The following is a 72,089-nucleotide window of genomic DNA, read 5'->3' on the forward strand; positions in this document are numbered from 1 at the left end:
GCATGGGGAAGCAGAGACACCCACGTCCCATCAATCGCCACGCGTCAACCAAGGCCGCATGCTGTTGGGGCCCGCGACGTTCCACATTTGCCCCTTGGCTTCTCCTCGAAGCCAGATCCGAGCGCTCCTTGGGCCCGAGGTCTACTGTCGGCGTCCTAAGAACGGGGGTCCCCAGACTTGCTTTCCTGCGGCCCACGGCGTGGCTCCACCAGCGGCCCTGTACGGCCCACCTTCATCAGCAAACTCTCAAGACCCTCGAGAGGCGGACGACGCAAGACCTCCTCGGGGGCGGCCTCACAAGGCTAGCTCGCAAGGAGCGGAGTGATCAAGGCGAGGGGCACCTCACGAGGTCCCTGTTGAAAGGATCGATATAGTTGACTAGAGGGGGTGAATAGGCAACTAACAATTTTTAAGCTTTTCTTTACCAATTTAAACTTTGCAACAAAATAGGTTGTCTAGATATGCAACTATGTGAGCAACCTATATGATGCAATAACAACTAGCACATAAGCAAGCAATGGATACAACACAAGTAAGCTTGCAAAAGTAAAGGCACGAAATAACCAAGAGTGGAGCCGGTGGAGACGAGGATGTGTTACCGAAGTTCCTTCCTTTTAAGGGGAAGTACGTCTCCGTTAGAGCGGTGTGGAGGCACAATGCTCCCCAAGAGGCAACTAGGGCCACCGTAATCTCCTCACGCCCTCACACAATGCGAGATGCCGTGATTTCACTATTGGTGCCCTTGAAGGCAGCGATCGAACCTTTACAAACTAGGTTGGGGCAATCTCCACAACTTAATTGGAGGCTCCCAACAACACCACGAAGCTTCACTACAATGGACTATGGCTCTGAGGTGACCTCAACCGTCTAGGGTGCTCAAACACCCAAGAGTAACAAGATCCGCTAGGGATTAGTGGGGGGAATCGAATATCTCTTGGTGGAAGTGTAGATGGGGCCTTGTCACCCAATCCCGAGCAAATCAACACGTTTGATTGGCTAGGGAGAGAGATCGGCCGAAAATGGAGCTTGGAGCAACAATGGAGCTTAGGGATGGAAGAGGTGGTTAACTAGAGGTAGGAGACGCACCTTTTATAGTGAAGGACAACATCCAACCGTTATCCACTTAGACCAGCCTGCGACACGCGGTACTACCACTCCAGGAGCGCGGTACTACCGCAAGGCCACGCAGTACTACCGTGGAAGACCACGGTACTACCGCGGCAGCTGCAGAGACTACAACACAAGCAGTACTACCGCCAGCGCGGTACTACCGCTCCCACCTGCGGTACTACCGCGAGGCAGGTAAGTCCTAGTCTGGAAACGGCACGGATGAATAAAAATACATCCGTGCCTACTTCCGTGGTCAAAGAGACGATGCAAACGTCCGCCACGGTACTACCGTACACAAGGCGCGGTACTACCGTGTGGGTGCGGATGTAGAAAATTACATCCGCCCCTACTACCGTGAAGCTACGGCACTAGGCCAGGGAACCACGGTACTACCGCTCGAGGGGAGCGGTACTACCGTGGGCGCCCGCGGTACTACTGCCCTCAGTGTGCGGTACTACCGTGTGGGCGCGGATGTAAAAAATTACATCCGCACCTACTACCGCGAGGCAGCGGTACTTGGCCGGAGAGCCATGGTACTACGACTCCGAAGGAGCGGTACTACCGTGGGCTCCCGCGGTACTACCGCGCATGGGCACGGTACTACCGCAAGTGCCTGCGGTACTACCACTCCAGGGAGCAGTACTACCGCAAGCTCAACAACAGTAGACAGACACTCACATAGAGGATAAACGGGGAATGCTCCAAAGTGCACAGGAAAGGAGGAGACAAGGAAGGAAACGTGTATGTGATGATTCCACCCGAACCTTTCCGACGCGGACCCCCTCTTAATAGTACGGCTCTCCTATGACTCAAATCCACCAAAAATAAACGTAGAAAAACGCCATCTTCAATAGTCTTCGAGGGGCACCGAACCGTCTTGTGCCTAGCGATGAAGCAACTGAGAAACTCAAGGCACACGATTAGTCCGCAAAAGCATTGTCATCAATCACCAAAACACTTAGTGATAAATATGCCCTTACAATCTCCCCCTTTTTGGTGGATTGATGACAATACAGGATTTGCACAAAGGGAAAAAACGAGCATAGGCAAACCCCTCCTCTCTAAAATGTAGATGGGCTCCCCCTAGATGTGTGCAATCTAGATGTATTCTTTTGACTGCATAGCACACAAGCTAGGATCAACACTCCCCCTATATTTTAGAGACAAGGCATGTAAGACTAACAATCTAAGCAAGTGCATAAACAAAGGTAGCACAATATAACACTAGCTCACTAAGATAGATAGAGTGCATATGTCTTGCACATAAGAGGGACAAACTAAACCAAAGCAAATGAAACGAGGTTCAAACAAGACACGCGGGTTCAACCGAGACACGCAAACACACGAAACACGACTCGCAAATCCCTACACTCTCTCCCCCTTTGGCATCGAGACGCCAAAAAGGCAGAGAGGACACCTACACACAAGTGGTGGCTCAAGCAGCAAAATCATCCCAACGGTCCTTGTCAGACCCGGCAGCAGGAATGGTCTCCTCGACATCCTCCTCGGAATTAGTCCACTTGTAGCCTTGTTTCTCCATCCACTCAGCCTCTGGGGTAATGTGATCCTCAGACCCGCCAGACACGTCCTCTCCATACAGCTTCAGAATCTTCTTGTCGCGGCGACGACTCTCCTTGGATGCCACATGAGTCTTGTATTGCCCCTTAGCTTGCATGCAGAAAAGAGTCTTCATCTTGTCCTTCAGCTTCTTGGCCCAAGAGGGCATAGAGGAACTACGGGAGGACCCAGTAGCACGGTCAGCAGCAACATCCTCTGCTTCAGCCTCATCCTCATCAACAGCCCTCTTAGAAGCAGTCGCCTCAGCATGAGTAGTAGTGTTGGCCCATTTGGACTTGACACGGAGACTGATGGGATCATGCCGAATCCAGTCAGGAGCAAGGAACTCATCACCAGGGTACTGCTTCACCCAAGTCTTGGAGATCAACAGAAACAGGTATGGTCCATAGATAGGCACCTTGTGGTTGAACACTGCAAACCGAAGCTCACACCACATGATGTGTGAGACATCAAGGGGCTGAGTCTGAGACACGTGAGACTCCTCACACAGGAGCATCATATCCACCATATAGGCATGAACCTTGTCCTTGTCACCAATGTGAGGGAACAGAGAGTTGCGGAAGATGCGATACATGATATCCAGAAAAGAGTTGAGCACCCACGAAGACTTGCTATTGGCAAGCACCTTCTCAACATAGAACGGCTGAAGCTTGTCCTTGTTCGCAGACTCAGGGTTGGCATGGGTGCGAACACCCACTGGAGAGTTGAGCCCGTCATCAGGAACCTGGAGCAGATCCATGAACTCCTTCCAGGTAGCAGTTAACTAACAACCATTGGTCATCCAGGTCATCCTCCGCTCCTCCCCAGAGTGAAAGAACACTGAGGCAAAGAACTGACAAATAAGCTCAGGGTAGTAGTCAAGATGGAAAGAGATCACATGCTCAATAGCAAACTGCTCCACCAAATCCAGAGCTTCTCCAAAGTACTCACGATACATGTCCTTCCTCAGGTGATGCATGTCGATCCACTTGACATCCACATAGGTATTCTGCTTGTTCTTGATGACATCCAGATAAGTGAGAGTCTGCTGCTTGTTCCAAAACAACTCACAGCCTTTGATGGTAGCACGAGGAGTCACATACGGGTTGAGCTGCCGGAGACGGATGTACTCAGGTTGGGGTATCTCGTCCATGCCCTTAGCAGGTTCCTTGTGCTTGCTAGCGGTGGCCTTGACATGGCGCTTTGAGGCAGAGGAGCCTTCTGGTGCTTCACCTGGATTGCGCAGACGCTTGGAGCCAGTGTCACGACTGGGATTGGAACGGCGAGAGCCACCACCTGAGACACACAATGCAAAACACCCATGACAAGCATAAAGGATCAGTGCAAAGACCACGGCAAAGCACAAGAAACACATAGGAAGTATACGTGAAAGTTGCCATGAGATAGATGGGATCCACGGTAGTACTTCCGGATGCGGCGGTACTAAAATTTTAGTACCGCTCCAAGTCGCGGTAGTACCATGCGAGGTCACGGTAGTACCGGGGTCGGGGCGGTAGTAAAATTTTAGTGCCGCAGCGCGGGCGGTAGTACCGCACATGTGGTGCGGTACTACCGCATCTTGTCAGATCCGAACCAAAGTTTGAATCTGAGAAGAACCGCGAAACCACGGAGGTACTACGATTGATCAAATCTAGCACAGCACAAAATGACAAGTATAATCCCTACGCAATACTACTCTCCTACATCCTACTCTTGCATAGATTAACCTAAGAATCTCAAGAACACACAAGTCTTCCCCAAAACCCTAGAGGCAAAGAAAACAACAAAAACAAGAGGGAGATGGGGAAAGACCTTGGTCCATGGCAAGAGCGCGTGGTGGGGAACGATCCCACTGGACGGAATCGCAGGAGAGTAGCCGGAGTCGGAGATCCGGCGAAGGATGCCGGCCCCGTTGTTGAGCGAGGGAGAGAGAGACGAAGTGGGGAAACTGACAAATGGGTATGGGGGAGTTAGAACTCCCCCTACCCGTCCTTATCCCCATGCGTCTATGATGGCGCGGTAGTACCACTTGGGCGGAAGTACCGCACCAAAGCGGTAGTACCGCTCACCCATGCGGCAGTAAAAAATTACTGCCGCGTGGGGGCGGTAGTACCGTGCTCTCCACACACGGTAGTACCGTAGCATGCTGCAGTAGTACCGTGAGCTCAAGAGAAAGTAGGTTTCAACAAAAGGAGGTCTTTGCAAGGAAACTTTTAGCACAAGAGACACCACAAGAACACTCACAACCCAAAGGCAGAAAGACAACAAGAAGCAACCACGCACTACACCCTCTCAAAAAGAGAGGGCGGTGGCTGGAGCCACCTATGTTTGAGTCAGTTGGTATGGCACCGCGAAGAATTATCCTTGGGCCCATGACCGAAACTCGTCTTTGAAGCACAAGTACCATCAAAAATGGCTTATGTGAAAGAGTTGATCGATTTATGCATAATGGGGGGAGGGAGGGTTCATTGAGAGAACGGCACTCCCCCTATGTCCATGCCTACACCTAAACTAGACAACAAGTTGAGTGAGGTGGGGTGTGCACGGGCTCAAGTCACATTGCCCGAATCAATGATATTTAGCTCATGCCTTAACTCGTGAAATCTTGCTTCATCCAAGGCTTCATGAAAATATCTGCAAGGTTATCATGAGTGTTGACATACTTGAGCTTGATCTCCCCTCGCTTAATGTGATCCCGGATGAAGTGATACCGAATCTCAATATGCTTCGTCTTGAAATGTTGCACCGGGTTGAGAGAAATCTTGATGGCACTTTCATTGTCACACCAAAGAGGCACTTTGTCACAAATGACACTGTATTCCTTTAAAGATTGCCTCATCCATAAGAGTTGTGCACAACAACTACCGGCCGCCACATATTCCGCTTCGGTGGACGAGAGAGACACACAACTTTGCTTCTTGGAAGACCAACTCACCAAAGAGCAACCAAGAAATTGGCACCCTCCGGAAGTGGACTTCCTATCCACCTTGTCTCCCGCCCAATCGGAATCTGTAAATCCTTCGAGCTTGAAGTTAGCTCCTCTTGCGTACCATAGGCCAAAGTTTGGGGTATGAGCCAAATATCGAAAGATTCGCTTGACTGCCACAAAGTGGCTTTCCTTTGGTGCGGCTTGAAACCGTGCACACATTCCCACACTCAACATGATATCCGGTCTAGATGCACAAAGGTAAAGCAAGGATCCAATCATAGAGCGATATACCTTTTGATCCACCGCTTTACCATTGGGATTAATGTCAAGTTGGCACTTGGTAGGCATTGGAGTAGAAGCCGGCTTGACATCACTTAGCTTGAATCTTTTTGGCATTTCTTGAGTATATTTGGCTTGGTTGATGAAGGTACCTTCTCTTCTTTATTTGATATCAAAACCAAGGAAGAACTTCAACTCTCCCATCGAAGACATCTTGAACTTAGAGGTCATGAGAGCGGCAAATTCTTCATTGAAAGCTTTGTTAGGGGAACCAAAGATAATATCATCAACATATAGTTGGCATACAAACAACTCCCCTTTGACCTTCTTAGTAAAAAGAGTGGGATCGATTTGCCCCACCTCAAATGCACGATCTTGTAGCAACTCGGTAAGATGGTCATACCACGCACGTGGGGCTTGTTTAAGGCCATAGAGCGCCTTATCGAGTTGATACACATGATCCGGGAAGTAGGGATCCTCGAACTCGGGGGGGTTGCTTGACATAGACCAACTCATTAATAGGACCATTAAGAAAAGCACTTTTCACATCCATTTGTTGCAACTTAAAGTTGTGATGGGAAGCATAAGCAATCAACAAACGTATGGATTCAAGACAAGCAACGGGAGCAAAGGTTTCACCGTAGTCGATACCCTCGACTTGGGAATAGCCTTGTGCTACCAATCTTGCCTTGTTGCGAATGATGTTCCCATGAGCATCTTGCTTGTTCTTGAAAATCCAATTGGTTTCAATGACATTGTGGTTCCCCGATGGCCTTGGCACCAATCTCCAAACCTTGTTGTACTCGAAGTTGTTGAGTTCTTCATGCATGGCATTGAGCCAATCCGAGTCTTCAAGCGCCTCATAAACCTTTTGGGGTTCAACACAAGAGACAAATGCGTGATGTTCACAATAGTTTGCTAATTGTCTACGAGTGCTTACCCCCTTTCTTAGGCTTCCAACCACATTTTCCATGAGATGGCCTTTGGTGGTGAGCTTGGAAGCAATCTTCACGGCACGACGCTCTAATTTCTCCTCGGATGTGGAAGGAGGAGGGTTAACTTGATTATCTTGAGCGATGACTTGAGCTTGTTCTTGATCTTGAGCTTGCTCATGATCTTGAACTTGCTCGAGGGGGGGAACTTGACCTTGGGCATCATTTGGAGGTTCACTACTATCTTGAGATTGATCTTGCCCTTGGTCTTGTTCACGAGGTTGAGGGCCTTCACTTTGTTCTTCGGAAGCGTGTGGGTCTTGGGGAGGTGATGGCTCCACTTGAGTGGAGCATTGTCCTTCTCCTTCGGCCACAAGGGGTTCCTCAATGGGTAGAATATGACCAATACCCATTCTTCTTATGGCTTGGGGAGGAATTTCATCACCTACATCACAAGTACCACTTTGCTCCACTTGGGAGCCATTATTTTCGTCAAACTCCACGTTACACGTCTCCTCAATGAGTCTGGTGGACTTGTTGAGAACACGGTAAGCATGAGAGTTTGTAGCATAACCAACAAATATGCCCTCATAAGCTCTAGCCTCAAATTTAGACAAACGAACACCTTTCTTGAGAATGAAACACTTAAACCCGAACACCCGGAAGTACTTGAGATTGGGCTTGTTGCCGGTGAGTATCTCATAAGGAGTCTTGTTCAAGCCTTTGCGGAGATAGAGCCAATTGGATGCATGGCATGCGGTGTTGATGGCTTCGGCCCAAAAGTTGTATGGAGACTTGAACTCCGCCATCATGGTCCTTGCCGCATCCATCAACGTCCGGTTCTTCCTCTCTGCAACACCATTTTGTTCAGGGGTATATGGTGCAGCATATTGATGCTTGATCCCCTCATCACTCAAAAACTCATCCAAGGTGTAGTTCTTGAACTCAGTGTCGTTGTCACTTCTTATTGTCAAGATCTTTGCATTATGTTGACGTTGAGCTTCATTGCAAAGTCGATGACGGTTTGTTGAGTCTCACTCTTCCTCTTGAAGAAGTATACCCAAGTGTATCTTGAATAATTATCCACAATCACCAAGCAATACTTTCTACCCCCAAGACTATCAAAAGATGGAGGCCCAAAGAGATCCATGTGAAGGAGCTCCAAGGGTCTCTTCGAGTAGATGATGGTCGTGGGAGGGTGAGCCGTCTCATGAAGCTTTCCTTCGATACAAGCACTGCAAGCACGATCTTTGGCAAAGCTAACATTTGTTAGTCCATGGACATGGTCCCCCTTGAGAAGACTTTGCAAAGATCTCATATTGACGTGGGCTAAACGGCGATGCCAAAGCCATCCCACATCAACTTTAGCCATTAGGCATGTCACGGTCTTAGTGGGTTGCTCCGAAAAGTTAATCACATAGAGACCATTCTCGACATGCCCAACAAAGGCTACTTTAAGAGTCTTGTTCCACAAGAGGGCCACGGTATCAACATCAAAGAAGGTGGCAAAGCCCATGAGTGCAAGTTGACGAACGGAAAGTAAATTGAACACAAGGGGCTCAACAAGCATGACTTTCTCGATCGTTAGATCATGAGAAATGACAACCTTCCCAAGACCCAATACCTTAGAATGTGAGGCATCACCCCACTCGACATTGGTGGGCATAGATGGGATCTTTTGCATGTCCACCACCAAGTCCTTGCTCCCGGTCATATGATTTGTTGCTCCACTATCGAGCAACCATGATCCCCCACTGGAAGCAAACACCTACAAGAGATCAATGCTTGGTTTTAGGTACCCATTTAGTAATGGACCCTTTAATGTTAGTAACAAGGGTCTTAGGAACCCAAATAGACCATTCAATGTACTCATAAGAAGAACCAACAAATTTAGCATAAATATTCCCATCACTCGCATGGCACAACACATAAGAGGGGTTAAAGTTGCCGGCTTTGTTGGGAGAGATGGTTTTGCCCTTTTTGGAATCACCACTCTTCGCATTGTTCTTCTTCTCCTTAGGAGCACCCTCTCCCTCCTTCACAAAAGTTTGCTTAAGCGGGGGAGGTCGTTTGGTCTTGTTATTCTTCTTCTTGTTCTTGGACTTGGGTGAGAACCCAACTCCCTCCTTGCCCACAACTTCCTTTTGATTGCTCAAAAGGTCATTTAGGTTCTTCTCACCTTGTATGCATGACACAAGACCTTTCTCGAGTTGTTCCTTCAACTTGGCATTCTCCTCCACAAGATGCACATGCTCACAACACGGGTTAGTAGCATTTGCATTATCAATTAAGACCATGTGAGGAAATGTGGCCTTTTCCTTGGTTAGCTTAACTTGGAGTTGGGCATGAGACTCCTTGAGGTTTGCATGAGCACCTTTCAAGACCTTGTGGGCCTTGTAAAGTACATCAAACTCCTCCTTAAGTCTAGCATGATCAACCCCAAGTTTAGCCTTCTCGGAAGTTAGCACACGAGACACAACAAGAGCATGATCAAGATCTTTCTTTAATTTGGCATGGTCATCATTTTGTGACTCCTCAAGAGCCAAACGATGCCCACGCTCTTCCTCAAGAGCATTAGAGAGATCTGATATCTCATCAGCATAGTCACGACTATGACCTTCCATCTTAGAGATAGTTTCTTCGTGAGCCTCGATCATGTCATTGGCTTCACCAAGTTGTTCCAAGAGAGCAACGAAGTGCTTCTTGGATTTGCCCTTGAGCTTACTCATGAAGGACTCAAATTCATTTACCTCCTCATTAGACCCCTTACCATCATCAAAGCCAACCGTCAAAGAAGGATTAGGAATAATGGTGGTTTTGATGTTGGGGGTTACCTTGTTAGTGGCTTTAGACATGAGGCACTTGGCGGTGATGTTCTCGTTGGGTGAATCAAAGAGAGACAGTCGGGGAGTTGTGGCAATGGCAACAGATGCCATGGCCATTGCTTCACTATCTTCATCATCATCGTCATCCTCAGGTATTCTTCTTGAACCACCAACCCGCGAGTAGGAGTCTTCTTGGTGAAGTTGTTCTTGTTGGGGAAGGACTTGGCTTTGTCTTTTCGGATGAACTTGCCATCATTGTCTTCCCGCTTCTCGTAAGGAAAATTCGCAACGAAGTGGCTCACATTGCCACAGTTGAAACAAGTTCTAACTCGTTGCTTGCCCTTGAGGCCACTTGAGTTGTTCTTGTTGAAGTTGGGTCTTGTATTCTTCTTGCTCCAAAATTGTCTTGAGGCAAGAGCCATGTGCTCATGATAATCATATTTCGTGTCTTCGGGGTTGCTCTCCTCATCTTCCTATTCTTCCTCTTCTTCCACACTAACCTCGGCCTTCAAGGCAAGGTTGGGCTTCTTTGCCCTTTGAGAACAGAGCACCGCATTGCCGGCGGTCTTGTCCAAGATGCTCATTGCAACGAACTCATCCAACACTTCACTTAAGGTCATGGAGTGGAAGTCCGGTCTTTGACGAATGACGGAGGACATGGCCTTGTTGTAGGGCATCATGGCCTTGAGGAACTTGCGCTTGATCCAATTGTCATCCATGTCCTTGCTCCCATGATCTCGGAGTGAGACCGCAAGTTTGGTCACTCTTCGAAAGAGATCACGAGGTTCTTCATCTTCTTTCATTGCAAACTCATCGGCTTCATCTTGCACCACTTCATAGTTGGAGCGTTGAATGCTAGCACTTCCTCGATAGAGAGACACAACACATTGCCATGCGTCTTTAGCCACGGCATGAGGTTGAAGATGAGGGAGATCTTCGGGAAGGATTGCATCTTGGATGATGAACAGAGCACTCTCATTGAATTGATTATCCACGGCTTCTCGAGGGGTGAAGTTGCTTGGGTCATGTGGATAGAAACCTTCTACAATGATTCTCCAAAGATTAGTATTCACATGTTTTAAATGACGCTTGAAACGATAAACCCAAGAGTCAAAATCCTCATTTTTCACAATCTTGGGAGGAGGACCGGCATGATTTAAATGAGTAGAGGGAATCGGCCCACCATAAGTTGGAGGTTCCACATGGGCAAAGATGCCGGAGCCATTTCTACCACTCGTAGAAGGACCCTTTTCACTGTTAGCTTCCCCCTTGTCGGAGGTAGCATCCGTCACCTTGTTAGTGGGATCACCCACTTTCATCGGCGAGGTGGACAGTTTAAGTCCTTCTAGAAATTTAGTAAACATGCTTTCAACCTCGGTCGTCATGGAGTTTTTCAATGTGTCTAAAGCCACATTGAATTCCTCATGGGAGACCGAGGTTCCCCCAACGGCCGTAGACGAGATAGGATTCACACCGAAGTGCTCCTCCGCACCGTCGTTGGTGTCAACCATACTCTTCGGATGGCAAAGTCCTTATTAAAGAGACAAGGCTCTTATACCAATTGAAAGGATCGATATAGTTGACTAGAGGGGGGGTGAATAGGCAACTAACAATTTTTAAGCTTTTCTTTACCAATTTAAACTTTGCAACAAAATAGGTTGTCTAGATATGCAACTATGTGAGCAACATATATGATGCAATAACAACTAGCACATAAGCAAGCAATGGATACAACACAAGTAAGCTTGCAAAAGTAAAGGCACGAAATAACCAAGAGTGGAGCCGGTGGAGACGAGGATGTGTTACCGAAGTTCCTTCCTTTTAAGGGGAAGTACGTCTCTGTTAGAGCGGTGTGGGGGCACAATGCTCCCCAAGAAGCCACTAGGGCCACCGTAATCTCCTCACGCCCTCACACAATGCGAGATGCCGTGATTCCACTATTGGTGCCCTTGAAGGCAGCGACCGAACCTTTACAAACTAGGTTGGGGCAATCTCCACAACTTAATTGGAGGCTCCCAACGACACCACGAAGCTTCACCACAATGGACTATGGCTCCGAGGTGACCTCAACCATCTAGGGTGCTCAAACACCCAAGAGTAACAAGATCCACTAGGGATTAGTGGGGGGAATCGAATATCTCTTGGTGGAAGTGTAGATCGGGGCCTTGTCACCCAATCCCGAGCAAATCAACACATTTGATTGGCTAGGGAGAGAGATCGGCCGAAAATGGAGCTTGGAGCAACAATGGAGCTTAGGGATGGAAGAGGTGGTCAACTAGAGGTAGGAGACGCACCTTTTATAGTGAAGGACAACATCCAACCGTTATCCAATTAGACCAGCCTGCGACACGCGGTACTACCGCTCCAGGAGCGCAGTACTACCGCAAGGCCACGCGGTACTACCGTGGAAGACCACGGTACTACCGCGGCAGCTGCAGAGACTACAACACAAGCAGTACTACCGCCAGCGTGGTACTACTGCTCCACCTGTAGTACTACCGCGAGGAAGGTAAGTCCTAATCTGGAAACGGCACGGATGAATAAAAATACATCCATGCCTACTTCCGTGGTTAAAGAGACGATGCAAACGTCCGCCATGGTACTACCGTGCACAAGGCGCGGTACTACCGTGTGGGTGCAGATGTAGAAAATTACATCCGCCCCTACTACCGTGAAGCTACGGCGCTAGGCCAGGGAACCACGGTACTACCGCTCGGGGGGAGCGGTACTACCGTGGGCGCCCGCGGTACTACCGCCCTCAGCGTGCGGTACTACCATGTGGGCGCGGATGTAAAAAATTACATCCGCGCCTACTACCGTGAGGCAGCGGTACTTGGCCAGAGAGCCATGGTACTACGACTCCGAAGGAGCGGTACTACCGTGGGCTCCCGCGGTACTACCGCGCATGGGCACGGTACTACCGCAAGTGCCTGCGGTACTACCGCTCCACGGAGCAGTACTACCGCAAGCTCAGCAACAGTAGACAGACACTCACATAGAGGATAAACGGGGAATGCTCCAAAGTGCACGGGAAAGGAGGAGACAAGGAAGGAAACGTGTACGTGATGATTCCACCCGAACCTTTCTGACGCGGACCCCCTCTTAATAGTACGGCTCTCCTACGACTCAAATCCACCAAAAAGAAACGTAGAAAACGCCGTCTTCAATAGTCTTCGAGGGGCACCGAACCGTCTTGTGCCTAGCGATGAAGCAACTGAGAAACTCAAGGCACACGATTAGTCCGCAAAAGCATTATCATCAATCACCAAAACACTTAGGGATAAATATGCCCTTACACCTGTGACACAAGCCATGACGACCAAGGCCAGCCGGGCGCCAGAGCGCGCAGCGTACTCGTTTCCTCTTTGGTGCTAAAGAGGCAAGCACATGCGAGGAGTCCCGAGGCATCAGGCAAAGGTTGCCGTATCGGTGCAACGAGACCAAAACCAGCAGGACGGCAGGACGAAGGTCACCGTGGAGCCCAGGACGGCGTCACCACCAGAGCCTTTGGCAGGCGAAGACCACCTTTAGTCAGGATAACTTGTACTAGTTGTCTTCCTTCGAATTTGTCCGTTGTTGGATCCCTTCCCGCCTACATTTGGGAAGAGGATCAGGGCCTCTATAAATAGGACTAGCCACCACAGTAGGAGGCAACTGATCTTGGGCCATTCAGATCATCCTCAACCACACAAGCTCACCGAACTCAAGGACACCTCTCCTCAGGAGGCTGTTCTTCCCTTGTACATGTTCATCCTCAGCCCAAGAGGCAATCCACCACACCACACTGGAGTAGGGTATTACACCACATCGGTGGCCCGAACCAGTATAAACTATGTGTCCCTTGTTCTGCGAGTTCGGCGTGTTCAGCTTTGAGATTGTGGTGAGAGCGTGAGCTAGGGGGAGGAGAGATCTTTGTGCGCACCCCAGTGTTCGAACCTCGAGGGTTTTGCGGGAACCTGCAATCCGACAGTTACAACAAAGGATGACCTTCCTAATTCAAACCTTGGCATCGTCGTGCACCACTGCGCCGGTTTAACCATTTTGTACAACCAGGAGAGCACACAATCCAGCGATGCATTCGCACCCAAGGAAATCCGCCACCACGCCCAACTTCGACGAGCCCCAGCCATCAATTGTGTCGTCCCCAAGGGTAACCGTTGTCACTAGGAGCTCCACCGCGTTGAGCTGGTCACCGCCATCTACTCCATTATTTTTGGAGACCACTATAGCATAGAGTTTGTCTATTCCCGAGCCACACTTCTGCAGGAATGGCTACTAGTGGCATGCACCAAAATCCTAGTAGTGCTAGGCAAGGCTCTCAGGGCCACCCCCCACCACTAACATGGCATTCCAGTGGTAAAGACCTAGCAGTGGCGGATATTACCTAGCGCCCTCCACTAGTAATGACCACTGATGGCACACACTACCAATGGCGGGCATCAATATTTACCCTTCACTGGTACAATTCTATAAAATAAAAAACAAATGTGCCAGCCGGCGGTGCAGTAGCGGTGGTCCACCCCACGCACGCTGGATCCACCACCGCACACACGTCTGTTGGTTTTGCCGCCACGAGCCGACTAGATTCGTCATTGCGAGTGTTGCACCCAGTAGATCCACCACCCCGCCAGATCCCCGCCGTGCCCGCTGGATCCACCATACTTGTTCAACGATGAGAGAGAGAGAGAGAGAGAGAGAGAGAGAGAGAGAGAAGGGAAAGGATAACGGGGAGATAGGAGAAGGGATTGACGGTGATGATCTGTGTGTGCATGTTGGGTGGGGATGGTTGGATGATAGCCACCTCATCAATCTGTGGGATATTGGATTGGCCAATTAGAACGCAAGCGGTACCAGTGGTGGGCCCTAGATTATGCCCGCCACTGCTTTGTTTTTTCTATTTTTTGCTATTATTGTGTAACACAATATATTACTTACTCTGAGACTTTTCCACAATTGCCCCATAGTGCATAACAGAATCTAGTCGTTAGTGATCCTTATTGGGTCGTGGCTCCGAGTCCTCGAGGTGGTGTATCTACTCGTCTACTTCGTGAGTTCGCTAGTTGCTTCGTCTTGGCTTTGTGATGCGGTTCAACGACGTTGGCAGCATACAGATGTCTGCAATGTGGTCTCTGTTGAGTAGGTCTTTTGACGGCGTTGACTGCTTACCTGTTCAGGCTCTAGGTGTCGTTTTCTTGAGGTTGTTGGTGTCGAGGAGTTCAGGTGGCTCCTGTTGCCAACCTTCCCTCTCATTTTGATCTTCTTTTCTTCTTATGTCATGTGCTCTGGCTCAGCTTGATGTGTGTATGTGAGGGGGTGGGGCTGATAATACCGGCCATTGCTCCACCCCTGCATTCTGCAACTTATCTTGCCAAATTACATTTGTTGGTAATAAATGTTCAGGTGGGAAGTTTCTGCCCCCCCCAACCCACCCACACACACACACCCACCTAAGATGTTTAAAAAAAAGTATATATGTGTGATTCTTGCTTATGGTCTGGCGTGTATTCATCATTGGTAACAATGTCATCGCATGGAAAATGTTTCCACCACGTGAAATTGACATTAGGAGCAAAACAATAAGACATGGGAGAGTAAAATACCATAGAAGTGGCTATGCCACATGTTGTGTGGTTGCCCCTTGTATTGATATGTTTGCAACGCATTGCGCTATCAGTGCCATGGTTTTCTTCCAACTAACATCGTTGTCTAGAAACTCTATGGAGTTCCAAATCCAAACCTTAGTTTTCAGTCTACATGACTTGTGAATTTTTAGTTCAAGTTAACAGACATGGCTTTCAAGCTATGAGTACCATGTGGATGTGGCAAAAAAAATTGGCTCCATGGATATTCTCTTTAACAAAATGATAAACATCTGATCCGGCCACCGCGGGAGGGAAGGGGGGGGGGGGGTTGCCTCGCTCAGCAACGCCGAAGGGCCATTTCATGCAAGGAAGTGGCAGCTCTGAGGTTGGCGGTTGTGGTAGTTGGGGAGCCAGCCGGCGCAAGGAAGAAGAGAGGGTCCAGATGTTCGCAGTTCACACGACAGCGCGCGAACGAAAAGCAATCGTTTTCATATTGCCATAATCATTTCCCAAATATACCATATGTTTTTTTTCCTCGTAAACGCGCAGCACTGGCACATTTTTGTATTCGAGCGACGCGCAGCTGGCACATTTGAACGGAGACGGGGGAGGGGGTCGCCAACAATAGAAGGAAAGAAACCCGCAGCGTGATGACAAAAAGGTAAAGGAGTTACTTCTCGGAGAGGTCGATCCCAAGCCTACCCGGAGGAAATCGCCCTCGCTCCCGCCCAGCAGCCTCGCCCCGGAAAATCCAAGTGCAAACCCGCACCCTCTCTCTCTCGCCAGACCGCGGCCGCCTGTATTTATACCCCCACACCGCCTCCATTCCAATCCTCACTTCTCTCTCTCTCTCTCGTCGCTCGCTTCCGAACCTGCGAGGCTCCTCCCTCCCTCCCCCGCTCACGCTTTCTTCTCTCTTCGCCGGTGGCCGGAGGGACTAGCCGGCTGCCGCCTGCCCCGGTAAGACATATCACCGCGTGCGTGCGGCGCGTGCTTTGCTCGCCGTCTTTTGTCTCGGCTGAGTCGCTTCGTCGTGTGGTTTGGTTTTGGTTTTTGCGGGAGGGATTTGGGCATTTCGCTGAGGACCTGGTTTCTGGTTTGCTTTGCCGGTCGCGTCGGCGTGTACTCCTTTGACGCCACGCGATTTCTCCAAATCTTTCTGGTGGGTTCTCAACTTTTGATCCTGGATCTTTCGGGCGAGGGATCTTGCCTGCCTGGTGTGCGTACGTGTAGCCAGCCGGTCGGTGAATCGTTTTGCCGATGATCTTTGTGAGGCTCGACCAGGGGCTTCGTCCGCGTCCTCTACCGGTTCCTACAGCTGGCCGCCGGTGTTTTCTAGCTTGTTCACGTGCTCCCGACGCCAAGCTTCCGTCCGGATCTTTGCTTTGGATGAATGATGATGGCCGAGACCAGGCAGGGGAGTCTGGAATCAAGTCTTGTGTCTGGTTTTCTCGGATCTTTCTTTCCGTGAGTTTTGGTGTCGAGGATCTCGCGTACGTTCTCGCCTCCATGCATGGTGGGTGTAGATGGGATTCGTCCGCATGCTGCTGAGGTTCTTCACACCCCGGTTTTACATGGACATGTGGTTCTCTACCACTTTTCCTTCATGTGCCATACTTTTGTCCTCGCCTTGGATGGATCATGATCGCCAACCGACCGACCAGTGCTAGGATCATGTTTATATCCTGTGTTTTTTTTTCTTTTGGGTTGATCTTGCTTTGTTTTGTGGAGCCGTGTCACCGGCCGCCTACTCATAGGTTCCGATCACTCTCTGTACTTGCATCTATAAAGGGTGGCATCGCTGTTTGTGTTTGTGTATTTTGTTTGGTTTGAATCCGGGTGACCGTGCTTCTGCGGCTTGATTTATAAATGGTGGCATCACTGTTTGTGTTTGTGTATTTTGAAACCAGATGAACTTGCTTATATGTCCAATTCATGGTTACATCTTTTTGTATTTGCATAGATCCATGTTTCCGCATCTAGACTTTTGATTAGGATGCTTCTCTGAAGGTCTATTTCATGGTTTTGTTGCGCAAGAGTTTCGACCTTGGTGGTGGATCTGTGGTCTGCCCTTGGTGGATATGTAGATTGCACCGCCGAGGTAGTTAACGCTCTCACTCCGTTCTTGAACTCGTAGCCGATGGTTGATGGGTACTTCTTGTAGATCGGTAGATCTGGCTTTGTTATGTGGAGTTGTGTGCCCAATTGCCCATAGGTTGCATCGACGCCTCTCCCCATTTTTGTCCATCTGCTCTTGGTTGCTCTATTTCTTCTGGTCGCTTTGTGTACTTGGCATTTCATCACCCCTTCAAGTTTGAATCCGACTTACTGTGATTCTATTTTCGATTTACACATGGTGACGTCTCGTCACCTGTTTGGTTTCAATCTGGGTGAAGCTTCTACGCTCTGATATCGCTAGCTGTATTTGCGTAGTTTGAATTTGGGTGGACGTGCTTCTATTTGATTTACGGTGGCATCTGGTTAAGTTTGAATAGATCTGTGTTTTCACATCTGAACTTCTAATTAGGATGTTTCTCTAATAGTCTAATCTATTTATGTTGCGCAGGAGTCTTGATTTCTGTGGTGGTGAATCGTGATCTAGCATTGGTGGAGATCTGTAGATTCAACTGGCCAGGTAAGCTTATTGCCCCCTCCCCACCCCATCATTTTTTGCGTTCACCCTGTCTAGCTCTGCCATATATGTCCTTGTTTGAAAATATGTTAACGAATTGTTGATTTGAGGTGTAACTGCTATACTCTTGATTTCGTAATTTGATTGCTATATTTATCTAAACTTCTAATTGACACATCTACTTGATTCTAAACTTTACAGGGGAATTATGTCGAACTCTCCATATTCTGCGGGTACTGCAGGTATATGTGCTTACCTTGCTATTTTGGTTCCCAAACTTTAGATAAACTTATTCCTGGAAATGTTGTAGTTTCCGCAACATTGCACTTATCCATATTAGCAAATTACACGGTCATAATATTATTATTTTATAAGTTTGATGTGCGGTGTAGTATATGAAACTATGGATTGGGACATCATTGTCATTTATTGGTACATTTGCCATCTCATGCATTTAACTAATCATTCAACAATATACTTTACAAGGCCACTCTGTGTAGTAAGCGAGCATAATCATACTGGGTCGATCAAAGAATGAGTAGTTAAACCGCCATTTTAATATTTTTATGCATGGGATTCATCTGATGCATACATACTTGCACTACATTCTGTTCTTTCAGTGTGTCCAATATTTTTGTTGAAAAATGTGTCTAACATTTCTATCAAAAATGTGTCCAACATTTTTGTCGCTTTCAGGAACAAAGAGGCGCCAAGCAAAGCCTAAAAGCGACAATGAGAATATAATTGAGGAGAGCAATGTTACCACCAACATTGGTCACGATACCATTGGCTGCAAAAGAACAAAGAGAGAAGTTGCCCGTTCGAATTTCAATGAGAAGGCATTTGACTTACTTGAAGAAGATTCACTTGTCACAACCAAGGAAATCAGAACTGAGGAGGAAGCAGAGGCAGTTAGGTTGACAAGAACAGGACCTGAAGATGGGAAATGCTGCAGAAAACTCATCGATTTCATCCTGCATGGTAAAGATGATAATCTGCAACCATTTGAAATGTCTCAGAGTGATGGTGTCTCCATGACAGCTCTTGTCATGCCATTTGATGCTCATATCGAAAAGGACAGGAAAAAGGGTATACGATGTGTCAAATTTGGGCGTATCAAGGGATGGGCAGTTTCCGGCTATAAGGAAGGCGCCGCGGTAATTTCGCTCTCAACAGAACTAGCTGACTATATATGTGTGAAGGCCACAAGAAGCTACAGGTCTCATTTTGACCTTTTCAGCCAGAAAGCTCATGTTTGTGTTGAAGTTTACAGGGAGTTAGCTAGATCGGTTGGCGGAAACCCTTTGCTGAGCCTAGAAGAGCTGCTTGCCGGTGTTGTCAGTTCCATTAATTTGAGCAGTGGCTTCAATGGAAGAGTGAGAAAGGAATTTGTGATATCCATCGGTGAGTTCGTACATAACCAGCTCACAGCACTGGATCATGCAGCAAACAACGATGATGAGATGTTGTTGACGCTGCCTGCTCTTGTGGCACTAAGAAATGAGTGTAAATCTAACGTGGGATTCAGCAAGCTGGCAGCTTTGGCCTCACATGAAACTTTGATGATCAAGGATGGGCGGTGCAAGGAGGTGCAGGTGACCGAGAACGAGGATGAAGAAGAGAAACTAGCAAGGTTGTTGCAAGAAGTGGAAGAGTGGAATATGAAGAAGCCGAGAGCCAAGAGTGGAAGTTCACAGAAAATTAAAAATGCCTACATCAAGATCAGTGAAGCTGAGATTGCCAATGACTACCCACTGCCAGCATACTATACACCATGCGATATAGAAAAGGATGAGTACATGTTTGGCAGTGAAGATGGCATGCTGCCAGTAAGAATACTCAACAACTGGGCTCTATATAATTCAGATTTCAAATTCATGTCTTTGGAGCTCATCCCTATGGAACCAGGTGCTAAAAATGATACTGTTATCTTTGGGTCTGGTTGTATGAGAGACGATGATGGTACTTTCTGTTCAACAGCTGAGCCAGCAGAGTTATCTTCTTCCTCGAGTAAATCTGACCAGGAAGATCAAGGGATTCCGGTTTACCTAAGCCCAATCAAGGAATGGCTTGTAGAATCTTGTGGCTCGATGATCTGCATATCTATTCAAACCGACATAGCTTGGTAAGTACTCCTGTAGCTCTAATCCATTATGTATACTATATATATGAACACATGTTACAATTGCTTGCGTTGCATTTCCGATCTTATCATGTTTTGAAATTTGCATTTTATTTATGCATGAAACCTTGCGATTCCTTGATATTAAACCTCCCTCTAACTTACATATGAATTTCAATTTTGTCAGCTACAAGTTACTCCAGCCAACGAAGCAGTATGCGCCATGGTGTGCCACTGTCCTTAAAACAGCAAGATTGACTGTTAGTATCATCGCCATTTTAAAAGAACAAACTCGCGCTTCAAAACTTTCCTTCGCTGATGTTACCAAGAGAGTAGCAGAATTTGAGAGTGGGCATCATGCATTCATTTCAACAGATGCAACACTTGTTGAAAGATATGTTGTGGTGCATGGACAGATAGTCCTTCAACAGTTCGCAAATTATACAGATGAGTCCATTCGACGGTGCGCCTTTGTCACAGGCCTTATCAAGAAGATGAAAGAAAGAGGGCAGATGAAGCTAGCAACAAAGAAGAAATCTCAAGCGGCGAGAGGAGAGAATCTGAACCCAAGTGCAAAAATGGCCCGAATATCAAAACAAAATCTTATGCGTGCGACAACCACAAAGTTGGTCAGCAGGATATGGGATGATTACGATGCAACCCATTTCCCAGAGGATTCAAAGGAGGGGGGTGAGAATGATGAGCAAAAGGTATTTGAGGAGGAACAAGAAGAAAATGAAGAAGATGATGTTGAGGGGGTGGTTGAAGTTGGCGAGGGACATGTTTCAAGGACCTCGCCATCAACAAGGTCTAGAAATACGTCATCAGATGCTTGTGAAGAAATAGAATGGAAAGGTCAAACAGTTGGGAAAACACCATCTGGAGAAGCTCTGTACAGAAGTGTGAGATTTGGAGATCTCAGTGTTGCTGTTGGTGGGGCACTCACATTGGATGGTCATTCAGGAGAAGCCATCATGTGTTTTGTTGAGTACATGTATGAGACACATGATGGCACACAGATGATCCATGGTAGAGTTCTGCAAAATGGTTCAGACACTGTCCTGGGCAATGCTGCAAATGAACGAGAGGTGTTCTTTACCAATGATTGTTTAGAGTCCAAAGTAGGTGACATGAGAGAATCATTGACTGTCAATGTCCAGCAGATTCCCTGGGGCCACAAGTGCAGAAAAGAGCAGTTGGAAGCTATTAGGGTGGAGAGGGCCAGGGCAGAGGAGAGGAAGAAGAAGGGTTTGCCATTGGAGTACATCTGCAAAAGCATGTACTGTCCTGAGAAAGGTGCCTTTTTCTCCCTCCCTTATGAGAAAATGGGCGCCGGAACCGGCACTTGCAGTTCTTGTGAGGAGCGACAAGCGGTCCGTGATGAGTTCAAAATATTGTCAGAGACCAGCTTTGTCCTCAAGAATGTCAAATACAATGTTCACGACTTCCTGTATATCAGGCCTCAGTTTTTCTCTCCCGTCGAGGGTCGTGGGACCTACAGGGCTAGAAGAAATGTGGGCCTGAAGCCCTATGTGGTATGTCGTTTGCAGAGTGTCAATGCTGCTGCTGGATCTCGTAAAGCTAATCTGAAATCAACAAAAGTCAGTGTAAGAAGGCTATACAGGCCTGATGATATTTCATCGGATAAAGCTTACTCTTCAGATATCAGAGAGGTTTGGCACTCTGCCTTATGTTTACCACTTTTTTTTTATGTGAATCACTACCATCATATTGTGCCTGTGATTCCACCTAACTTTATGTTTTTTACACTTGTACTTTAATCTAGTTTTCTTTGTTGTTTGATCCAGGTGTACTACAGTGAAGATATAGTTAGTGTGCCTGTTGGGATGATAGAGGGAAAATGTGAGGTTACAGCAAAGGATGACCTTCCAAATTCAAATCTTCCAGTAGTAGTTGAGCACGCCTTTTACTGTGAACATTTATATGATCCTGGCACTGAAACTCTCAAGCAGGTCAGAATGATATTGCCAAATATAATTTTGTGTTCATCTCATCTTGTTGACAAACTTCTTCATATAGTTGATTGAGTTTGCCTTGTCTATGAACCAGCTACCGACCAATGTTAAGCTCACCCTGGCAAGGAAGGCGCCTGCTTCGAGAAAGAATAAAGGGAAGCAGATTTGTGATGATGAGCAAGCCGGTTCGGATAAACACAAGGATGAAACACAAGAGAACTGTCTTGCAACCCTTGATATTTTTGCTGGCTGTGGAGGTTTGTCTGAAGGGCTGCACCTAGCTGGTAATGTGTTTTCCATTTGCATGTTCTTCATAAGATGCGTGTGCATTTTCGTAGACAGAGCACCTTGGCCACCACATACCTTCTGATCATTCAACTGTACAGGCGCTTCACGTACAAAATGGGCGATCGAGTATGAAGAACCTGCTGCGCAAGCATTTCTTCAAAATCATCCTGAAGCAGCAGTGTTTGTGGAGAACTGCAATGTGATTCTGAAGTATGCAAACCCCATTTCCCCCTTTGGATGTACTAAACCCATTACTTATTTCTGACTATTCTCATCTTCAGGGCGATAATGGATAAGTGTGGCGATGTTGATGACTGCGTCTCCACTCCCGAGGCTTCTGCGGGAGCAGCAGAACTTTCAGATGAGAAGGTTAAGAATCTCCCTGTGCCCGGTGAAGTAGAATTCATCAATGGTGGCCCTCCATGCCAGGTCAGATGCCTCACCTATACACCAGGGGAATGCTCAGCGTTTTGTCAATCCTCTTGTTGCTTGACACTTTCTGTGCATCTTTTCTCAGGGGTTCTCCTGGATGAACAGATTCAAGCAGAGCCCATGGAGCAAGGTTCAGTGCGAGATGATTCCGGCATTCCTGTCCTTCGCAGAGTATTTCCGGCCTAGGTTCTTCCTTTTGGAAAACGTCAGGAACTTTGTTTCGTTTAACAAGGGCCAGACCTTCAGACTGACACTAGCATCGCTCCTCGAGATGGGGTACCAGGTGCTTGACGCTTGCTCTTCTCTGTTTGTGCTATGGCCTTCCTTGACTTCCATCTGTTCTGAACTTGTCTGCATGTTCCTAGGTTCGATTCGGCATTCTAGAGGCGGGTGCTTATGGCGTCGCGCAGTCCAGGAAAAGGGCGTTCATCTGGGCCGCCGCGCCTGGGGAGACTCTTCCTGACTGGCCTGAACCAATGCATGTCTTCGCTAGCCCTGAGCTGAAAATAAAACTGCCAGGAGGTAAATACTATGCTGCTGCCAGGAGCACAGCTGGAGGAGCTCCTTTCCGCTCTATGACAGTCAGGGATACAATCGGCGATCTTCCACCGGTGGAGAATGGCGCCAGCAACCCAACAATAAAGGTGCGTACAATCTGAATTTCTTGTGTCAGTCAATGCTCTTGATCAGTACAAGCTGAATGTCCTTTCTCCCTTGTGTGTTGTAGTACGGAGGCGAGCCCATCTCCTGGTTCCAGAAGAAGATTCGAGGCGATACGCTTTCGCTGAGTGACCACATATCCAAAAAGATGAACGAGCTGAATCTCATAAGGTGCAAGCACATCCCAAAGCGCCCTGGCTGTGACTGGCATGACCTGCCAGATGAGAAGGTAGCATTCAGTCTCATCCATCTTATTCTCATCCATCTTATTCACATTCTCTGCTGCTCTCTACGTTCTTGGTAAGCAACCATGTGATGTACTAGCAGCTAATTTTCATCATGTGAATACTACAGGTGAAGCTATCCAGAGGGAAAACGGTGGATTTGATCCCTAGGTGCATGCTCAAAACAGCCAAGACGAACAATCAGTGGAAAGGCCTGTGTGGGAGGCTGGACTGGGAGGGCAACTTCCCCACATCAGTCACAGATCCCCAGCCAATGCGCAGGGTCGGCATGTGCTTCCACCCTGATCAGGACAGGATCATCACTGTTCGTGAATGTGCGCGATCCCAGGTAAGCAAGTACTCTTTGCAGATATCCCTATCAACACTCTCTCGAAATTGCTACTGCATAGTGGGTAGTATATACAGTAATGCATCCACTTGTGCCTCGGCAACTACACTTGGCTAAAATGACATACTAGTTGACAGTAGATTTTGTTCCCACCAATGCTACTAGAGTAGATTGAGCTATTTTCTCAGAATCAGAGCATAGTTGTGTGCACGTGCAAGAGCAATTGCCTCGTTTGCCGTCTGGCTTAACCTCCAGGGCAGGCACGGACAAATCAGAATCCAATGCACGTTGCCATGAATCGGATCTGCTGTTATCTTTTTCAAGACTCTGATCTGATCCCACAACATGACATGAATGCAGGGCTTCCCTGATGGCTACCATTTCGCTGGCAACATCCAGAGCAAGCACAGGCAGATCGGGAATGCGGTACCACCTCCCCTTGCATACGCGCTAGGGAGGAAGCTCAAGCAAGCCATCGATGCCAAGCTGCCTAAGTTAACTGAAGACATGATCCAAGTGGGACTTAATTTACAACTGGGCCCTATATAAATTCTGGGAACAGTTGACTCTGAAGTTATTACAGGCTGGTGACATGAATCTTTATGTGCATCTATTGTAAGGAGGATTAAAAACATCAGGATGTTGGTGGAGGGAACATGCTCTTAGCAGTGGGTGCATAATCTTTAGTAAACAGAGGGAACATACTCTTGGAATTGGGGCATAATCCTAGTAAACAGCAACTGTAAAAAAATACCAAGAGGGTTATATGATTGAATAAATGAATGCAGTTTTCTGTTCTTTACAAGTAAGAATTACCACCATCAAAATCTATTGTTGTTTCCCAAAGTTGTGAAGAAAAGAAAATACAGTAGCATTCTACCTTTTTTTACTAGTAACATGATACCAACTCTTGAGCTCACTTTGTCACTTGATCTCTTTCATGTATCCACTTCCTTAAGAATCTCCTTTGCTGACCTGTTACTATGTTAGTGTAGTCATACATCAGAATTTATGAATGAGGATTTAGCATCATCGAAAACAATTGTTGTTCTCCAAAGTTGTGAAGAGAAGAAAACATAGTAGCAATATGAACCCAACTCTGCACCTTGCCTGTCAGCTGATCTCTTTCATGTATCAGCTTTTCCAAAAACCAAATCTTCCGTGCTGGCCCTGTTACTGTGTTAGTTAATTCAATGATGCATAAGAACATAGCAAGATACATTGAATTTCACAAGCTTTATTTTCACAACTAGTCAGTAGGAGGGATGATTTACACCTTGGAGCAACATCTTACAAAATTTCCCTTGAAAAACAGATTCGGATCATCACAATCAGCTTAAGAATTTCACTTGAACACCAAGTGGACTGACTACAAACAAATCAAAACTCCCCACAAAAGGGAAAGCAAACAATATCCTATACACCGCATACAGACTACGAAGATTGCAATCCCAGAGCATTACATCCGCCAAGAACAGAGGATGAGAAGAGGAGCCACACTCAGGAAGAAACGGCTTGGATCGAATCGAATTCGTCATCTCATTTTGGGAGCGTGCTGTAGCCGTAGGTGCTCCCCATGAATGAAGAGACGGCGGCGTCCCCGTCGAAGGAGTCCCTCTCGTCGAGGTAGACGTTCATGCGGAACGCGGCGTGCACGCCGATGAGGGCGGAGGCGAGGACGAGGGAGACGAGCAGGTTGAGGCCGGCGCGGGTGAGCGCGACGGCGAGCACGGTGGCGGCGGAGAGGACGGCGAGCACGACGCGGTCGTCGACGTCGCGGCCGAGGCAGACGAGCGGGGCGGCGTCCCCGCCGCGGCCGAAGTAGAGGGCGAGCCAGGCGACGAAGAGGGCGAGGAAGGCGAGCATGGAGCGCGGGCGGTAGACGAGTCCCACGAAGACGAGGACGAGCGCCGCGAGCGCGTAGTTGGCGCGGAAGTAGGCGAGGTTGCGGCGCGCCCGGGCGCGCGCCTCGCCGCAGGTCTCCGGGCGGGAGAAGGCCGTGTGGTCCAGCACCTCCCGCCACGCCCGCGGCCGGCCGACCGCCGCGGCGGCCGCGGCGCCGGCCCCCGCGCGCGAGAAGAAGGCCACCCCCGCCTCCGCCGCGGTCGCCGCCGGCGGGGAGGCGGGGGAGGAGGAGGAGGGCGCCGCCTCGAAGTCGCCGTTCGCGTCGGGCCGCGGCGGCGGGGGCGGGGCCGGGACGGCGCCGTAGCGCGACCAGGAGACGGTGGAGGAGGACATGGCTGGGGGAGGGAGGGAGGGAGGGACGAACCCTAGATGGTGGAGGGGAGGAGGGGGGATGGATCGTGCCGTGATTGATTGCTGTTGCTGGCTGGCTTTGATCGGTCGAGCGACCGATCGATCGGGTTTTGTCGAGTGGATCTGGCTGGCTGGCTTGGAGCCTTGGACGGGGGAGAGAGAGAGGCAGAGGCAGGGGAAGGGAGAGGGCAAAGGCAAAAAAAAATGGTTTGCTTTTGGGGATTTTTATGATCCCAATTGGCCAATTCGCGGGCTAATTTAATGGTGTATTGGAGCGACTAGTTGGGACGTCGGCAGATCCGATCGAGCGGCTGAGAATGGCTCCTTCGACAAACAAACACAAGTCCATGTATGTACTGTCCATGTCACGATTAATATGCAACGAACCGAGTGTCCAAATCAGACTTGACCGGCCGTTAATTTGAGGCGTATTAGCGTGGAACGTGTACAGTGTTACTCACAATGCTCTGGCCGAGCATTCATGTCTAAGAATTTTCCAAAGCTCATTATAGTCCGCTCTATTCGGAAAAAAGAAATATCCGCTCTATTCGCAAAAAAATCCCAAATAAGATCATGAAAAAAAAAATAAGGGATGCGTGTCCAGAAACATTTGCAAGAAAACTTCAATCAAGCTTATTTCTACAACCGCCATCCTCCCCACTTGTCGTCTTTGGAGACCATGAGGGCTTTGTGAGCCGAAGAAGAGGCCTTCGGTCAGCAAGGCCATTGTCGATGTGGCGGCGTCGATCGAAGATCATCCCCCTGCTCCTCAAAACCCGGATCCGCTGCAGGTCATCGATGTCATCGAGGCAGAACGATGGAACCGCCGCCCACGAGCCTCTTACCATGTTCTTGGACCTTTGTCTTCTCAGAAACAAAGACGACGCCATACGAGATGGAATCCGCCATAGACACAAAAAACGCCACCGGACCAATCGCGCCAAGGGAACGATGGAATAAGGTTCGCATCGAGGGTGTCATCGAGATGGGGCTGAGATAGGGGACATTTCATTTCAAACGACTACGTCACTACCATCCAAATGCCACCATGGAACACACCAAGCCTAACCCTAACTACAGCCGAGGCAGAGAGTCGGGGTTCCCCCACCACCCTTTGCCAGAGCAGCGATCGGAGGGGAGGAGCCCATGGCCTCGTCGGCAAAGCGCGAGAGGAATTATTCTTCTCCATGATCACCTCTTTTCCTGGACGAGATGGAGCGAAGCGGTTAAGAGATAAGACATTATTTTCACTGCAAGACGACATTGTGAAAGCCTTCATCCAGCCAAAAGCGGTTAAGAGCACGCATGTGAAGAGAGAGAAAAGCGAGGAGGGCCACGTGGAGGATTTTTGTTGGTCAAGTGTATGTCCTGACTCCAACAAAGCCCCCCATTTTTGTTTCTAGGACACCGGAATCCGTATGTATGGACTGCTAAATGGACATATACATGTCCCTGTTGGATGCAAAAGTGGTTTGAACACTGTGGTCTGGACGTAACATATAGTGAAGGTTTGAGGGTCTGCTTTGGAAATACCCTTGTAAACATTGTGCAAGGATTTATGCTTTAGGGGGGGGGGGGGCAATATGGAAGGCTACCCGGATTCTTCTGGGAAGGGCCAGCGCTTTTCTTTATCAGTGAAAGATTCTATGCTCGGATATTCAGTCAGTCTTACTGAATGAAAGTTTGCTAATATTGGATCGACAAAGACGAGAGCTTCTTAGGACACTTGGAATGTAGGGAGAGGCGGGAAAAGGATTGAACAATAAAGATTCTTTCTGAGAGCGCATTCAAGCTAAAATGTATTTTTTCGACAAGGGGTGCTTTATTACTTAAAAGGTAAGTAATCATAGGACTGCATGACCCCTAAATCGTGGGAGGGTCAATCCTAAGATCATGTTGCCATCCATGTCGGGTAAAAGTATCACTCGCCGTTTTCTCCAAGCGTGTACACACCTTCATAAACAGGTCTTGATTTTTCACATGTTGTAGAGACGACCATAAACAAAGCGTACAGGTACATCTGTAGATAATCTGCATAAGAGAAGTGATTTTATTGTTAAAACCCTTCTCATTTCTACATAACCAAAGCGACCAAATAACAGTGAGCGTTCCCACCCTAAGAAGAATTCTAAACTCGTGATCAATCCCCATGTAACCAGTTGCCAAATATATTAGTAACACTACATAGAGGATACAAGCCAGAAGCTACTTGGATGACTGACCATATAGAATGAGCTAATTTGCATTGGAAAAATAAGTGTTTTATTATTTTATCATGTTGACAAAAAAACACATTGTGTACTTCCATGCCAATTCCTCTTAATAAGGTTATCTTTGGTAAGAATGACTCTTCGACAAAGTTACCACACAAAGATTTTATTCTTAAGTGATATCTTCATCTTCCAAATCTTTTATTATTATCAACTGGCATCTCTGGCTGGATTAGAGCTCTATGCATAGAGTCCACTGTGAATTTACCACTCACGTGTAGGTTCCAACGAAATTCATTGGCTCCTTGTGACAATTGTATTGTGGAAAGTCTCCGTAACAAAGTGTTCCACGATTCAAGTCTGGGACCAACTAAATCTCTTTTGAATGTCACATTTGACAGAAAGGATTTCATAACCGTGGCGATAGTATCATCCTTGTGACGCACAATATTGTATAAAGCCAGATATTGTTCTTGGAGTGTAGCATTGCCTAGCCACTTATCCTCCGAGAATCTAATTTCTGAACCGTCTTTTATAGTGAAGGATCCAGAAGGGAAGAAGTATTTCTTCGTAGCCATTAGACATGCCCAAGAGTGTGAGTCCTCATACTACCAGTACTCGGGACGCTGCGTTTGAGCTCACATATTTTCTCCTTAGGAGGGTTTGCCATACACCATTTCATGTCAGCAGCTTAAACAGCCATTTGTCGATGAGGGTGGTATTTTTTCCTCGAGGTCATGAATACCTAGCCAATGGCGGAGCTAGAACAGAAAATTTAAAAAGTTGAAATATTACATCCCAACATTGTTTTCCCCTTTAACCGGCCACTGATGCTCAATCAGATCTTCCTTTAGCTGCCCATGAGTTGGTCGATGCCAAATTTGTTGATGCATTTGAATGAACTCTTCAAATGTGGCCGGATTCTGGTCCAGAAATTGGATAGGATCACCCATGTTCTCAAATTTCGGAGCTACGGCAGCATCGTCATCCTCATCCTCGATGATCATGTTGTGCATGATCAAACAATGTGTCATAACCTCCCATAAGGTTTCCGGATCCATTGTTTAGCAGGTCCACAAACTGAAGGAAATATGCCATAGAGGCAATAATAAAGTTATTATTTATTTCCTTATATCATGATAAATGTTTATTATTCATGCTAGAATTGTATTAACCAGAAACATAATACATGTGTGAATACATAGACAAACATAATGTCACTAGTATGCCTCTACTTGACTAGCTCGTTAATCAAAGATGGTTGTGTTTCATAACAATAGACATGAGTTGTCATTTGATTAACGGGATCACATCATTAGGAGAATGATGTGATTGACTTGACCCATTCCGTTAGCTTAGCACTTGATCGTTTAGTATGTTGCTATTGCTTTCTCCATGACTTATACATGTTCCTACAACTATGAGATTATGCAACTCCCGTTTACCGGAGGAACACTTTGTGTGCTACTGAGGGAGTCCTGGATTAGGGGGTGTCCGAATGACCGGGCTATGACCTTTGGCCGGACTCCTGGACTATGAAGATACAAGATTGAAGACTTCGTCCCGTGTCCGGATGGGACTTTCCTTGGCGTGGAAGGCAAGCTTGGCGATACGGATATGTAGATCTCCTCCCATTGTAACCGACTCTGTGTAACCCTAGCCCTCTCCGGTGTCTATATAAACCGGAGGGTTTTAGTCTGTAGGACGAACAACAATCATACCATAGGCTAGCTTCTAGGGTTTAGCCTCTCTGATCTCATGGTAGATCTACTCTTGTACTACCCATATCATCAATATTAATCAAGCAGGAGTAGGGTTTTACCTCCATCGAGAGGGCCCGGACCTGGGTAAAAACATTGTGTCCCTTGTCTCCTGTTACCATCCGCCTAGACGCACAGTTCGGGACCCCCTACCCGAGATCCGCCGGTTTTGACACCGACATTGCTGCTTTCATTGAGAGTTCCTCTGTGTCGTCATCTTTAGGCCCGATGGCTCCTCCGATCATCAACAACGATGCGGTCCAGGGTGAGACTTTTCTCCCCGAACAGACCTTCGTATTCGGCGGCTTTGCACTGCGGGCCAATTTGCTTGGCCATCTGGAGCAGATCGAAAGCTATGCCCCTGGCCATCAGGTCAGGATTGGAAGTTTGAACTACACGGCTGACATCCGCAGAGACTTGATCTTCGACGGGTTCGAGCCACAGCCGAGCGCGCCGCACTGTCACGATGGGCACGATTTAGCTCTGCCACCGGACAATGCCCAAGAGGCCGCCCCAGTGTCCGCTTCGACCCTTAGCTCGGAGCCGACTGCGCCAATCGAGGACGAATGGCTGGACGCCGCCTAGGAGGCTGCAATTTCTATAGCTATCGAGCCGAACACCAGTCTTGTCCTTTGTGAAGCTCGTGACTCCAAGGTGTCGGACTCCTTTCCGGACTCCGAACCTTCCGCGCCCCTTCCGATCAAACCCGATTGGGCGCCGATCATGGAGTTCGCCGCCGCGGACATCTTTCAGCACTCGCCCTTCGGCGACATTCTGAATTCACTAAAGTCTCTCCAGACAGACACGGGAGATAATAACACCCCGGACAGTGCCAAAGACAACCCCCTCCAGCAGGATTCAGCACAGGAGGATGGAGAAGCCAGCCCTCATGAGAGAGCGGCAGACAGGGAGGTCGAGGATGATAATTACATGCCTCCCTCCGAAGACGAGGCAAGCCTCGACGACAACGAATTTGTCGTGCCTGAGGATCCCGTCGAACAAGAGCGTTTCAAACGCAGGCTTCTGGCCATGGCAAGCAGCCTCAAGAAAAAATAGCAGCAGCTTAGAGCTGACCAAGACTTGCTAGCCGACCGATGGACTGAAGTCCTTGCGGCCGAAGAGTATGAACTCGAACGCCCCTCCAAGAGCTACCCAAAGCGCAGGCTGCTACCCCGATTAAAGGAGGAAGCAACTAAACCTACATCACCAACGTATGACGCGGCCGACCGGCCACCTCGTGGCCGCGACAGAGAGGCCTCTCGGCCATCAATTCAAGCCGCACCCCGGCGCCGCTCAAAAAGTACCAAGGCACGGGGAAACGCGCCAGACCTGTGAGACATATTGGAGGACAAGGCAAGGCAAACAAGATCGATCTACGGATCGCGTGGGCGCCCCATGACACGTGACGATAGCCGTTACACCGGATATGGCAAATACGGCCAGGCCGAACACATCAGACAAAGCTCATCTGGGCTACGTCGTGATATAGCCCAGTACAGAGGCACCGCACACCCACTATGCTTCACAGATGAAGTAATGGATCATCAAATCCCCGAGGGTTTTAAACCCGTAAACATCGAATCATACGATGGCACAACAGATCCCGCGGTATGGATCGAGGATTATCTCCTTCATATCCACATGGCCCGCGGTGATGATCTACACACTATAAAATACCTCCCACTCAAGCTTAAAGGACCAGCTCGGCATTGGCTTAACAACTTGCTAGCAGAGTCAATTGGTTGCTGGGAAGACCTGGAAGCCACATTCCTTGACAATTTTCAGGGCACTTATGTGCGACCACCAGACGCTGATGACCTAAGCCACATAATTCAGCAGCCAGAGGAATCGGCCAGACAATTCTGGACACGGTTCCTAACCAAGAAAAATCAAATAGTCGACTGTCCGGAGGCAGAGGCCCTCGCAGCCTTCAAGCATAACATCCGAGACGAGTGGCTTGCCCGGCACCTAGGACAGGAAAAGCCGAAATCCATGGCAGCCCTCACAACACTCATGACCCGCCTTTGCGCGGGAGAAGACAATTGGCTAGCTCGTAGTAATAACATGACCAAGAGCCCTGGTAATTCGGATACCAAGGACAACAATGGCCGGTCGCGTCGCAAAAAATACAAGCGCCACATTAACGGCGACAACACTGAGGATACGGCAGTCAATGCCGGATTCCGAGGCTCCAAACCCGGTCAGCGGAAAAGGCCATTCAAAAGAAGTACTCCGGCCCGTCCAATTTGGACCGAATACTCGATCGCTTGTGCCAAATACACGGCACCCCCGAAAAACCAGCCAATCACACCAACAGGGATTGTTGGGTGTTCAAGCAGGCAGGCAAGTTAAGCGCTGAAAACAGAGACAAGAGGCTGCATAGCAACAACGAGGAGGAGCCCCGGCCGCCGAACAATAGGGGATAGAAGGGCTTTCCCCCACAAGTGCAGACGGTGAACATGATATACGCAACCCACATCCACAAAAGGGAGCGGAAGCGTGCACTCAGGGACGTATATGCGTTGGAGCCAGTCGCCCCAAAGTTCAACCCGTGGTCCTCCTGCCCGATCACTTTTGATCGAAGGGACCACCCCACTAGCATCCGCCACGGCGGATTCGCCGCGTTGGTTCTAGACCCAATCATTGACGGATTTCACCTTACTAGAGTCCTCATGGACGGCGGCAGTAGCCTGAACCTGCTTTATCTGGATACAGTGCGAAAAATGGGCATAGATCCCTCAAGGATTAAACCCACAAAGACGACCTTTAAAGGCGTCATACCAGGTGTAGAGGCCAACTGTATAGGCTCAGTTACACTCGAAGTGGTCTTCGGATCCCCGGATAATTTCTGAAGCGAGGAGTTAATCTTCGACATAGTCCCGTTCCGCAGTGGCTATCATGCCCTGCTCGGACGAACCGCATTTGCAAAGTTCAATGCGGTGCCGCACTATGCATACGTCAAGCTCAAGATGCCAGGCCCTCGAGGATTCATTATGGTCAACGGAAACACTGAACGCTCTCTCCGAACGGAGGAGCATACGGCGGCCCTAGCGGCGGAAGTGCAAAGTAGCCTCTCAAGGCAATTCTCCAGTTCGGCTATTAAACGTCCGGACACCGTCAAGCGCGCCCAGAGTAACCTACAAAAAGACCGCCTGGCACGTTCTGAGCAAGCGTAGCAGTGCGGCCCCAACCCCAACCCTCGCGAAATTGCGAAACCAGTACTACGCGTACATAATTACGCCCTAGAAATACCATGGGCATAAGGGGAGGGGCACAACCACGGCGCGCCCAATAGGCGGCTCAACCGCACTAGGGGAGGGGCAAGCTGCGGGTCATGAGTGTTGTGAGGGCTGTTGAGCCGCCTGTTTGTATCGTTCTGCTTTCACAGCAGTCTTTTAACAAACAATACATAGCTCTTGTCTATTATTGCATTCATTTTTATGTAAATATGTTCAGTTATGACATTATGCAACCGTACACTTTGGTACGGCCAATACACCAGGGGCTTAAGTACCCCAAAATGTGGTGTGAGAAGACCGAACACTCTCACGAGTGCGTCACCCCGAACTTATAGCATTATATGCATCGGCTCCGAATCATGTCTTGGGTCAATAGTTGGGTTTGCCCGGCTCCCATGTTTTGGTACCTTACGTTCCGCTATATCGGCTAAGGTAGCACTGGGAGAACTACTGCAATTGTGCCCCAGTTGAGCTGGATTGAGCACCTCAATAGAGAAAGCTAAAACTGACCGTCATGATAGGGCGAGAGTCGGTCGCTGTTCGAGAGGTTTTCGAGTCTCTAAAGACTTATGCCGCTTAGAGCGAGGAGCTGGCTTTGTCCGGCCTAGGCGTGGATAGCGCCCCGAACTCGGTCTTCCGAATACTAGGGGCTTCGCCGAAATTTAAAATTGTAGAATTCTATGGCTAAGTGAGAGTGATAAAGCATTATAGTCCGATTGCCTTGTTCGTTGTGCTGAGCGCCTCCCTCGAAGGGCCCAAGAATGGGAATAAGAGCGCTTAGGTTTATCCCAAACACCCCAGCACTCGTGGCATGGGCGTAGAAGCCAACGACTTGCATCTCTCAGATTCAATAAACGGCCGCACAGAAGGTAATATTTTAAATTCAACAAGTGTTGCTTAGCGCATATGAACAAGTTTTCAGCGCACAGGATAAACACGAGCGAGTTTACTCAAAAATTACATCCCTGGTACATTCATTCGCCAAAAGGCGGGCACCCTTCAGGACGCCCTCATAATACATCTCGGGCCTGCGATGCTCCTTCCCCTCCGGTGGCCCATCTGTCACCAGCTTCTCAGCATCCAACTTGCCCTAGTGCACTTTAGCACGGGCAAGGGCCCTACGGGCGCCTTCGGTGCATATGGAGCACTTGATGACTTCAAGCCATGGACAGGCCTCCACCAGCCGCCTCACCAGCCCAAAGTAGCTCTCAGGCAGGACCTCCCCAGGCCACAGCCGGCCTATAAGGCCCTTCATGGCCTGTTCGGCTACCTTATGGAGCTCGACCACCTGCTTCAGCTGGTCGCTCAAGGGCACCGGGTGTCCGGCCTCAGCATACTGGGACCAGAACACTTTCTCCGTCGAGCTCCCTTCTTTGACTCGGTTGCGGCGGCGTCTGACACACCGCGGGGCAGATCTGCGAATGCTCCTGGAGAGCTCCGGACTTGGGTAAGTAACAAGTAATTCACTTTCACGCGCTTGCTTTGCATAAAGAATGCCTTACCCGCCGCTATCTTCTTCATCGCCTCAATTTCCTGGAGGGCTTTTTGGGGTTCGGCCTTGGCGGATTTGGCGCTCTCAAGGGCCGAGGCAAGCTCGGACTCTCGAGTCTTTGAGTCAAGCTCCAATCTCTCGTGTTTCTTCACAAGAGCATGGAGCTCTTGCTGCACCTCCTCCGCCCGCGCTTCCTGCTTTTCTCGCTCGGTGCGCTCCACGGCCGCATTGTCTTCGGCCTTGGACAGCGCTTCCTTCAGGGTCGCCACCTCGGTTGTGGCCCCTGTAACATTCATGTTGGTCCTGTCACTATTTGCAACCAGGTATTTTTATATATACTTACATAAGGTACTGCCTACCTTCTCTGTCCTCGAGCTGCTTCTTGGCAAGGCCGAGCTCGTTCTCGGACCGCTCGAGGCTCTGCTTCAATGCATCAACCTCCGCAGTCAGTGCGGCAGAGGTCAGCAGCGCAGCCTGCATTCCCATATTGACATATTTATGTTAGACTCCTGCATATATCTTTTTAGATCCTCAGTCTGGCTTTCCTTTCCGAACACCGAACTGAGCATCAGGGGCTACTGTCTATGCGGTAATATTCTTACATGTCTTAAATACATACCTCAAAGCCTGTTAGAAGGCTAGCACATGCTTCTGTCAGCCCGCTCTTGGCGGACTGAACCTTCTGGATCACCGCACTCATAATAGAGCGGTGCTCCTCGTCGATGGAGGCGTCGTTGAGCACCTCCAGCAAATTATCTGGTGCCTCCGGTTGGACGGAGGTCACCGGCGTCGTAGGCTTGCCCTTCTTACGAAGGGGCCGCCTGCCAGACTCCGGAACCATTGAAGGTTCCGGTGCGCCGTCCGACCCAGGGCCGGACTTAGAGACCTTTGGGGTTTTATCCCCTTTGCGCCTGGAATCCGGAAGGTCGCCTTGCGGCGCCTCCGGGGCTACCTCCTCCTGGCTCGTCCCCTTTTGGGACTCCACCTCGGCATCGTCCGTGGGGTGAGGGGAGGTAGCGGTCGGGAATGAAAGACTTTTCACATCCGACGAATCTAGGGATCCACTCGACGAAGCGTCGAGCTGGGCCTTGGGCGGACTGCATGATAATGTTCGGCATTAGAAGATATTGTGCAGTAAAGGAACACCATGAGTTATTCTGGTATCCGAATACTTACGATTTTGCCAGGGGCTTGGCCCTGGATGGCCACTCCTCTTCGCCGTCGTCGGCGTTGGTGGAGTAGTCTGGGAGAAGGGTTTTTCCCTTCTTGGACCCTCCGGCCTCCCCAGTTGGGGCGGCCTTCCTTTTCGTTCCTCCCCCCGATGGAGGGGGAGAGGCTTCTTCTTCCTCCTCCTCGTCTTCGGGGAGGAGTGCGCTCCAGGGTCGTCGGGCGATGAATCCGACACCACCAGGCGCCGGGAGCTCTTTCGAGTTCCCGTGGCCTTCTTCTTGGCCTTCTTCTCCGGCACCACGTGAGGTGCCGGAACCAGCAGCTTTGCCAAGCGAGCATCTGCTGGGCCTTCGGGCAAAGGAGCCGGACAGTCGATCCGTCCGGACGTCTTCTTCCAGTCCTATCAAAGGAGCAGGAGCTTAGATCCCGCTTAGAGTCAAACTATGAAAAGTGAGTATCCTGTAAAAGGTAAAACAAGCTTACCGCGCTGGCTTGGCGCTTCGCGCAGAATCCGCGATCCTCGGTAATGGGAGGGTGAACCTTGGAGCCCTTGAATAGCACCTTCCAGGCGTCCTCATGCGTTGTGTCAAAGAGCCTGGACAGAGTTTGGTGCTGGGCCAAGTCGAACTCCCACAGGTTAAAAGCCCGTCGTTGACACGGGAGGATCTGGCGGAAGAGCATGACCTGGACTACGTTGACGAGTTTAACCTACTTGTCCATCAGGTTTTGGACGCAGGTTTGGAGTCCGGTCACCTCTTCCGAACTACCCCATGACAGGCCCGTCTCTTTCCAGGAGGTGAGCCGTGTGGGAATGCCAGATCGGAATTCGGGGGCCGTTGCCCATTCAGGGTCACGTGGCTCGGTGATGTAGAACCACCCTGATTGCCACCCCTTGATGGTTTCCACAAAGGAGCCCTCGAGCCATATGACGTTGGGCATCTTGCCCACCATGGCGCCTCCGCACTCTGCTTGCCGGCCACCCACTACCTTCGGCTTGACATTGAAGGTCTTTAGCCATAAGCCGAAGTGGGGCTTGATGCGGAGAAAGACCTCGCACACGATGATAAATGCCGAGATGTTGAGGATGAAGTTCGAGGCCAGATCGTGGAAATCCAGGCCGTAGTAGAACATGAGCCCCCGGACAAATGGGTGGAGTGGGAAGCCCAGTCCGCGGAGGAAATGGGGGAGGAACACCACCCTCTCATGGGGCCTAGGGGTGGGAATGAGCTGCCCCTCGTCTGGAAGCCGGTGCGCAATGTCGTTGGACAAGTATCCGGCCTTCCTCAACTTTTTGATGTGCCCCTCCGTGACGGAGGAGGCCATCCACCTGCCTCCCGCTCCGGACATGGTTGGAGAAGGTTGAGGTGGGAAGTGCGAACTTGGGCGCTGGAGCTCGAGTGCGCGGAAATGGATAAGCAAAGGAGGAAGAAGGCGTAGATGGAAAGGGTGGATCCTTATCCCCTTATATGGGCGGACGAAACTATGTACCCCCACCAGCCTGGTAAAACTCGCTTATCTCCCAAGCGCCATGATTAATGGCATGGTTGGGTTACCCACGCCCATATTGATGAGAATCCCGGAATAAGGGGACACGATCTCTGCTTTGACAAGACGTACCAAGGAAACCACCTCGCTAAACGCGCTGAGGTGGGACAGTAAAACGATTCGAATAAAGGCTTGGCTGTGGCATGATGTCACGCTGCGGAACACGTTAGCAGATTAGATTTGTATGAATATTATTCTCTCTACGGTGGTATGTGGAACTTATTTTGCAGAGCCAGACACTATCCTTGTGTTCAACATCTTTTATGAAGTATTCGGAGGAGGAACCCGCCTTGCAATGTCGAAGACAATTTGCGCGCCGGACTCGTCGTCATTGAAGCCTGGTTCAGGGGCTATTGAGGGAGTCCTGGATTAGGGGGTGTCCGGATGACCGGGCTATGACCTTTGGCCGGACTCCTGGACTATGAAGATACAAGATTGAAGACTTCGTCCCGTGTCCGGATGGGACTTTCCTTGGCGTGGAAGGCAAGCTTGGCGATACGGATATGTAGATCTCCTCCCATTGTAACCGACTCTGTGTAACCCTAGCCCTCTCCGGTGTCTATATAAACCGGAGGGTTTTAGTCCGTAGGACGAATAACAATCATACCATAGGCTAGCTTCTAGGGTTTAGCCTCTCTGTTCTCGTGGTAGATCTACTCTTGTACTACCCATATCATCAATATTAATCAAGCAGGAGTAGGGTTTTACCTCCATCGAGAGGGCCCGAACCTGGGTAAAAACATTGTGTCCCTTGTCTCCTGTTACCATCCGCCTAGACGCACAGTTCGGGACCCCCTACCCGAGATTCGCCGGTTTTGACACCAACGGCTACCAAACGTCACAACGTAACTGGGGGATTATAAAGGAGGTCTACAGGTGTCTCCAAAGATACATGTTGAGTTGGCGTATTTTGAAATTAGGTTTTGTCACTCTGATTGTCGGAGAGGTATCTCTGGGCCCTCTCGGTAATGCACATCACTATAAGCCTTGCAAGCAATGTAGCTAATGAGTTAGTTACGGAATGATGCATTACATAATGAGTAAAGAGACTTGCCGGTAACGAGATTGAACTAGGTATTGAGATACTGACGATCAAATCTCGGGCAAGTAACATACCGATGACAAAGGGAACAACGTATGTTGTTATGCGATTTAACCGATAAAGATCTTCGTAGAATATGTAGGAGCCAATATGAGCATCCAGGTTCCGCTATTGGTTATTGACCGGAAACGTGTCTCGTTCATGTCTACATAGTTCTCGAACCCGTAGGGTCCGCACGCTTAAAATTAGATGACAGTTATATTATGAGTTCATGTATTTTGATGTACCGAAGATAGTTCGGAGTCTCGGATGTGATCATGGACATGACGAGGAACCTTGAAATGTAGAGACATGAAGATTGATATATTGGACGACTATATTCAGACACTGGAATGGTTCTGGGGGTTATCGGATATATACCGGAGTACCGAGGGGTTACCGGAACCCCCCGGGGGGTTAATGGGCCTCATGGTCCCAAAGTGGAGAAGAGGAGGGGCGGCCAGGGCAGGCCGCGCGCCCTCTCCCCCTCAAGTCCGAATAGAACAAGGAGGGGGCGGCGCCCCCCTTTCCTTCCTCCCCTCTCTCCCTTCCTTTCCCCTCGCCTACTTGGACAAGGAAAGGAGGGAGTCCTACTCCCGGTGGGAGTAGGACTCCTCCTAGCGCGCCCCCTCCTGGCCGGCCACCCCCTCCCTCTTGCTCCTGTATATACGGGGGCAGGGGGGCACCTCTAGATACAACAACAATTGATCCTTGAGATCTCTTAGCCGTGTGCGGTGCCCCCCTCCACCATAATCCACCTTGATAATATTGTAGCGGTGCTTAGGCGAAGCCCTGCGTTGGTAGAACATCATCATCGTCACCACACCGTCGTGCTGACGGAACTCTCCCTCGACACTCGGCTGGATTGGAGTTCGAGGGACGTCATCGAGCTGAACGTGTGTAAGAACTCGGAGGTGCCGTGCTTTCGGTGCTTGATCGGTCGGGCCGTGAAGACGTACGACTACATCAACCGCTTTGTGCTAACGCTTATGGTCTACGAGGGTACGTGGACAACACTCTCCCCTCTCATTGCTATGCATCACTGAGGGAGTCCTGGATTAGGGGGTGTCCAGATGGCCGGACTATGACCTTTGGCCGGACTCCTGGACTATGAAGATACAAGATTGAAGACTCCGTCCCGTGTCCGGATGGAGCTTTCCTTGGTGTGGAAGGCAAGCTTGGCGATACGATATGAAGATCTCCTCCCATTGTAACCGACTCTGTGTAACCCTAGACCTCTCCGGTGTCTATATAAACAGGAGAGGTTTAGTCCGTAGGACGAACAACAATCATACCATAGGCTAGCTTCTAGGGTTTAGCCTCTCTGATCTCATGGTAGATCTACTCTTGTACTACCCATTCATCAATATTAATCAAGCAGGAGTAGGGTTTTACCTCCATCGAGAGGGCCCGAACCTGGGTAAAAACATCGTGTCCCTTGTCTCCTGTTACCATCCGCCTAGACGCACAGTTCGGGACCCCCTACGCGAGATCCGCCGGTTTTGACACCGACATTGCTGCTTTCATTGAGAGTTCCGCTGTGTCGTCACCATCAGGAAGGATGCCGCATCCCGTCTTTAAAGACGGCGTCGTTGCTAAAGGAGCTTTGGCTGTCGGCCAAACTCTCCGGCTAGGCAGGTTTTTGATGACCGCCTGTCCGGCCGCCGCGCCGACGATGACCTCTCGGGCCATCGAAAGCAATCTTCACATCAGCTCGGAGCTTGCCAAGCAGTTAGATCCGATAGAGCTCCTCTCCCTGAACGAGCTCTTGGATCGCATCGCGGCCCTGGGAGTCGCTACTGATTATGACCAGATTGGGCTTAAACCCGATCAGAGAGAGATTGACTCTCCCTAGATCACCCATCACGTCGAAGTGGTGGAAGAACAATGCGGCGAGTCTTCGCCCGCCCTAAGGACCAGATGTGTCCGGATTCCCGATCCCTCCAAGCCGGACACTCACGGAGGGGAGGATATCGCCCAAACCCTGAACCTAAAGTCAGGCAGCAGGCCCGATTCATTGAATAATATCCAAGAAAGCAAGCTTCCGAATTCGGAAACCGCTGGGCCCCTGAATCTTACATCGGGCAAGGTTCTGGATTTAATTCCACCCGCCCACCCAACTATACGGGGTTTATCCCTAATACGGCAAGAGCCCGGAGAAATAGTACACCACTACTGGGCCAGATTCCTCCTGGTTATGAACAGGATAAAGGACTGCCGTGAGAAAGAAGCAATTTCACTCTTCTGTCACAACTGCACGGACATCGGAATCCTCAACGCCATAAGTCGCTGCGAAATTACATGATTCGCCGACTTGACATCCATAGTACGAAAGTACTGTGCGACTGAAAGCATTCGAAAAAATTCTGGGACAATCCGGCCCCGAATATAACACGAGTCCGAAACAAAAGGGCGCATTATCGCCAGGCATCTGAGCCAAACATCAAAAAACAAAAACCCTCTACAGGGTACGGGACCGTATTGGAAGGATGGCTCAATGGACCCTGTAAAATTCATAATTCAGGGGAAGCCACACCAACGCACAACCTTAGAGCATGTTGGATACTACGGCAGGTGGCCCGAAGTGGCGAGGAGCTTTTAACTCCAGCACCCGAAGAATACCTCCCCAGTACGGTGTCGACAGTCTTCGAGACCTTCACATCAAACAATGCAAGGAAACGAACGCTCCGCAACCTTGCCGAAGTCTACCAAGTAGCAACAATAAACCCATGGAGTGACACGACTATCACCTTTAATGCCAGTGACGAACCTAAATTCCGGACAGCCCGAGCACCAGCTGCATTGGTCCTCAGTCCGATAGTGGACGGCTTCCGACTTACAAAGGTACTCATGGACGTCGGCAGCGGACTCAACCTCATCTACGAGGAAACCCTGCGAAAAATGGAAATTGACTGGAGCTGCATTGAGCAAAGCAACACAACTTTTAGGGGAATAATTCCAAGTCGGGAAGCGTGCTGTTCAGGAAAAATCACACTAGATGTGGTGTTCGGCACGCCGGATAATTACAGATCCGAGGAAGTCACGTTTCAAGTGCCCCGTTCAGCAGCGAATACCACGCTCTGCTAGGGCGAGAAGCATTTAAATTTTTCCAAGCCATACCCCATTACGGGTACATGAAGCTCAAAATGCCCGGACCCAACGGAATCATCACTCTCGCAAGTGATCCGGACATAGCGCTCCGCGCTGAAAACAAGACAGTCGCACTGGCCCTGGAGGCATTATCCGAGGCCCTAGCGGCCGAGGAATTAACGGTGTTGCGCTCTACGGTGGACAGGGACGATGTGATACTAGACAAAAGATCCAAGTCCACCTCTTTTAAACCAGCGGACGAAATAGTCAAATTCCAAGTCCATCCAACGGACCCTACAAAAACGGCCTCCATCGGGGCACAACTAAAACCCGATGTAGACGCCGCACTCAGAGACTTACTGCGAGAAAATTGGGACATTTTCGCCTGGCACCCCTCAGATATGCCAGGAATCCCACGCAGGCTGGCTGAGCATAGCCTGAACATCCTAAAAGGGTTTAAACCCGTCAAGCAGACTCTACAGCGTTTTTCCGAGCACAAGAGACAAGCCATGGGAGAGGAGCTAGCAAAACTGCCGGAAGCCGGATTCATCAGAGACATAAAACATCCGGACTGGCTAGCAAACCTGGTGATGGTACCAAAGAAAGACAAATCTTGGCGCCTATGTGTCGATTTCAAAGACCTAAACAAGGCCTGTCCAAAGGACCCTTTCCCACTCCCCCGAATTGATCAAATCATCGACGCCACCACAGGACATGACTCATTGTGTTTCCTCGATGCATACTCTGGCTACCATCAAATCAAGATGGCAGAGTCAGACCAAGCCGCAACGGCATTCATCACCCCATACGGCCCATTCTGCTTCAACACGATGCCCTTCGGGCTCAAAAACACCGACGCAACATATGAGTGCATGATTCAGACATGTCTGGCCAACCAGATCGGCAAAATAGTTGAAGCATACATAGATGACGTGGTCGTCAAAACAAAACACGTCGATACTCTAGTAGACGACTTGGGGCTCACGTTCGACAATCTCCGAACATATGACATCAAGCTCAACCCGGGAAAATGCGTTTTCGGCGTACCAGCCGAAAAGCTCTTGGGCTTCATCCTATCCGGTAGAGGAATTGAAGCAAACCCAGCCAAGATCCGAGCTCTGTCACAATTGGATACCCCAAAGGACCTCAAACAGATACAGAAACTGACAAGATGCGTGGCGGCTCTAAGCCGCTTTATCTCCCGCTTAGGAGAAAAGGCATTACCCCTCTATCGCCTCCTGCGGCGCACCGACCACTTCGAGTGGACGGATGCCGCCACGGCCGGACTCGAAGAAATAAAAGCCATACTGGCAACAAATCTGGTCCTGGCCGCGCCCAACACGGGTGAACCAATGCTATTATACATCGCGGCAACCCATCAAGTTGTAAGCGTGGTGCTCGTCATCGAACGAGAAGCGGACGGACACAAGTTCCCCCTCCAAAAACCAGTGTACTACGTGTCCACTGTACTAACTCCATGCAAGTCACGGTACCCGCATTATCAAAAGATAGCGTACGCGGTGTTCATGGCATCCGGAAAGCTGCGACACTACTTTCAAGAGTGCTCCATAACAGTGGCATCTGAAGTACCCCTTAATGATATTATAAACAATGGCGACGCAACGGGCCGGATTGCCAAATGGGCCATCGAGCTCCTCCCGTTCGACATAACCTACAAGCCAAGGTGAGCTATTAAGTCACAGGTTTTGGCCGACTTCATCGCCGAATGGACCGAAGCCGAACTCCCTAAAGAGTACGGCGCATACTCCAACTGGATCATGCACTTCGACGGCTCCAAAATGTTGGCTGGCCTGGGGGCTGGCATCGTCCTGACGTCCCCAACCGGAGACACAGTCCAATACGTACTTCAGATAATGTACACGGATTCCAACAACGTAGCCGAATACGAGGCCCTTTTACATGGCCTCCGGATGGCAGTCTACATGGGCATTCAACGCCTAGAGGTCCGCAGGGATTCAAACCTCGCAATATCCCAAATAAATGGAGACTTCGACACCAAGGATCCAAAAATGGCAGCTTACTGCAACGCCATCTTAAAGATGTCAGCTCGGTTTGAGGGGCTTGAATTTCATCACATAGCCCGGGAAAATAACCAAGCAGTAGACGTGTTGGCATGCATTGGCGCCAAGCGCGAGGCCGTCCCTCCCAACATCTTCCTAGAAAGGCTGTTCAAGCCATCCGTATCATGGGAAGGAGAATCCGGAAACAATAGCCCGGACACAACTACACCGCCCCTCACCGAACATTCTGACACAGTTGGGGGCTCCGCCAACGAAACAACGCCATCAGCCCACGCAATAATGGCAGTCATTGCCCCTTGGACAGAACCATTCCTAGCCTACCTAACTAGGCAGGAACTTCCTGAGGACCAAAACGAGGCCCGCTGCATAGTGCGGCGATCTAAAGCCTACAAAGTCCATGAGGGAGAGCTTTACAAGAAAAGCACAACCGGAGTCCTTCAAAGGTGTATCTCCGAAGAGGAAGGGCGAGACCTTTTGGCTGAAATTCATGCCGGACTCGGCGGGCACCACGCCGCAGCCCGGGCCCTTGTAAGCAAGGCCTTCCATACCGGATTTTATTGTCCAATGGCCCGGGCAAATGCTCAGGACTTAGTGCAACGATGTGTTGGTTGCCAGTTATTCGCCAACCAAAGCCACATGCCGCCTACCACCCTACAAACTATACCCATTACCTGGCCTTTCGCGGTGTGGGGGCTTGACATGGTCGGACCCCTTAAAGGAGGAACCCACAAGCAAAAATATCTACCTGTCATGGTGGACAAATTCACCAAATGGATAGAAGCCAAGCCTGTAAAGACGGCCGAATCTGGACCAGTGATAGACTTCATATCCGGGGTCGTACACCATTACGGCGTCCCCCACAACATCATAACCGACAACGGCACAAACTTCACGGCCGATGAAGTCAAACTTTGGTGCAAAAACATGGGCATCAAGCTCGACTATGCTTCAGTCTATCACCCTCAAACTAACGGTCAAGTCGAACGGGCCAACGGTCTCATTATGAGCAGCATCAAACCCAGACTAGTGCGATCCCTCAAGGAATCTAACACGCACTGGGTAGAGGAGCTTGACTCCGTACTCTGGGGGCTGTGGACCACGCCGAATCGCACTACCGGATTCACACCATTTTTTATGGTATACGGCGCAGAGGGAGTACTTCCATGCGACATAATCTATGACTCACCTCGAGTGCGCATGTACGAAGAAAGAGAAGCCGAGCTCGATCGGCAGGACAGCTTGGACGCATTGGAAGAGGAGCGTGACGTGGCAAAAGCTCGTTCCGCATTCTATCAACAGCAGGCTCGAAGATACCAAAGCAGAGAAGTACAGGCCAAAACCTATAACGTTGGCGAACTAGTTCTACGCCTGCCGGACAAGAAAAAGGATAAATTAAAGCCCAAATGGGAGGGCCCCTTCATAATCGACCAAGTACTGACCGGCGGAGCGTACCGTCTGCGAAACGCATCGGATAACCGACTCGAGCCGAACCCATGGAACGCAGCACGCCTACGAAGGTTCTACGCCTAGCGCCGGACTCCGTGTTCATTTCCTTCCTCCGTCCCTTTGTTTTATTTTTTTTATTTTATTTTTTATTGGCAGTCCGGGATTTTGTTCCTTCTCCCTACCCTTTTTTCTCATAAAGCCCTTAGGGGCTTGCCTGTGCATTATTTGCACATACCCGACGCGCTACCTGCGCTCATAATACCTGGGGGCTTCTTTACCAAGAAGTTTATATAAAACGGGCCGCATGCCCAAAACATGTGTGATGCTTCCGCATGAACCTTTTATACACCATTATATGCATCGATATGACTTAAGTTTTGGCCAAGCTGGGTTGCCTGGCTCCTGTGCTTACCCCTACGTTCCTGTTCGTTCGGCTAGGCAGTAAAGGGAGCACCTCTGCGATTGTTACTGCCGGGTCAGCCGGATGTGTACCTCAGACTGGGTGAAGCCGAAAGCTAGCGTTCTTAAGGGAATATTCGGTCGGTGAACTAAAAGATGATCTTTCGTATTTATTCATTTGCCCCCAAATGCTTTTCTGCTCTTTCTGGCTGTTCGGACATGCACTTTAGGGCATGCCTCCCAGGGAAAGGAACCCCTAACAGAACTATTCTCCCTGGAAGATGTTTCTTACTAACCATGTAATATAACATAACTAGTTGTGCACTTGTCTGCTAAAGCACTTATGACCCCTACGCCTTGTCTCCATGCATGCCCCAGTTCTTACATAATCGCGAGGGTATTCGGACACACTCCGGACTATAGGGTCCAGAGGTCGAAGCGAAAAGGTCCGCAATGACAAACGATCTACAATCCGGCTAGAAGGCATTTTATGTCATATTTACAGAGTCAATCCGACTCGGCATATTCTTCTTCAATACCATCCAACAGGCGGCCTAATTTACAGTCCTGTTGGCAATACTTTGCAGCCAGCTCCACCTAGCCATATGCTATGCTGACTAGGATCTCCTTTCCGTCCATACCTATAGGGCCGACCTCGGCCATGTGGTTTGGGTCAGCCTTCGTGTACCGAGTCTTCACCATGGCCCAGGCCTCCTTGGCACCTTGACGGCAAGCCGATATCTTCCACAACCGGAAGCGCTACCGCACTCCCTCCAACTTCTTTGTAAGCTCCTCAAGGCCTTCGGGCACGGAGAGGGATGGCCACATAGCCTGGATGACGCTTTGCATTGCCTGCCGAACTCATTCGTGTAGTTGCAACAGCTCGGGAAGAAGGTCTCCCGTTGAATCGGGCATTTCCTCCGCAGGACGATCCTTCAGCAGACCTACAGACATAGCTCTGTCAATCGACTTCCTCGCCAAATTCTTTTTTCGAAGATTCATTCAAGCACTTACTAAAAATGCCGCGTCGAAGTCGCCGATTCTCCTTCACGGCAGAAGACATCTAAATACGAACATCTTTCAGTTCCTCGCCCAGCTGGGTATTGGCGTCTTGAAGCTTGTTCTTCTCTTGCCTCACCCTCGTCAGCACGCTCTCGCCAGCCTTTAGTTGGCGTAGGAGTTGCTGCTTGTCCGGATTTACTCCGGCCTCATCTGCATTATTATCGTCAGGGTTGCACGCCTGCCGCATTTCAAAACAGAAGTACCTTTCGAAGCATATATTACCTGCGGGCGTCCCCGTGACATTTTCTGAAGTGGCCAATGCAGCCTCGAGCTGGGCCTTGCACTCTTTGAGCTCCTGGGACAATTGTGTATTCTTCTTTGTAAGACTCTGCATAGGACATGACCCTTCAAACAGTTATCTTCACTGTTTCAAGTCTCGGGGGCTACTGACATATATAACCTTCAATTCTACTCACCTATATGTCTTTCATATACTGCTCCGTGCCTCTGGCTAGACCATTTTGAGCAGCACGGAGATACGCATCTCCTGTATTAAAGGCGTCCAACGCCTCTGGGGAAAAACACGCGTCACGAAGAATAGTCCGGCGACGCCTGTGGTTCAGGGCGCTCTCCACCTCTAAATTGGTGGCAGATAGCCCGTCGGCGCCCTCTGTCGGAGGAGCGCCCAAGGCGCGTCCCGTGTCTGCCTCCGCTTCCGGACCCGGCCTCGAACCTTGGCCGGTGGACATAGTCCGGTGGGCTCTCTTCTTTCTAAGAAAATCATGAGCATTAGTAAGACTCAAGGGCATAAACCCTAGGCGTTAAATTCGCACGCCATACCATTGCGCCGGAATCTCGATCTGGTCCGCACTTCTTTTTGGCCCGCCTGGCTTCAGCGACCCTTGTAGGCTGCCCACCGTGGGCTCGGCCTTCCGCCTCAAGGATTTACCCTGCGAAACGCTGTTAGTACACGACATGCAAGATGAAGCATGAGAATACTGGGACTTCGGTCTTAGTTACCTTGGAGGCTAGAAGTAGACCGGGATAGTCGGCCGTGATGGCCACTAAGGAGTTATCCTTGCTCAATTGATGAAATACTCCATCAATCAACTCCGTGCATAAGTCCGGATCTTCTTGGGAGTCCGGATCGAGGGACCGTTCCGGGTCCTCGGGTTGTGGAGCGGGGCTGTTTATTTCCTTCATAGCCTGGCGCAGCTCCTACGTTTAAACATTACTAGTCTAAGTACTCAACTGTGGGAATTTCAAAAACGGATAGACAAGTGAAAGTGTCCGCTCACCCAACTAGGAGGATTGTACATGGAGAATCCGCCTTCCGGGTTGACACGGAGGAATTCTTCCTTTTCCCCCTTGTACAAAGCGGATAAGATTCTCGTTAAAGTGGCAGCCGAATCTGGCCCCTTGCGACCGCACCGGGTAGCGTCATCCTCCCCGTTGAAATCCCACATGGGGTGGCCTCTATATTGAAGCAGCTGCACCCCTCGCGTAATGCATATGGCCATGACCTTAATCATGGTCAATCCGGAATGAGCCAACAACCTTATCCGGCTCATCAGGTACAGGACGTCCCTGTCAGCTTCCCTCTGAGGGTTCCGTGGGCGCCAACTCAGGCGCTTCTTCAACGGGGCATTATTGAACTCGGGGAGGCCGACCCGTACAGGGTCCGGCAGGGGGACGTCATCTATATAAAACCACTCCGAGGGCCAGTCTTCGGACACCCTCTTTGGGGTGCCGGATAGATATCCGGTCCCGGCAATGCGCCATAGTTCGGCTCTGCCCACCTGATAAATAGACCCCTCCTGAGAACGGGGCACAAGGCAAAACAACCTCTTCCACAGCGTGAAATGGGCCTCAACACCCAAGAACAGCTCGCAGAGGGCCACGAAGCCCAGGATGTGCAAAATGGAGGCGGGCGTGAGGTTATGTAGCTGGAGGCCGTAGAACTCCAGCAACCCTCGGAGAAACGGATGAATTGGAAACCCTAGTCCTCTCACCAAATAAGGGATTAAGCATACCCGCTCTCCTTGAGAGGGATTGGGAACGCCCTCCGCCTGCTCTCCACCGCTATAGGCAGCAATCCCGGCTCGAACTGGGACCATATATGCTGGGGGGAGGAGCCCCTTGGACTGAAGCACCACTAACTTGCTATGCGGGACGGAACACCGCCCCCAATCTCCGGGCCGAGGGCTGGAGAGGCGAGAGGCGGAGCTGCACCGACCGACCATGGTGGAATGGATCCCTGTCGAAGGCACTCTGATGAAAGCTCGCGGAGGGAAGATGGTGTGAATTGGATCTAAATCCCCGTCTCTTTTATGGGCGGTTCATTAATGCAACCGGGGGGTAAGTGAAAAAATCCCCTGGCTTTTCGCATTCGTTTGACACGTGGAAGATGGTCATTATGGGGCACAAAAGCCGAGGAGGGCAGCACACACTAGAAGCCAGACACTATTCGACGGGTACAGGGAATTTGAAGAAGAACCCGCCTTGAAATGCCGAAGACAACTTGCGCGCCGGACTCGTCGTCATTGAAGCCTGGTTCAGGGGCTACTGAGGGAGTCCTGGATTAGGGGGTGTCCGGATGGCCGGACTATGACCTTCGGTCGGACTCCTGGACTATGAAGATACAAGATTGAAGACTTCGTCCCGTGTCCGGATGGAGCTTTCCTTGGCGTGGAAGGCAAGCTTGGTGTTATGATATGAAGATCTCCTCCCATTTTAACCGACTCTGTGTAACCCTAGCCCTCTCCGGTGTCTATATAAACCGGAGAGGTTTAGTCCGTAGGACGAACAACAAACATACCATAGGCTAGCTTCTAGGGTTTAGCCACTCCGATCTCGTGGTAGATCTACTCTTGTACTACCCATATCATCAATATTAATCAAGCAGGAGTAGGGTTTTACCTCCATCGAGAGGTCCCGAACCTGGGTAAAAACATCGTGTCCCTTGTCTCCTGTTACCATCCGCCTAGACGCACAGTTCGGGACCCCCTACCCGAGATCCGTCGGTTTTGACACCGACAATCACCATGATCTTGCGTGTGCGTAGGAAATTTTTTCGAATTACTACGTTCCCCAATAGTGGCATCTGAGCCTGGTTTTATGCGTAGATGTTATATGCACGAGTAGAACACAAGTGAGTTGTGGGCGATACAAGTCATACTGCTTACCAGCATGTCATACTTTGGTTCGGCGGTATTGTTGGATGAAGCGGCCCGGACCGACATTACGCGTACGCTTACGCGAGACTGGTTCTACCGGTGTGCTTTGCACATAGGTTGCTGGCGGGTGTCAGTTTCTCCAACTTTAGTTGAACCGAGTGTGGCTACGCCCGGTCCTTGAGAAGGTTAAAACAACACTAACTTGACGAACTATCGTTGTGGTTTTGATGCGTAGGTAAGAACGGTTCTTGCTCAGCCCATAGCAGCCACGTAAAACTTGCAACAACAAAGTAGAGGACGTCTAACTTGTTTTTGTAGGGCATGTTGTGATGTGATATGGTCAAGACATGATGCTATATTTTATTGTATGAGATGATCATGTTTTGTAGCCGAGTTATCAGCAACTGGCAGGAGCCATATGGTTGTTGCTTTATTGTATGCAATGCAATCGCCCTGTAATTGCTTTACTTTATCACTAAGCGGTAGCAATAGTCGTAGAAGCAACAGGTGGCGAAACGACAATGATGCTACGATGAAGATCAAGGTGTCGCGCCAGTGACGATGGTGATCATGATGGTGCTTCGGAGATGGTGATCACAAGCACAAGATGATGATGTCCATATCATATCACTTATATTGATTGCATGTGATGTTTATCCTTTATGCATCTTATTTTGCTTTGATTGACGGTAGTATTATAAGATGATCTCTCACTAAACTTCAAGGTATAAGTGTTCTCCCTAAGTATGCACCGTTGTGAAAGTTCTTCGTGCTGAGACACCACGTGATGATTGGGTGTGATAAGCTCTACGTTCAAATACAACGGGTGCAAAACAGTTGCACACATGGAATACTCAGGTTAAACTTGACGAGCCTAGCATATACAGATATGGCCTTGGAACACTGAGACCGAAAGGTCGAGCATGAATCATATAGTAGATATGATCAACATAGTGATGTTCACTATTGAAAACTACTCCATCTCACGTGATGATCGGACATGGTTTAGTTGATTTGGATCACGTGATCACTTAGATGATTAGAGGGATGTCTATCAAAGTGGGAGTTCTTTAGTAATATGATTAATTGAACTTAAATTTATCATGAACTTAGTACCTGATAGTATTTTGCTTGTCTATGTCTGTTGTAGATAGATGGCTCGTGTTGTTGTTCCGTTGAATTTTAATGCGTTCCTTGAGAAAGCTAAGTTGAAAGATGATGGTAGCAATTACACGGACTGGGTCCGTTACTTGAGGATTATCCTCATTGCTGCACAGAAGAATTACGTCCTGGAAGCACCGCTGGGTGCCAGGCCTGCTGCAGATGCAACTGACAATGTTAAGAATGTCTGGCAGAGCAAAGCTGATGACTACTCGATAGTTCAGTGTGCCATGCTTTACGGCTTAGAACCGGGACTTCAACGACATTTTGAACGTCATGGAGCATATGAGATGTTCCAGGAGTTGAAGTTAATATTTCAAGCAAATGCCCGGATTGAGAGATATGAAGTCTCCAATAAGTTCTATAGCTGCAAGATGGAAGAGAATAGATCTGTTAGTGAACATATACTCAAAATGTCTGGGTATAATAATCACTTGATTCAACTGGGAGTTAATTTTCCTGATGATAGTGTCATTGACAGAATTCTTCAATCACTGCCACCAAGCTACAAGAGCTTCATGATGAAAGACTATTCCTGAGCTCTTCGCGATGCTAAAAGTTGCGGAGGTAGAAATCAAAAAGGAGCATCAAGTGTTGATGGTCAATAAGACCACCAGTTTCAAGAAAAAGGGTAAAGGGAAGAAGAAGGGGAACTTCAAGAAGAACGGCAAACAAGTTGCTGCTCAAGAGAAGAAACCCAAATCTGGACCTAAGCCTGAGACTGAGTGCTTCTACTGTAAACAGACTGGTCACTGGAAGCGGAACTGCCCCAAATATTTGGCGGATAAGAAGGATGGCAAGGTGAACAAAGGTATATGTGATATACATGTTATTGATGTGTACCTTACTAATGCTCGCAGTAGCACCTGGGTATTTGATACTGGTTCTGTTGCTAATATTTGCAACTTGAAACAGGGACTGTGGATTAATCTAAGATTGCCTAAGGACGAGGTGACGATGCGCGTGGGAAATGGTTCCAAAGTCGATGTGATTGCAGTCGGCACGCTACCTCTACATCTACCTTCGGGATTAGTTTTAGACCTAAATAATTGTTATTTGGTGCCAGCGTTAAGCATGAACATTATATCTGGATCTTGTTTGATGTGAGACGGTTATTCATTTAAATCAGAGGATAATGGTTGTTCTATTTATATGATTAATATCTTTTATGGTCACGCACCCTTGAAGAGTGGTCTATTTTTACTAAATCTCGATAGTAGTGATACACATATTCATAATGTTGAAACCAAAAGATGCAGAGTTGATAATGATAGTGCAACTTATTTGTGGCACTGCTGTTTGGGTTATATTGGTGTAAAGCGCCTGAAGAAACTCCAAACTAATGGACTTCTGGAATCACTTGATTATGAATCACTTGGTACTTGCGAACCGTGCCTCATGGGCAAGATGACTAAAACGCCGTTCTCCAGAACTAAGGAGCGATCAACAGATTTGTTGGAAATCATACATACTGATGTATGTGGCCCAATGAACATTAAGGCTCGTGTCGGGTATCGTTATTTTTTCACCTTCACAGATGATTTAAGCAGATATGGGTATATCTACTTAATGAAACATAAGTCTGAAACATTTGAAAAGTTCATAGAATTTCAGGGTGAAGTGGAAAATCATCATAACAAGAAAATAAAGTTTCTACGATCTGATCGTGGAGGAGAATATTTGATTTACGAGTTTGGTTTACATTTGAAACAATGCGGAATAGTTTCGCAACTCACGCCACCCGGAACACCACAACGTAATTGTGTGTCCGAACGTCATAATCGTACTTTACTAGATATGGTGCGATCTATGATGTCTCTTACTGATTTACCGCTATCATTTTGGGGTTATGCTTTAGAGACGGTTGCATTCATGTTAAATAGGGCAGCACCATCAAAATCCGTTGAGACGACACCTTATGAACTGTGGTTTGGGAAGAAACCAAAGTTGTCGTTTCTTAAAGTTTGGGGCTGCGATGCTTATGTGAAGAAACTTCAACCAGATAAGCTCGAACCCAAATCAGAGAAATGTGTCTTCATAGGATACCCAAAGGAGACTATTGGGTACACCTTCTATCACAGATCTGAAGGCAAGACTTTTGTTGCTAAATTCGAATCCTTCCTAGAGAAGGAATTTCTCTCGAAATAAGTGAGTGGGAGGAAAGTAGAACTTGATGAGGTAACTGTACATGCTCCCTTATTGGAAAGTAGTTCATCACAGAAACCGGTTCCTGTGACAACTACACCCATTAGTGAGGAAGCTAATGATATTGATCATAAAACTTCAGATCAAGTTACTATCGAACCTCGTAGGTCAACCAGAGTAAGATCCGCACCAGAGTGGGACGGTAATCCTATTCTGGAGGTCATGTTACTTGACCATGGCGAACCTACGAACTATGAGGAAGCGATGATGAGCCCAGATTCCGCAAAATAGCTTGAGGCCATGAAATCTGAGATGGGATCCATGTATGAGAACAAAGTATGGACTTTGGTTGACTTGCCCGATGGTCGACAAGCCATCGAGAATAAATGGATCTTCAATAAGAAGACTGACGCTGATGGTAATGTTACTGTCTACAAAGCTCGACTTGTTGCAAAAGGTTTTCGACAAGTTCAAGGGGTTGACTACGATGAGACTTTTCACCCGTAGCGATGCTTAAGTCTGTCCGAATCATGTTAGCAATTTCCGCATTTTATGATTATGAAATATGGCAAATGGATGTCAAAACTGCATTGCTGAAATGATTTCTAGAAGAAGAGTTGTATATGATGCAACCAGAAGGTTTTGTCGATCCAAAAGGTGCTAACAAAGTGTGCAAGCTCCAGCGATCCATTTATGGACTGGTGCAAGCCTCTCGGAGTTGGAATAAACGCTTTGATAGTGTGATCAAAGTATATGGTTTTATACAGACTTTTGGAGAAGCCTGTATTTACAAGAAAGTGAGTGGGAGCTCTGTAGCATTTCTGATATTATATGTAGACGACATATTGTTAATTGGAAATGATATAGAATTTCTGTATAGCATAAAAGGATACTTGAATAAAAGTTTTTCAATGAAAGACCTCGGTGAAGCTGCTTACATATTAGGCATCAAGATCTATAGAGATAGATCAAGACGCTTAATTGGACTTTCACAAAGCACATACCTTGATAAAGTTTTGAAAAAGTTCAAAATGGATCAAGCAAAGAAAGGGTTCTTGCATGTATTACAAGGTGTGAAGTTGAGTCAGACTCAATGCCCGACCACAGCAGAAGATAGAGAGAAAATGAAAGATGTTCCCTATGCTTCAGCCATAGGCTCTATCATGTATGCAATGCTGTGTACCAGACCTGATGTATGCTTAGCAATAAGTTTATCAGGGAGGTACCAAAGTAATCCATGAGTGGATCACTGGACAGCGGTCAAGAATATCCTGAAATACCTGAAAAGGACTAAGGATATGTTTCTTGTTTATGGAGGTGACAAAGAGCTAGTCGTAAATGGTTACGTCGATGCAAGCTTTGACACTGATCCGGACGATTCTAAATCGCAAACCGGATACGTGTTTATATTAAATGGTGGAGCTGTCAGTTGGTGCAGTTCTAAACAAAGCGTCGTGGCGGGGTCTACATGCAAAGCGGAGTACATAGCTGCTTCGGAAGCAGCAAATGAAGGAGTATAGATGAAGGAGTTCATATCCGATCTAGGTGTCATACCTAGTGCGTCGGGACCAATGAAGATCTTCTGTGACAATACTGGTGCAATTGCCTTGGCAAAGGAATCCAAATTTCACAAGAGGACCAAGCACATCAAGAGACGCTTCAATTCCATCCGGGGCCAAGTCTAGGTGGGAGACATAGAGATTTGCAAGATACATACAAATCTGAATGTTGCAGACCCGTTGACTAAGCCTCTTCCATGATCAAAACATGATCAGCACCAAGGCTCCATGGGTGTTAGAATCATTACTGTGTAATCTAGATTATTGACTCTAGTGCAAGTGGGAGACTGAAGGAAATATGCCCTAGAGGCAATAATAAAGTTATTATTTATTTCCTTATATCATGATAAATGTTTATTATTCATGCTAGAATTGTATTAACCGGAAACATAATACATGTGTGAATACATAGACAAACATAATGTCACTAGTATGCCTCTACTTGACTAGCTCATTAATCAAAGATGGTTGTGTTTCCTAACCATGGACATGAGTTGTCATTTGATTAACGAGATCACATCATTAGGAGAATGATGTGATTGACTTGACCCATTCCGTTAGCTTAGCACTTGATCGTTTAGTATGTTGCTATTGCTTTCTCCATGACTTATACATGTTCCTACAACTATGAGATTATGCAACTCCCGTTTACCGGAGGAACACTTTGTGTGCTACCAAACGTTACAACGTAACTGGGTGATTATAAAGGATCTCTACAGGTGTCTCCAAAGGTACATGTTGAGTCGGCGTATTTCGAGATTAGTGATGTCTACTACACAACCTTCTTCTTGTAGACTCTGATGGGCCTGCAAGTGCACAGGTTTGTAGGACAGTAGCAAATTTCCCTCAAGTGGATGACCTAAGGTTTATCAATCCATAAGAGTCATAGGATGAAGATGGTCTCTCTCAAACAACCCTACAACCAAATAACAAAGAGTCTCTTGTGTCCCCAACACACCCAATACAATGGTAAATTGTATAGGTGCACTAGTTCAGCGAAGAGATGGTGATACAAGTGCAATATGGATGGTAGACAAAGGTATTTGTAATCTGAAATTATAAAAACAGAAAGGTAACTAATGATAAAAGTGAGCGTAAACGGTATTGCAATGATAGGAAACAAGGCATAGGGTTCATACTTTCACTAGTGCAAGTTCTCTCAACAATAATAACATAGATAGATCATATAACTGTTGGAAATATGGCCTAGAGGCAATATAAAATGGTTATTATTGTATTTCTTTGTTCATGATAATTGTCTATTATTCATGCTATAATTGTATTGACCGGAAACCGCAATACATGTGTGAATACATAGACCACAACATGTCCCTAGTGAGCCTCTAGTTGACTAGCTCATTGATCAACAGATGGTCATGGTTTCCTGACCATGGACATTGGATGTCATTGATAACGGGATCACATCATTAGGAGAATGATGTGATGGACAAGAACCAATCCTAAGCCTAGCACAAGATTGTGTTGTTCATATGCTAAAGCTTTTCTGAATGTCAAGTATGTTTTCCTTAGACCATGAGATTGTGCAACTCCCGGATACCATAGGAATGCTTTGGGTGTACCAAACGTCACAACGTAACTGGGTGGCTATAAAGGTGCACTACGGGTGAGGGAGTCCTGGATTAGGGGGTGTCCGGATGGCCGGACTAAGACCTTTGGCCGGACTCCCGGACTATGAAGATACAAGATTGAAGACTCCGTCCCATGTCCGGACGGGACTTTCCTTAGCATGGAAGGCAAGCTTGGTGATACGATATGAAGATCTCCTCCCATTGTAACTGACTCTGTGTAACCCTAGCCCTCTTCGGTGTCTATATAAACCGGAGAGTCTTAGTCCATAGGACGAACAACAATCATACCATAGGCTAGCTTCTAGGGTTTAGCCACTCCGATCTCGTGGTAGATCTACTCTTGTACTACCCATATCATCAATATTAATCAAGTAGGAGTAGGGTTTTACCTCCATCGAGAGGGCCCGAACCTGGGTAAAAACATCGTGTCCCTTGTCTCCTGTTACCATCCGCCTAGACGCACAATTCGGGACCCCCTACCCGAGATCCGCCGGTTTTGACACCGACATTGGTGCTTTCATTGAGAGTTCCTCTGTGTCGTCGCCTTTAGGCCCGATGGCTTCTTCGCTCGTCAATCGTGATGCGGTCCGGGATGAGACTTTTCTCCCCGGACATATCTTCGTATTCGGCGGCTTCGCACTGCGGGCCAACTCGTTTGGCCATCTGGAGCAGATCGAAAGCTACGCCCCTGACCATCAGGTCAGGTTTGGAAGCTTAAACTACACGGCCGACATCCACGAGGACTTGATCTTCGACGGATTCGATCCACGACCGGGCGCGCCGCACTGTCTCGATGGGCATGATCTAGCTCTGCCGCCGGACAGCGCCCATAGTGCCGCTCAGGTGTTCACTCCGACCATTAGCTCGGAGCCGACTGCGCTAGCTAGGGACGGACGGTTGGACGCCGCCCCAGGAGTCGCAATCTCTGCGGCGATAGAGCCGAATACCGGCCTAGTCCTTTGCAAGGCCCGTGACTCCAAGGTGCCGGACTCCGTTCCGGACTCTGAATATTCCGCACCCCTTTCGATCGAACCCGATTGGGCTCCGATCATGGAGTTCACCGCCGTGGACGTCTTTCAGCACTCGCCCTTTGGTGATATCCTAAATTCGCTAAAGTCTCTCTCTTTGACGAAAGATCCCCGGCCGGATTACGGTCGGGGTGGTTGGGATGCGGACGACGAAGTTCGAACCCCACCCACCACCCACTTGATAGCCACTGTCGACGATCTAACTGACATGCTCGATTTCGACTCCGAAGATATCGACGGTATGGACACCGATAAAGGAGACGATCAGGAACCAGCACCTATAGGGCGCCGGAAAGCCACCTCATCATACGATGTATGCATGGTGGACACATACAACAGAAACGACAACGAGGACCAAAAGGATGCGGCCAGGGATCACTCCCCCGAAAAACAATCAAAGCGGCGGCGTAAGTGCAAGGCCAAGCCCCACCTCGACAAAGACCCAGCCATAGAGCAGGGTGAATCAACGGACGACGAACATGTCGTTGAGCATCCGTCCAAACAGGGCGGACAATCCGAACAACCAATCCCCAGGAAAGATAATAGCCTGGACGACCTCACGCCGGACAAATTGCTGGAACATCAGAACCTCCACCAAAGGCTCGTTGCCACTGCACGTAGCCTGAGAAAGCAGAAGTGAAGGCTCAAGACAGCAGAAGATGCACTCAGGATCAGATGGGGCAAAGTACTCAATAAGGCACACAAGTACGGCAGTAGTCGCCACACAAAGAGCTATCCGAAGCGGAAACTACTACCGGAATTTGATGAAGAGGCCATAAAGCCCCCACAGTCAAAAAATAAGGTAGCCACAAGGTCGGATAGACGACCCTACGATAAATCTCACGCATCAAAGGACGCCGCACTCAACATGGCGCGCGATCCGTCCAAGAATTCGCATCAGAAAACTGGCCCAACCAGATCCATCTATAGGCCAAGAATGCAAGCTCTAGGGAGTGATGCAATGCAACAAATACCCGAACATCGCGGCACGCCTAAATACAGGGGCGCCGCACACCCCCTATGTTTTACCGATGAGGTGCTGGACCATGAATTCCCAGCCGGATTCAAGCCAATGAACATAGAAGCATACGACGGAACAACAGACCCTGGAGTCTGGATCGAGGACTACATCCTCCACATACACATGGCCAGAGGAGACGACCTCCACGCCATAAAATACTTACCCCTTAAGCTCAAAGGACCAGCCCGGCATTGGCTTAAAAGCCTTCCCGAAAACACCATGGGAAGTTGGGAAGTGCTTGAGGATGCTTTCCGGGCAAATTTTTAAGGGACCTATGTCCGACCCCCGGATGGAGATGATCTGAGTCATATAACTCAGCAGTCCGGAGAGTCAGCCCGGAAGCTCTGGAATAGATTTCTTATCAAAAAGAATCAGATAGTCGACTGTCCGGACGCAGAGGCCCTGGCAGCTTTCAAACATAGCGTCCGAGACGAATGGCTCGCCAGACACCTCGGCCAAGAAAAGCCACGAACAATGGACGCGTTAACAAGCCTCATGACCTGCTTTTGTGCAGGAGAGGATAGCTAGTTGGCAAGAAGCAGCACCAGCGACCCGAATATGTCCGAACCCAGAGATGGGAATGGGAAGCCGTGCCGTAACAAAGAACCGCGCCGGATAAAGGACACCAGCTCGATGAGCACGGCAGTAAACGCCGGATTCAAAAGCTCTCGGCAAAATCAGAAAAAGCCGCCCCCCAAAGACGATAGGGACGAGCTATCCAACCTCAACAAAATTTTGGACAAAATATGTCAAATCCACAGCGCTCCGGGGAGACCTGCAAACCATACCCACAGAGATTGTTGGGTCTTTAAGCAGTCCGACAAGCTCAACGCCGAACACAAGGGGCTCAACACACCAAGCGAAGATGACGATGCACCTCACAAGCAGAGCACCAGAGAACAAAAGAAGTTCCCACAAGAAGTCAAGACAGTAAATCTACTTCATGTGACAAAAGGGAAGAGCAGAACGGCACCTACGAAGACACGCGCCGTACAGCCAGCCCCAGAGGAGCAACCCCACTGGTTGTTACAACCAATCACCTTCGATCATCAGGATTACTCCAGAGGAGACCAGAACGCAGGCTGGACTGCCTTGGTCGTAAATCCAATTATTAACGGACTCCAATTTACAAACGCCCTTATGGACGGCGGCAGCGACTTGAACCTGTTATATCAGGACACCGTCCGCAAACTCGGAGTAAACCCAGTTATAATACACCTCGGCAACACTTCCTTTCAAGGAGTAACGCCAGGCCCGGATACCCCAAGTATGGGTTCCCTTATGTTAGAAGTCACGTTCGGATCACCCGACAACTTCCGAAGCGAAAAGCTAACATTCCACATCGCCCCATTCGTAAGTCGCTATCAAGCGCTACTGGGACGTGAAGCTTTCGCCCGCTTTAACGCAATATTGCATTACGCATCCCTTACACTCAAAATGCCCGGCCCAAAGGGCATCATTTCATTATAGGGGAACATAAATTGACCCTCAAAGTACAGGCAAGGGTGCGGCTGCCTAGACAGCCGCCCACAAATCCAGCCCTACTATCCCGGACACGGCTCGACGAGTCCGGCGTCAACATGCTTAACAGCTGCATACCCCCATGCAAGGGGCTCCGTGTACTCATGCCCGGAGACAATACGGCCCAACTCTTGCTCCAACTATATTTTATTTATTTCGATATAGATTTCTTGCACGCTTATTTTTTTTACTAATTTCCTCTCTTTCGCAAACGAACATCGTGCTACGCCCGTCCATGATACGGCACAACGGAGACACAGGCGCAGACGTGCAGCAGGGACCCGTTCAAGGACTCTTTTCAGATTAAGACCCTGCGTAAACCTTTTTTACTGTCTCTTATTGATAACATCCCCTGGCTTTCTCTATAGCCGAGGAGGAGGCTGGTGTCTTGGCATGTGGCCACGCCCGAATTTTTGCACGTACCTGGACACTAGGGGCTTTTTTACCAAGGGCTCTATTTTGGCCCGTCTTCATAAAGACCGAATACCTTAGGGAGTGTTCGGCGTCGCGAGTTTGGCCCTATATGCATCAGCTCCGAATCATGTCTTTGGTCAAATGTTGGGTTTGCCCGGCTCTTGTGTTTTGCTGCCTTACGTTCCGTTATATCGGCTAACGCGACACCAGGAGAACTACTGCGATTGTGCCCCGGTTCGGCCAGGTGAGCACCTCAGTAGAGAAAGCTGAAAACTGGCTGTCATGATATAGAGAGAGAGACTGGTCAACCACTCGATGACTTTCGGAATCTTTAGAATTCCCCCGCATTAACGAAGGGCCGCTTCCCGGTCAGGCACACTCGCGCCCCAAATTCGGGCGAGCGCGGTGCCCCTAGGGGCTATTCAGTAGCCCCACTGTCAAACTCCTATGACTAAGTGAAAGTGATAAAGCATTATAGTCCGGTTGCCTAGTTCGCCGTGCCACCACCTCCTTTGTAGGGCCAAGACGTTGGATTAAGTGTGAAAAGGCGCCTTTTTGCGAACACCCCCGCATTCTATGCGTGGGGGCTGAAGCCAACGACTGCCATCTTTCAGGTTATATACAAATATATACATTAAACTGAAGGAAATATGCCCTAGAGGCAATAATAAAGTTATTATTTATTTCCTTATTTCATGATAAATGTTTATTATTCATGCTAGAATTGTATTCACCGGAAACATAATACATGTGTGAATACATAGACAAACATAGTGTCACTAGTATGCCTCTACTTGACTAGCTCGTTGAATCAAAGATGGTTAAGTTTCCTAGCCATAGACATGAGTTGTCATTTGATTAACGGGATCACATCATTAGGAGAATGATATGATTGACTTGACCCATTCCGTTAGCTTAGCACTTGATCGTTAAGTATGTTGCTATTGCTTTCTTCATGACTTACACATGTTCGTGTAACTATGAGATTATGCAACTCCCGTTTACCGGAGGAACACTTTGGGTGCTACCAAACGTCACAATGTAACTGGGTGATTATAAAGGAGTACTACAGGTGTCTCCAAAGGTACATGTTGGGTTGGCGTATTTCGAGATTAGGTTTTGTCACTCCGATTGTCGGAGAGGTATCTCTGGGCCCTCTCGGTAATGCACATCACTATAAGCCTTGCAAGCAATGTAGCTAATGAGTTAGTTACGGAATGATGCATTACGTAACGAGTAAAGAGACTTTCCGGTAACGAGATTGAACTAGGTATTGGATACCGACGATCGAATCTCGGGCAAGTAACATACCGATGACAAAGGGAACAAAGTATGTTGTTATGCGGTTTGACCGATAAAGATCTTCGTAGAATATGTAGGAGCCAATATGGGCATCCAGCTTCCGCTATTGGTTATTGACCAAGAATAGTTTTAGGTCATGTCTACATAGTTCTCGAACCCATAGGGTCCGCACGCTTAAGGTTTCGATGACAGTTATATTATGAGTTTATGAGTTTTGATGTACCGAAGGAGTTCGGAGTCCCGGATGAGATCGGGGACATCACGAGGAGTCTCGAAATGTTCGAGACGTAAAGATCGATATATTGGACGACTATATTCGGAGTTCGGAAAGGTTCCGAGTGATTCGGGTATTTTTCGGAGTACCGGAGAGTTACGGGAATTCGCCGGGGAGTATATGGGCCTTATTGGGCAATACGGGAATAGAGGGGAGAGGCGAAAGGAAGGAGGCGCGCAGCCCCCCTCTGGTCCGAATTGGACAAGGGGTGCGGCCCCCTTTTCCTTCCTCCTCTCCCCCTCTTTCCCCCTTCTCCTACTCCAACAAGGAAGGAGGGAGTCCTACTCCCGGTGGGAGTAGGACTCCCCTTGGCGCGCCCTCCTCCTAGGGCCGGCCTCATCCTCCCTTGCTCCTTTATATACGGGGGCAGGGGGGCACCCCATGACACACAAGTTGATCTATGGATCGTTCCTTAGCCGTGTGCGGTGCCCCCCTCCACCATATTCCACCTCGGTCATATCGTCGCGGAGTTTAGGCGAAGCCCTGCGCCGGTAGAACATCATCATCGTCACCACGCCGTCGTGCTGACGGAACTCATCCCTGAAGCTTTGCTGGATCGGAGCCCGGGGATCGTCATCGAGCTGAACGTGTGCTGAACTCGGAGGTGCCGTACGTTCGGTGCTTGGATCAGTTGGATCGTGAAGACGTACGACTACATCAACCGCGTTGTGCTAACGCTTCCGCTTATGGTCTACGAGGGTACGTGGACAACACTCTCCCCTCTCGTTGCTATGCCATCACCATGATCTTGCGTGTGCGTAGGAAAATTTTGAAATTACTACGTTCCCCTACAGTGGCATCCGAGCCTAGGTTTTATGCGTTGATGTTATATGCACGAGTAGAACACAAGTGAGTTGTGGGCGATACAAGTCATACTGCTTACCAGCATGTCATACTTTGGTTCAGCGGTATTTTGAGATGAAGCGGCCCGGACCAACATTACGCGTACACTTACGCGAGACTGGTTTCACCATTGCGAGCACTCGTGCTTAAAGGTGGCTGGCGGGTGTCTGTCTCTCTCACTTTAGCTGAATCGAGTGTGGCTACGCCCAGTCCTTGCGAAGGTTAAAACAGCACCAACTTAACGAACTATCGTTGTGGTCTTTATGAGTAGGTAAGAACGGTTCTTGCTAAAGCCCGTAGCAGCCACGTAAAATTTGCAACAACAAAGTAGAGGACGTCTAACTTGTTTTTGCAGGGCATGTTGTGATGTGATATGGTCAAGACGTGATGCTATATTTTATTGTATGAGATGATCATGTTTTGTAACCGAAGTTATCGGCAACTGGCAGGAGCCATATGGTTGTCGCTTTATTATATGAAATGCAAACGCCCTGTAATTGCTTTACTTTATCACTAAGCGACAGCGATAGTCGTAGAAGCAATAGATGGCGTAACGACAATGATGCTACGATGGAGATCAAGGTGTCGCGCTGGTGACGATGGTGATCACGACGGTGCTTCGAAGATGGAGATCACAAGCACAAGATGATGATGACCGTATCATATCACTTATATTGATTGCATGTGATGTTTATCCTTCATGCATCTTATCTTGCTTTGATTGACGGTAGCATTTTAAGATGATCTCTCACTAAAATTATCAAGAAGTGTTCTCCCTGAGTATGCACCGTTGCCAAAGTTCGTCGTGCCCAGACACCACGTGATGATCGGGTGTGATAAGCTCTACGTCCATCTACAACGGGTGCAAGCCAGTTTTGCACACGCAGAATACTCAGGTTAAACTTGGCGAGCCTAGCATATGCAGATATGGCCTCAGAACACGAAGACCGAAAGGTCGAGCGTGAATCATATAGTAGATATGATCAACATATTGATGTTCACCATTGAAACTACTCCATCTCACGTGATGATCGGACATGGTTTAGTTGATTTGGATCACGTGATCACTTAGATGACTAGAGAGATGTCTGTCTAAGTGGGAGTTCTTAAGTAATATGATTAATTGAACTTTAATTTATCATGAACTTAGTCCTGGTAGTATTTTGCAAATTATGTTGTAGATCAATAGCTTGCGTTGTTGTTCTCATATGTTTATTTTTATATGTTCCTAGAGAAAATTGTGTTGAAAGATGTTAGTAGCAATGATGCGGATTGGATCCGTGATCTGAGGTTTATCCTCATTGTTGCACAGAAGAATTATGTCCTTAATGCACCGCTAGGTGACAGACCTATTACAGGAGCAGATGCAGACGTTATGAACGTTTGGCTAGCTCAATATGATGACTACTTGATAGTTTAGTGCACCATGCTTAACGGCTTAGAATCGGGATTTCAAAAACGTTTTGAACGTCATGGACCATATGAGATGTTCCAGGAGTTGAAGTTAATATTTCAAGAAAATACCCGAGTTGAGAGATATGAAGTCTCCAACAAGTTCTATAGCTAAAAGATGGAGGAGAATCGCTCAACTAGTGAGCATGTGCTCAGATTGTCTGGGTACTACAATCGCTTGAATCAAGTGGGAGTTAATCTTCCAGATAAGATAGTGATTGACAGAATTCTCTAGTCACCATCACTAAGTTACTAGAACTTTGTGATGAACTATAGTATGCAAGGGATGACGAAAACAATTCCCGAGCTCTTTGTGATGTTGAAATCGACGAAGGTAGAAGTCAAGAAAGAGCATCAAGTGTTGATGATTGACAAGACCACTAGTTTCAAGTAAAGGGCAAAGGGAAAGAAAGGGAACTTCAAGTAGAATGACAAGCAAGTTGTCACTCTCGCGAAGAAGCCCAAAGCTGGACCAAAGCCTGAAACTGAATGATTATACTGCAAAGGAAATGGTCACTGGAAGTGGAAATGCCCTGAATATTTGGTGGATAAGAAGGATGGCGGAGTGAACAAGGGTATATTTGATATACAGGTTATTGATTTGTGCCTTACTAGTGTTTATAGTAGCCCCTGAGTATTTGATACTTGTTCGGTTACTAAGATTAGTAACTCGAAACAGGAGTTACAGAATAAACAGAGACTAGTTGAAGGGGAAGTGACGATGAGTGTTGGAAGTAGTTCCAAGATTGATATGATCATCATCGCACACTCCCTATACTTTCGGGATTAGTGTTAAACCTAAATAAATGTTATTTGGCATTTGCGTTGAGCATGAACATGATTTGATCGTGTTTATTGCGATACGGTTATTCATTTAAAGTTAGAGAATAATTGTTATTCTGTTTACATGAATAAGACCTTCGATGGTTATACACCCAATGAAAATAGTTTGTTGGATCTCGATCGTAGTGATACACATATTCATAATATTGATGCCAAAAGATGCAAAGTTAATGATGATAGTGCAACTTATTTGAGGCACTGCCGTTTGGGTCATATCGGTGTAAAGCGCATGAAGAAACTCCATAAAGATGGATTTTCGGAATCACTTGGTTATGAATCATTTGATACTTGCGAACCGTGCCTTTTGGGCAAGATGACTAAAACTCCGTTCTCCGGAACAATGGAACAAGCTACTGACTTATTGGAAATAATACATATCAATGTATGTGATCCAATGAGTGTTGATGCTCGTGGCAAGTATCGTTATTTTCTGACCTTCACAAGATGATTTGAGCAGATATGGGTATATCTACTTGATGAAACATAAGTCTGAAATAGTTGAAAGGTTCAAAGAATTTCAGAGTGAAGTGGAAAAATCATCGTAACAAGAAAATAAAGTTTCTGCGATCTGATCGCGGAGACGAATATTTGAGTTACGAGTTTGGTCTTCAATAAAAACAATGTGGAATAGTTTCACACCTCACGCCACCTGGAACACCACAATGTTATGGTGTGTCTGAACGTCGTAACCGCACTTTATTGGATATGGTGCGATCTATGATGTATCTTACCGATTTACCACTATCATTTGGGGGTTATGCATTAGAGACAGTTGCATTCACTTTAAATAGGGCACCATCAAAATCCGTTTGAGACGACGCCTTATGAACTATGGTTTGGCAAGAAACCAAAGTTGTTGTTTCTTAAAGTTTGGGGTTGTGATGCTTATGTGAAAAAGTTTCAACCTGATAAGCTCGAACCCAAATCGGAGAAGTGCGTCTTCATAGAATACCCAAAGGAAACTATTGGGTACACCTTCTATCACAGATCCGAAAGCAAGATATTCGTTGCTAAGAATGGATCCTTTCTAGAGAAGGAGTTTCTCTCAAAAGAAGCGAGTGGGAGGAAAGTAGAACTTGATGAGGTAACTATACCTGCTTCCTTATTGGAAAGTAGTTCATCACAAGAACCGGTTCCTGTGACAACTACACCAATTAGTGAGGAAGCTAATGATATTGATCATGAAACTTCAAATCAAGTTTCTACTGAACCTCGTAGGTCTACCAGAATAAGATCCGCACCAGAGTGGTACGGTAATCCTATTCTGGAAGTCATGTTACTTGACCATGATGAACCTACGAACTATGAGGAAGCGATGATGAGCCCAGATTCCGCAAAATGGCTAGAGGCCATGAAATCTGAGATGGGATCCATGTATGAGAACAAAGTATGGACTTTGATTGACTTGCCCAATGATCGGCGAGACATTGAGATTAAAAGGATCTTCAAGAGGAAGACGGACGCTGATAGTGTTACTATCTACAAAGCTAGAATTGTCGCAAAAGGTTTTCGACAAGTTCAAGGTGTTGACTACGATGAGAGTTTTTTCACTCGTATCTATGCTTAAGTCTGTCTGATTCATGTTAGCAATTGCCGCATTTTATGAAATTTGGCAAATGGATAAACAAAACTGCATTCCTTAATGGTTTTCTTAAAGAAGAGTTGTATATGATGCAACCAGAAGGTTTTGTCAATCCTAATGGTGCTAACAAATTGTGCAAGCTCCAGCGATCCATCTATGGACTGGTGCAAGCATCTCGGAGTTGGAATATATGCTTTGATGAGTTGATCAAAGCATATGGTTTTATACAGACTTTTGAAGAAGCCTGTATTTACAAGAAAGTGAGTGGAAGCTCTGTAGCATTTCTAATATTATATGTGGATGACATATTGTTAATTGGAAATGATATGGAAATTCTGGATAGCATGAAAGGATACTTGAATAAGAGTTTTTCAAAGCAAGACCTCGGTGAAGCTGCTTACACATTGAGCATCAAGATCTATATAGATAGATCAAGATGCTTGATAAGATTTTTCAATGAGTACATACCTTGAAATTTTTTTGAAATAGTTCAAAATGGAACAGTCAAGGAAGGAGTTCTTGCCTGTGTTACAAGGTGTGAAGTTGAGTAAGACTCAAGACCCGACCATTGCAGAAAATAGAAAGAGAATGAAAAGTCATTCCCTATGCCTCAGTCATAGGTTCTATAAAGTATGCTATGCTGTGAACCAGACCTATTGTATACCTTGCTCTGTGTTTGGCAAAGGAATACAATTTTGATCTAATAAGTAGATCACTGGACATGGGTCAAGAACATCCTTAGTGAGGACTAAGGAGATGTTTCTCGATTATGGAGGTGATAAAAGAGCCCGTCATTAAAGTTACAACGATGCAAGCTTTTACACCAATCCAGATGACTCTAAGTCTCAATCTGGATACATATTGAAAGTGGGAGCGATTAGCTAGAGTAGCTCCGTGCAGAGCATTGTGGACATAGAATATTTGCGAAATACATACGGCTCTGAATATGACAGACCCGTTGACTAAGCTTCTCTCACGAGCAAAACATGATCATACCTTAGTACTCTTTTGGGTGTTAATCACATAGCAATGTGAACTAGATTGTTGAGTCTAGTAAACCCTTTGGGTGTTGATCACATGATGATGTGAACTATGGGTATTAATCACATGCAGATGTGAATATTGGTGTTAAATCACATAGCGATGTGAACTAGATTATTGACTCTAGTGCAAGTGGGAGACTGAAGGAAATATGCCCTAGAGGCAATAATAAAGTTATTATTTATTTCCTTATTTAATGATAAATGTTTATTATTCATGCTAGAATTGTATTAACCGGAAACATAATACATGTGTGAATACATAGACAAACATAGTGTCACTAGTATGCCTCTACTTGACTAGCTCGTTGAATCAAAGATGGTTAAGTTTCCTAGCCATAGACATGAGTTGTCATTTGATTAACGGGATCACATCATTAGGAGAATGATATGATTGACTTGACCCATTCCGTTAGCTTAGCACTTGATCATTAAGTATGTTGCTATTGCTTTCTTCATGACTTATACATGTTCGTGTAACTATGAGATTATGCAACTCCCGTTTACCGGAGGAACACTTTGGGTGCTACCAAACGTCACAACGTAACTGGGTGATTATAAAGGAGTACTATAGGTGTCTCCAAAGGTACATGTTGGGTTGGCGTATTTCGAGATTAGGTTTTGTCACTCCGATTGTCGGAGAGGTATCTCTGGGCCCTCTCGGTAATGCACATCACTATAAGCCTTACAAGCAATGTAGCTAATGAGTTAGTTACGGAATGATGCATTACGTAACGAGTAAAGAGACTTTCCGGTAACGAGATTGAACTAGGTATTGGATACCGACGATCGAATCTCGGGCAAGTAACATACCGATGACAAAGGGAACAAAGTATGTTGTTATGCGGTTTGACCGATAAAGATCTTCGTAGAATATGTAGGAGCCAATATGGGCATCCAGCTTCCGCTATTGGTTATTGACCAAGAATAGTTTTAGGTCATGTCTACATAGTTCTCGAACCCATAGGGTCCGCACGCTTAAGGTTTCGATGACAGTTATATTATGAGTTTATGAGTTTTGATGTACCGAAGGAGTTCGGAGTCCCGGATGAGATCGGGGACATGACGAGGAGTCTCGAAATGTTCGAGACATAAAGATCGATATATTGGACGACTATATTCGGAGTTCGGAAAGGTTCCGAGTGATTCGGGTATTTTTCGGAGTACCGGAGAGTTACGGGAATTCGCCGGGGAGTATATGGGCCTTATTGGGCCATACGGGAATAGAGGAGAGAGGCCGAAAGGAAGGAGGCGCACAGCCCCCCTCTGGTCCGAATTGGACAAGGGGTGCGGCCCCCTTTTCCTTCCTCCTATCCCCCTCTTTCCCCCTTCTCCTACTCCAACAAGGAAGGAGGGAGTCCTACTCCCGGTGGGAGTAGGACTCCCCTTGGCGCGCCCTCCTCCTAGGGCCGGCCTCCTCCTCCCTTGCTCCTTTATATACGGGGGCAGGGGGGCACCCCATGACACACAAGTTGATCTACGGATCGTTCCTTAGCCGTGTGCGGTGCCCCCCTCCACCATATTCCACCTCGGTCATATCGTCGCGGAGTTTAGACGAAGCCCTGCGCCGGTAGAACATCATCATCGTCACCACGCCGTCGTGCTGACGGAACTCATCCCTGAAGCTTTGCTGGATCGGAGCCCGGGGATCGTCATCGAGCTGAACGTGTGCTGAACTCGGAGGTGCCGTACGTTCAGTGCTTGGATCGGTTGGATCGTGAAGACGTACGACTACATCAACCGCGTTGTGCTAACGCTTCCGCTTATGGTCTACGAGGGTACGTGCACAACACTCTCCCCTCTCGTTGCTATGCCATCACGATGATCTTGCGTGTGCGTAGGAAAATTTTGAAATTACTATGTTCCCCAACATAAACGGCCGCACAGGAGGCATCATGATTCTTGCAAGCACAAGTATAAAAAGCTTTTTTTCATAAAAACAAAATTTGTTTTACAAATAGTATCAGCTATTTGAACACAACATCCTTCGAGCACTGTGACTCTATTATACGAGCGCCAGGAAGAACTTCCTCAAAATAGTGCTTGGCAGGTACTCGGCTTTCGTCTGAATCCTGGGACGCAACAATACTGGCCTTCATATCTGCCCAGTATGTTTTGACACGGGCAAGAGCCATCTGTGCGCCCTCTATGCACGCCGACCTCTTCATTGCATCAGCATGCGGCACTGAACCAAGGAACTCCTGCACCAAGCCAAAATAACTCTTCGGCTCCGGCTTCTCTGGCCACGGACGACTCGCAACATACCTCATGGCGAGTCCGGATAACCTGTTCAGCTCCGCCCAGGCGGCTAAACGGTCGGATGTGGTACTGCGACCAAAAAAGCTCTTCCAATTCATGGTCACCTCGGCTGCGGAAGTGTTCGGTCGCGTCCACCGCACTTGCTGCCAAATCCAGATAAGCGTTTTCCGCACTCCACTGCCGGTCTAATGGAACATACTTGGGGTCTCCGAACTTCATCCGCAGCATATAAGGCTTTCCAGCCATGATATCTCCGGCCTGACGCAGCTCCTTCATCGCTCTCATGGCAGAGCGAGTATCCTTGGCTTCGGCAGTGATCTTTTCAAGGTCCTTCTGAGCCGCCCTATCTTCTTCTTCAAGAAATTTACAGCGGTCGGTAGCATCCTTCAATTTTATGGCCATCTTGGCTATTTCCTTCTTGCTCTGGCAGTGAGCACCCTGTTCGGCTTTTAGCTCTTCAGCCGCTTTAACGGCAGCCGCATCACTTTTCCTTGCTTGCTCCTTGGCTCGGGCAAGTTCCGCCCGAAGGTTCTCCACGGCAGCAGCACCATCTACATAAAGTATATACATATAAGGCCCGAGCATCAAGCTCCTATTAGTGGGTGTCTTTTGAACATACCTTGAGCCTCGTCTAGCCACTTATTTACAAGCGCGATGTCGGCATCTGCTACGTCAAGTTGCCGCTTTAGTTCGGCAGATTCATCAGTCCGGCTAGCCACCGAACGCCTCGCCACCTTCATGGAATAGGCGACATATTATACCTGGGGTTATGATCCTCTATGCGCCGTCACTCGTGACGACACACAGAGTCTCAGGGGCTACTATTCATACAGGGCACATTTAATATGCGGCTCTACCAAAAGGTACACCTTTTTACGTACCTCAAAACCTATTAGTAAACTCCTGGCAGCTTCGTACAATCCACTTTCCGCGGATGAAATCCTTCCAATCACCGTATCCATCAACATACGATGTTCTTCTGATATGGACGCCCTACCAAGCAGATCCTTCAGCCCCTCCGCCGGCGCGCAAGAGGGTGCCGGACTAGTCTGGCGACCATTTCCAGGGTCCGGACTTGAAAAAACCCTCCGGGACGATACCTTGGGGTCGCTAGCCTCATGAGACGGTGGAACAAGGGGAGGCGCTTCGCTCTCTATCATCTCTGGACGAAGATCCCCTGAAGATGAGCTCTACTGAGAAGGGTTGAGATCCGAACTGCAAGATAATGTTTCGGTCATTTCCCTTAGAAATAAAACATGAGTGTGATTCATTATGGAACCCCTCCCTTCACTTACGTCTCGGGGGAGAGCGGGTCCCCTTTAGGGGGCGATTTGGCTGGGGCGTTCTCCGGTGCCGAACCCTCTGATGAAGATTTCTTTCCCCGTTTTGAGGTTATCACCTCCGGGTCTTCAGAGGCAGTCCTTTTCTTTCCCTTGTCGGGAGAATTTTCGATTCTTCCCTTCCTAACGGCCTCCTTCGTGGAGGCGGTAGCTCCTTGGGTCCCCCCTTCGCCTTCCGCCAACGGCGCGACCTCCAGCATCCTGGTCAGCATGGGATTCGGCACGGTCTCGGGCAGGGGGGCTGGACACCTGATAAGCTTTGCCTTCTCCATCCACTCCTGTTCAAAGGACAACTCTGCTAAAGGGTAGATTTGATAAAAATATGGATGGTGTATCCAGATACGGGGCTACTTACTTTAGCATCCGGGCGATTGCAGCTCAGACCTGCGTCCTCGGACAAATCCGGACACCTTGCTTGTGATCCGAAGAACAATTTGTACATCTCCATGGGTGTCATTCCCATGAAATGTTGTAGGACTCGTGGTCCCTCCGGATTGAACTCCCACAGGCGGAGAGGTCGACGTTTGTAGGGCAGTGTGCGGCGAATCACCATGACTTGCGCCACTACGGTCAAATTGATATCTCTTTCTAGAAGATCTCGAATACGGCCCTGCAACAAGGGCACATCTTTGGGCGGCCCCCAGATAAGTCCTTCATTAACCCATGATGCCAGCCGTGGTGGGGGACCCGAGCGAAAAGTAGGTGGTGCCACCCATGTGGTGCCCCTAGGGGCTGTGATGTAAAACCAGTCCCGTTGCCATAAGCCGAGATCCTCTTCAAAAGAGCCTTCGGGACATGGAGCGTTGTCCATCTTGCTTATTATAGCCCCTCCGCACTCAGCGTGCTGCCCCTCGATCATTTTTGGTTCCACTTTGAAAGTTTTTAGCCACAATCCGAAGTGAGGGGTGATA

General features: G+C 48.3%; 2 protein-coding genes across 2 annotated transcripts; one reads left to right on the forward strand and one right to left on the reverse strand.

The window, feature by feature from the left end:
- The first annotated feature begins 17,361 nt into the window (after positions 1 to 17,361).
- Positions 17,362 to 24,699, forward strand: LOC123115129 (DNA (cytosine-5)-methyltransferase 1A-like). Its single transcript, XM_044536381.1, has 13 exons — positions 17,362 to 17,365; positions 17,781 to 17,849; positions 18,543 to 19,971; positions 20,156 to 21,641; positions 21,777 to 21,941; positions 22,039 to 22,228; positions 22,331 to 22,442; positions 22,514 to 22,661; positions 22,750 to 22,947; positions 23,030 to 23,308; positions 23,392 to 23,553; positions 23,679 to 23,897; positions 24,258 to 24,699. The coding sequence occupies exons 1-13, from the start codon at positions 17,362 to 17,364 to the stop codon at positions 24,444 to 24,446; spliced, it is 4,650 nt and encodes a 1,549-aa protein (XP_044392316.1). The 3' UTR covers positions 24,447 to 24,699.
- Positions 24,700 to 25,114: 415 nt separating this feature from the next.
- LOC123117227 (PRA1 family protein E) lies at positions 25,115 to 26,353 on the reverse strand. The gene has a single exon (XM_044538038.1). It carries the CDS (start codon positions 26,133 to 26,135, stop codon positions 25,437 to 25,439), a length of 699 nt encoding a protein of 232 aa, XP_044393973.1. The 5' UTR covers positions 26,136 to 26,353; the 3' UTR covers positions 25,115 to 25,436.
- Between the last annotated feature and the right edge of the window lie 45,736 nt (positions 26,354 to 72,089).

Source organism: Triticum aestivum, chromosome 5B (assembly GCF_018294505.1).
Source record: "Triticum aestivum cultivar Chinese Spring chromosome 5B, IWGSC CS RefSeq v2.1, whole genome shotgun sequence".
Lineage (NCBI taxonomy): Eukaryota > Viridiplantae > Streptophyta > Magnoliopsida > Poales > Poaceae > Triticum > Triticum aestivum.

Excerpts from the sequence above, each read along its gene's own strand:
- LOC123115129 (XM_044536381.1), top strand. Across the intron at positions 17,850-18,542 it reads CTGTAGATTCAACTGGCCAG|GAACAAAGAGGCGCCAAGCA; the intron begins GTAAGCTTATTG and ends TGTCGCTTTCAG. Across the intron at positions 22,443-22,513 it reads AACTGCAATGTGATTCTGAA|GGCGATAATGGATAAGTGTG; the intron begins GTATGCAAACCC and ends TCTCATCTTCAG.
- LOC123117227 (XM_044538038.1), bottom strand. The coding sequence starts at position 26,135 with ATGTCCTCCTCCACCGTCTCCTGGTCGCGCTACGGCGCCGTCCCGGCC.